Source organism: Marmota marmota, unplaced genomic scaffold (genome assembly GCF_001458135.2).
Source record: "Marmota marmota marmota unplaced genomic scaffold, marMar, whole genome shotgun sequence".
In the NCBI taxonomy this organism is placed as follows: domain Eukaryota; kingdom Metazoa; phylum Chordata; class Mammalia; order Rodentia; family Sciuridae; genus Marmota; species Marmota marmota.
In genome coordinates, this window is record NW_025999900.1 from 16,573,680 (window position 1) to 16,634,475 (window position 60,796).

General features: G+C 33.8%; 1 pseudogene; it reads right to left on the reverse strand.

Annotated features, from left to right (window-relative positions):
• Positions 1–45,196: 45,196 nt before the first annotated feature.
• Positions 45,197–46,071, reverse strand: LOC107143640 (annotated as a pseudogene).
• Positions 46,072–60,796: the final 14,725 nt, after the last annotated feature.

A 60,796-nucleotide genomic window follows, 5' to 3' on the forward strand; every position in this document is an offset into this window, starting at 1 on the left:
AATAGAATCTCCATACTGCTTTAGTTGATAACAAGAATCAACAAATGGGACTTACTTAAACTGAAAAGTTTTCTCTCAGCAAGAGAAACAATAAAAGAGGTAAATAGGGAGCCTACATCATGGGAACAAATTTTTACTCCTCACACTTCAGATAGAGCCCTAATATCCAGAGTATACAAAGAACTCAAAAAATTAAACAATAAGAAAACAAATAACCCAATCAACAAATGGGCCAATGATCTGAACAGACACTTCTCAGAGGAGGACATACAATCAATCAACAAGTACATGAAAAAATGCTCACCATCTCTAGCAGTCAGATAAATGCAAATCAAAACCACCGTAAGATACCATCTCACTCCAGTAAGATTGGCAGCCATTATGAAGTCAAACAACAACAAGTGCTGAAGAGGATGTGGGGAAAAGGGTACTCTTGTACATTGCTGGTGGGACTGCAAACTGGTGTGGCATACTATTATTTTAGAAAAAGTTCATCAAATAACTATAAGTTGAATAAGTTCTCTAACTTACTAACAAAATAATTCCAAGTTACTGTATATAAAAGGCATGTCTCATAATTGCAATTTTTATAGTAGTATTTTAGTTATTGCTATCTTAGTTAAATAAGAGATAAAATTGTATAACAATTCATACAATTCTCCATATAGGAAATATTGAAGGCTCAACTTAATTCAGCTTATAGGAAGAAAGATAATATCAGTAAACAACAAAATGAGAATTTACTTTAACTATGTCAAACTTAAGAACCACCTAGAGAACAATGAGTCATTGAAGAGCCCTTACATGAACTTTATATCCTCCTTCCCTTACCCTATTCAGTACTCAGGCCATGTTGCATTGGTTTTATGCTTTCTTCAACAACCTTTGTACAAGGCAACTTGACTGTACCCTGCATTTTTTGCAACCCTTGCATCTTTCACTTCCTGCCTTGTGGTTTCTTGAATGGTAGCATAGGGAGCCAGTTGGGAACCCTGCAGGAATTGCTTGATCCTCATACATGTACTACTTGGAAGTGTGGGTAAGATGGCACTTAATGGAATAGTACTTTATCAATAGGAGACAGGAGCTGATCAATAAATGTTCCCCTCATTTGTTCCTTGGATGGATAATTTATGATGTATGTTTCATTAGGCTTCTCAGAAGGTTTTGGTGGCATCAAGTGATGTGTAACCAATAGCTGAAGCCAATATCTTATCCATCTTTATATTGCTTTTTCCTCCTTTCCTTATACCAACTCTCTAGAATTAAAAAAATAAGCTACTGAACTTGAGGTCTTTGTTCCAGACTCTGCTTTTAGTGAGGGAGTTGTTACCAGAATTAACCCTAGAAATTATATCCTCTGAGTAAGATTTTGACACCATAATACTTCCTAGTCATGTGGCAATAGCAGCCCTATTATTGATAATAAGTTCTACCATAGGAGGACTTACAGAATCTTTATTTATTAGAATGGCTAATGTGCAACACTGATTTAGAACAAGAGCTCAATTTATAATAAAGGAAGTTGTAAAATATACACTTGTGTAATATGCATATTGTGTAATATGACTATGTGGTCTACTGACCTTCCTATATATCCATCTCATCACTCTGAAACATCTACTTATAAAATCACAGATTGCCTTTATAAAGTTACAGCTTAAATAAGAGCTCAAAGATTACCACAGAGAGTTGGAGTTCTAGTCTCCAAGATGTAACATAGATGTTGAGCCAGTAACTGATAGTTATACTGCATCCTGAAAAACATTTATCTAGTACCTAAGAAGTGGGTACTTATAGCAAACATGGTCCCCAAAAGGGCAAGACAATTTAGAGTTTACATTCCCAAGGGCTAATTTCCTAAGATACACCACTAGATAAAAACACTTGACCAGTTGATATAAGTAATGAAGGGTCAAATAATAAAGAAGGATAGAAATAGTGAAAATATCAGTTAAGGACTCAGGGTGTGCTTCAAGAGCAGAGACGATAATTAGTCACAATAATTGTCTTTTATGAAACTTTACAGAATTCAGATCTGATTGAAGTTGACTGTTTAATGGATTAGGGTTAAAACAGAACATAAGCAAATCTACATATCTGAGCAAGGTACAGGGCAGATGGCATAAAATACTTGTTTTTTGAACTTTTAATCCTCTTGGCCTCATCCATGCTACCATAGCTATGGCAACTAATTTTGAGTGAATGGAACCTGAGCATTTCTCTTGTTAAGCACATACTCTATTCTTCCTTCTTCTTTCCTGCTGTTGTAGCATGGAAACTTGTAGAAACCTTTTGTCTTTTACAAATGCATAATTTGAAAGAAATAAAAAGCTAATGTTCCATGGAACAACACTTTATGAGAGTAGAGAATGAAAACAAATTTCTCTTTTTCATTTCGGGTTGGCATAATTCTGAGGTACTTCCCCAAGCCCCTCCAGAGATTCCAGCTGTATTGAGAACTGACCATATATGATGGTAGCAAAGTCAATAATGCACTGAAGTATTAGCTTCCCTCCTTCCCTTCTGGACTCCCTCAATCTTTCATTTCTGCTCCTATAAACATGCTTTTGTCACAGGCATCATTATATGGGCACTTTGTCTAAGAAAACATGTTAGTAGTAAAATCCCTTTCCATGTTGGATGGGAAAAAAGACACAACTATATTTAAGTTTCTTTTTGTTTCCTTGTTTTTTGTTTGTTTGTTTGTTTGTTTGCTTTTTGTTTTTTATATTTTGTTTTTTTGTTGTTGTAGTACTAGAGATGGAACCCAGGGCCTTCCACGTGCTAGTTAGACAATCTAACACTGAGCTACATCTCCATTCCTTTTTATTTTGTTTTGAGACAGGATCTTACTAAGTTGCAAAGGCTGCCTTGAACTTGCATTTCTCCTGCCTCAACCTCTCAAGCAGCTGGGATTATAGGTGTGTGCCAACACAGCTGGCTAGGAAAAAATATTATAGTAGAAAATTTTTCATTCAGGGCTCTCTCTTTTTATTTGTATCATATTTTCTTATTAAAATTAATGCATTTTCATCAAGATGCCAGGATGAAAGTGAAAAAAGTAAATTAAATTGTCCAAATATATAAATCGAAAATAATAAACTCTATATTTCTTCACCAAGATGTATTTTGTATTTTAGTAACAAATAGTTACTCAAATACAGCATAAATTTAGGCTAGATTATTAAGGAAATGTAATTAATTGTAAGGAATGTAATTTGGGTAAAAGATGTTTTAGTGTCCTTTATTTTACTGTAGAAAACTGAGAAATAACTTGGACAAAATGACAGGAATTGCTTTTTTTTTTTGGAGGGGGGGGGGGTTACCAGGGATTAAACTCAGGGGCAATGGCCACTGAACCACATCCCCAACCCGATTTTGTATTTTATTTAGAGACAGAGTCTCACTGAGTTGCTTAGTGCCTTACTTTTGCTGAGGCTGGCTTTGAAATTGCCTTAGCCTCCGGAGCTGCTGGGATTGCAGGTATGTGCCACTGTGACCAGCAGGAATTGCTTTTCCTTTGACATTTTTATGTATATCTAATGTTAGCAATTTTTTTCCTTATGGAATATACCAAATATATTAAAGTTTGGTCAAATTTTCAACCTGCCATAAGAATGCCATATGACATTTCTAATTATAAGCTATCAATATGAATGACCTTGATTTAAATTTGATGCCAAGAGTTTACATTTTAGAAGCAGCTTAAAAAGTAATAATATTGTTGAAAAATGTTATGACTAAAAGCAGTGTATGGAAAATAGTAAAGTGACCCTTGTACTCTTTTGGGCTGATTTTATCAAAGCTACTTTATAAAAAAAAAATTTAGTAGCGTTACTATTAAGAAGTGCATGGCTCAACTGATTGTGCTATATTTTGTACAAAATAATAGTATATCAATTGGAAATATGATGTATGATTTTCAAATAATTTAATATATGTACTGAAATATCTACTCATAACTCAACATTGAATTAAGACATTTAATCTCCATGTTTGTTTGAAATATAAAAGATAAAATTTATAATTGAAAGAGAAAAGTATCCCAATTTTTTTCTGAATTACATATTGATAACTGTTATGATTGGGATATGAGGTGTCCCACAAAGTTTCCCATGTTAATGAAGGAATACTCAGAGGTACAATGATAAAATGTTGAGAGCTGAAACCTAATCAGTCTATCCTAGTTTGAATCAACAACTAATTGTGTGGTGAGTGTAGGCAAGTGGGGCATGACAGGAGGAGGTGGTCCCTGGAACCATGCCCTGGGAGTGTTCACCTTACCTGAAGCCTCCTCACCACTCTCCACCCTCCACCTCTCTGTGCTTCCTGGAACAATGAACAATGAAGCAGCTCTCCTTCACCATACCCTTCTGCCATGATGTTTTCCCTCACCTTGGGCCCAGAGCAATGGACTTGGATGACCTTGAACTAGACCTCTAAAACCATGGTCCAAAATAAATTTTTCCTTCTCTAAGTTGTCCTTGTCAGGCATTTTTGTCATAGTAATGCAAAACTCACTAATAGAAGACATCAAGAAGTATACTGATTTCTGTGACTATCCTGACTATGTGGTTGAGATGCATTTGGAGATGGTTTGTGAAAGGAATATGGAAAACATATGGCGATGCAGGCTGGAGAAACCTTAGAATGTTGTAAGCACAGTCTAATGTGTATTTCTGGTGAGAGCTCAGGAGACCAGAATGCCAATAGGAATGTGGACAGTAAAAACTGTGCTTATGAAGTTTCAGAAGGGAACAGAATTCTGTTGGGATTTGACTAGAAGCCACTTGTATTATATTCAGGCAAAAAAAAAAACAAAACTGTTTACTTTTTGGCCATTTCCTGAGATTTTGTGTGAAGCTGAATTTTAAGGTAATGGTCTAATTAATCTGGCAGAGGAAATTTCAAGACAGCACAGCATTTGGGAAGCTTTCAGCCAGGTTTACGGTGAGAATCAGAAGCAAAAAACAGAGCTGGAGGATTTTAAACACTTACAGTTTGGCCAGAAATTTCCTGTAAAATTGGAGATAGGGAAAGTGTAGTAGTTAAAGAGATGAGAGCCACTAAAAAGATGGTAAGTATAGAGACAATAGGGAGCACACCCATCATAGGCTCTAGGGTATAGAAGTGAAAACTCCTTAAGGTACCTGGGGGCACCCTACTCACACAGTGATGCCTAGAAAGCTGTTAGGATGTATGTTGACCTGCTCAGCTTCCTAGGCACTCGGAGGCCACTGAAGCTGTGATGCTAATGCGTCCAGCTAATGGGCAAGCTAGGAGCCAACCTTAGCATCATTCACATGGTGCTAGTTCTGCAGGACTGAAGGATGCAAGAATTAAGGGGTCATGGAGTCTACTGTTTTTGATTTCAAAGGAATGCCTTGGAGGACAGACAAAATGTAGCAAGGTTAGAATTCCTGTGGACTGCCTCTAAGCGGGTTATGCATTAAACTGTGAAAATAAAGCTGAAGCTAGAATGGAGATCCTAGGAATGAAGAGATGCTGTTACTAAAAGCTCAGTCCTTGTCCCCCAAACCACTTCAGTAACAAAGACAAGATTTTGATTAAAAAAAAAAAAAAAAAAGGAAAGAACTTTTATTGGCTTTGCTAGCAGAGGAGAAACACAGGGGGTCTTGTCCCAGAGTCTGTGATTCTGATCATCTGCAGGAAGAGAGGGTTTTTAAAAAGGAGATTCAAAGGCTACTTTCCAGGTGTGCCCTTGGCGGGGGAGGGGAGTCACAATTCACTTAATAATTGGGGAGAGATTCTTTCCTTAGGTCTTCTGGCCCCCATCCCTGAAGTCTGAATTATTTCATTTCTGTGGTACACTTTTCTTAAGGACAGATAAGTCAGCCTAGAAAGAATAGAAGGGTAATCTTGTTTCCCCCACTAGGTTAGGGAAAGGAAGAGGGAGAAGATACAGGCAAAAATAAATAAATAAATAAACAAACAAACAAACAAATAAATAAATAAATAAATCAGTTTTAAAATAGCAGCAGCAAAGGCCATATTCAAAGCATGAAGTGGACCACTATTACAATGCCAGTACTGTGAACTGTCTGCTGAGGAAAGTTACTGTCAGCATAGAGATGCAGGCTAAATGAGTGCACTTGTGGGCTACAACCAGCAAGACCAAAGGGACAAGAGTCACTAGGATACTATTTTGTTCTAACTCTAAAAATGTAAAGGACAAATACAGTGCTGAGAAAAGCTGTATGAACAAGTACTTTTAGTTTCTTCAATATGCCTAAACTTTTTGCCTCATTAACTATTTTTAATAATCTAAAACAATTTTTTAATTTTAAAAAGTCTAAGATAGAATGTGAAAATAAAGTATCCATGATTATTTATCACCTGGCAGTGAATGTTTTTTTTAACATTGCTTCATTTTCATGATTACTCCTGGACAAATAATTGTGCTACAAAATTGTCGATAAAAGAGTTCTACTTTAGATACATAGAAGTAACATTAGTGCAATGGCTTGTGATAGAAAAGTTAATAAGTCTTATGAGAGATTAGAGAAGAAGCATAAATTAGGGGAATAAACCATACTTGGTTGATACTTGAGGGCAGGAGATGCAATACCTATCTTTCTTTCAGTCATCTCAGCTTTTTTCCCCCATTGGTTGAGTTAGTGTTTATTGTGGAAATGAGAATTATAAGCTGATATTAGTTTAACACAGTTATTTTCAGGTCTTTTCAGATAGTTTGCACACATTTTCTTATTTTAAAAAAAGCAAAACAAATACACAAAAATTATGAAAACTGAGAATCAACAAGGTCTTATGATTCAACCAGAGGACTCTGCTGTTCATGGCTAGATATCGGCTAATTTAATGTCGATATTTTTGTTCCTTCCTTTGATTCATTTGTCTGTATCTTCTTTCCTGTATTATTTTAGGCATTAAAATATTTTTATTGAAACATAGTATTTGTACATGTTTATGAAGTACAGATGTTATGTTCATGCATACATAGGACAGTGATCCTCTCTGGGTCATTAGCCTATCTATCACCTTAAACTTTTAATCATTTATTTACATTGCATACATTAAATTTCCTCTATTTTGAGGTATATAATTCATTCTTGTTAATTATATTCATCATGCTATACTGTGAAACATCAGAACTTATTCCTTCTATCAAAGAACAATATCATAAACATTAATCAACCTCTCTCCCCCTCCCAAATTCTCCCCCATCTTCCCCGGTGTCTGGTAACAACTATTCTGCTCTCAAGTTCTATAAATTATCATTTTTAGTTCCACATATAAGTGAGATCATGCAATATTTGCCTTTTTATGCCTTTTTAATTTTACTTAACCTATTGTTCTCCAGGACTATCCATGGATAGGATTTCATGATTTTTTCTTTTATAATGGCTGAATAGTATACCCTCCCTCCCCATGTATGTTGTATGTATGTATCTCATATTTTCCTTTTTTGTTTAATTCAAGGCTGGGGATTGAACCATCCAGAGGGCCTCCCACATGTTAGTCCAAGGCTCTATCATTGAGCTACAACCCTGCCTCTAGTCATCAGTTAATGGACATTTAGGCTGATTCCATATCCAGGCTATTGTGAATAATATTGCAGTAAACACAGGAGTTTAGGTGACTTTGTGACATGTTGACATCATTTCCTTTGGGAATATATCAAGTGGTAGTGAGATTGCTGTATCGTATGGTAAAAGAAGAGATTCAAATGCTACTTTCCAGGTATAATTCCGTTTTTAGGAACTCCCATGTTTTCCATAATGGCTGCACTAATTTACATTCCCAGCAATATTGTTATTTTTTACTTTTTTTTTATAACAACCACTCTTAGTGGGGTGTAGTGATAGTCTCACAGAGGTTTTGATTTGCATTTCTATAATGATTAATGATATTGAGTATTTTTAAATATCTGGCAATTTGTATATCTTCCTTTGAGAGAAGTCATTCAAATCTCTATAAATTATAAAGTTCACGACCAAATCCATTTAAAAATTATCTTATTTTTCAAACTCACTGTTGTGTTTTAGCAAATACAAAAAAAATCATATTCCATTTGTAACTTTTTAATTAAAAAACTACATATTCCACTATTTATCTCATCCCTTAGAAATTTCAGGAAACATAAAATTGATGAGATAACACTTCACTCATCTCTAAAAATTGCTAAATCAGTGGATAAAATGGGAAAAAAGGAAAATGACAAGGTGTGGTATAGAGGGGGTAATTACCTGGTAATCCTAAAATTATGGAGCCTTTTTCAGCTGAAAAAGCAAACATGATTTGAAGTATTATTATTTATTTCTTCTGTGATCATATTGAAGAAATGTGAAATGAATAGGAATATTTATTATTTATATTTCATAATGCAAGAGATGGTTTGAATAACTTGGACTAAGCCAATAATAAGAAAATCAAATGTCAAGACACCAAAATTATCCTGAAATATTACTATTGACAACAAGTAGCCAAACTAAATAATAATGAAATTTCAGTTAATGGAAAATTTATTTATTAAATTACTGTTAATAAAACGTCAGTTAATGGTAGCTTTATTCTCCCAGTTCTTTAAGCCAAAACACTTGGAGTCATGTTTGACTTTTCTCTTTCTCTCAGAACATACATGCATCCCTTAACTTCCTGACATCCCAACCTTCAAAATGTACAAAGCATCAGCCAGTGTCTTCATTTGCACTGTAACTATTGTAATCCAAAACTCCAGCATGATTTGTTTGGATTATTGCAACAGCTGCCCCCCACCCCCGCCTTCCCTACTTCTACCCTTCTTCCTTTGGCTTATTCAGAGCAATGTAAGCCTATTAAAATATGTCTGCTCATGTTAAGTTTGCTCATAGACATCACATGGATGCTTATCTCACAATAAAATCCACATTCTGTAAAATCAGGCCTTGCATGATATGCCTATTCCTTTCTTCCAGTTTCTATTTCACCAGCCTCTTCTCCTCTCTTCTACCCCATATCAGGCATGCACCATCATCTAAATCTTGATGTTTGCCATTTGCTCTGCCTAGCACCTTCTTTACTCATTTGTGGTATGGCTCACTACCTTTATTTCTTTAGGTTTCTATGTCAATGCCATGTTCCTATTAAGGTTTTCCCTTATAAAAAATTGCAATACCCTTCTAAAGCTTATTTTCTTTTCCTTTACTTTAATATATTATACTTCTTATCAGCTTCATATAATATATATTTTACTTATTTATATTATTTATCTATATAATATGTATTATTACATGTGTAACATGTAATAATATATTCCTGTTTTGTCTATATTCTTTCTGAAAAAAAAGAATGTAAAAGAACTTTGTCTATTTTTTTCAATATTTGATTTATTCTTAACACATGGTAGGTGTGCAGTAAATATTTGTTAAATAAAAGAATGGCTTGTATAAGAAAAAAGGCTTCTAGATATTTTTGAGGACAGAATATTTTTCTTATGACTGAGAACCTTAGAGAATTACAGCCCTGATATGAATTCTCCAATAAAACCATATCAACTTTTTGTAAATAAAGTATCCAAAAACTGCTCAGAAATGAGAACTTTTTATAGCAAAATCTATTCTTTCATTTTCTTAATCTATATCATCATCTTGTTCTTGTTAGCATAATTGTCTTAATAGCATTGTTTGACACTTCAAATGTTAATGGGAATCTAAAAAGAGTAAAAAAAAATTGAGTTTGCAAAAGAAAATTGCAAAGAATTACTCAGCTCTGCAAAGAAGGCAAGGTGTTTGTTATTTAGGTTATCATGGTGTTTTAGTCAGCTTTATGTCACTGTGACTGATATGCCCACAAAGAACAGCTTAGAGGAGGAAAAGTTTATTTTGGCTCACAATTTCAGAGGTTCAGTCCAAGGTCAGCTGATTCCATAGCTCTGCACCCAAAGTTATGTAGAATATCATGGCCGAAAGAAAGGCACAGCAGAGGAAAGTGGCTCAGGATGTGACAGTGAGGAAGCAGAGAGAGCTCTGCTCACTAGAGACAAAATATAAACCCTAAAGTCATGCCCCCACTGACCCATTTCTTCCAGCCACACCCTACCTGCCTATGATTACCACTCAGTTAATCCATTCAAGTGGATTCATTCATTGCTTAGGTTCCAATTCTGGTAGTTTATCACCTCTCAACATTCTTGCATTATCTCGTGCATGTGTTCTTTGGGGGACACTGCATATCTGAACCATAACAAATGAAACCTGTGTTTTCTACCAATTCTAATTGTGTAACTTGGGGAAAATCACAAAACCTCTCCCTTTTGGTTAATTGACCTGTGCAATGAGAATGCTACTAGTTCTTTATCATAGCCTTTTTACAATAATAAGTGTCCATAAATTTATAGTCACTGGGTTTTGAACACCATCTCTGGAATTTGAAACATATGCTAGGCGCCTACACCCCAGACAAAATTAATGTCATATATGCTTTTCTGTCTCACTGCATTATGCTTTCACAGTCATAGAAATTCAATTACCTTTAGAAACCCAACAATAATTTTTGTTATTAAAAAACTTTATAGACATGGGTTCACTCTCTAATTTAGTTAGAAAGGTAGCTCTTAACTGGTCTCAGTTGATTTCCCTACATACATTCAATTAATTCCTTTAGTGCTTCCTTTGGTCAGTGTCTATTTTAATTACCATACCTTGAAATATTCCCAACATTTCAAAGGATCTTAAAACAAGTTTATGACTAGCACAACATCTCATCACTGTTATACAGAGAAGCATGATGAATGGCGTTTGGGTGATCTTTATAAAAACTCCTAACTTAAATACTTTATAAATACTTTATAAGCACCATGAAACTTTGGCACTTATATGTACTATTTATGACACATTTTCTCCCTAAATATACTTTATTTTTTTTAATCAGGAAAATTTGATTTTTAGTATCGGTCTTAAAGTATGTTTTGTCTTAGGCTCCTTGTGTAGAAGATACAAAGAGCATCAAAGGTGATATAGTGAAATGATTGTTTGTCTTTATCAGTGAGCAAGTATCCTTTCAGCTTTGATTCTTCCCATCATTGTTTCTCAGACCTTGAGAAGCTTGTCATTCTTTCAAATAGAAAATATTTATTTTCTTCAAGCAATTCCTTTCACTAGCTTATCAGTGCTGAGTGTAAGTTCAAAATTATTTTCTCTCCTCTTAGGGGGAAAAGCATAATAAGTATCGTATTTTTTCAATATACTTTCCATATAATTTTCCTACTCTTCTTCAAAACTGAAGATCTTGCCAGGCATTAAAAAAAGTGACATGAAATATCCCTTCTCTATTCTAAATCCTGCCATAACTCTAGCTTATTTCAAGCTTCATCTGAATATTTTATGCAAACAGCATTTCATACAATTTCCTGACCACTTTATCTCTGTGTGACCCACATCCATGTGGACAGCATAAACCTGGTTTGGTTACCAACTGTATTATTACAATCAGAGATTTAAATAAATTTCTTTACTTCCTCATATGCAACATCCAGATTCTATAAACTCATATCGATCTTAGTATCTTCTCATGGTCTACAAGGGACTTTGTTATTTTCTATATAGCTCGTGACCCTTGGTTAAACACCCTATGCAGCTTGGTCACTGTCACTCTGGAATCTGTCCATCTCCATCCTTATACCACACCCCCTTAACAAAACAAGAGCAACAACAATAAAAATGAATCTTGAATGAACCTCAATATTTGTCATATTTGTCATTATTACTCCTCAACTCAGATCAGGGAGAACCCTCCGCCATTTGCAGTATTGCCAATGGAAATTCAGGAAACCCAAGGAAACCCATTATCCCTTTCCCTAAAGCTATTTTCTTCTGTTTTTCCTATCTCAATTAGTTATGCAGCTGACCACCCAATTACCTAAAGTCAGAATCTGAGACAATCTAAAGCCTGTCTTTAAAACTTCTCATCACATCCATATGTAATTCTAGTCTTTGTCTCCAAATATTCCTCTAGTGTGTCCTGTTCTTCTTTCTTTACTTTTTATCATTTGACTATTTCAGTCCTTAAGTATTTTATCTGCAATGCAGGCCCAAAATATTAAATTTTGCACTGAGTTCTTAAATGTATGCACTACAGTGCTGACTGATGGTTTGTAAAGGTCATGTGTAAATTTTCTTTCTTAACATATAAATACATTCAGCTGCTCTTTTGACCCTGAAAATATTGTGTGAGTTTGTTACCATCAAAGTTCACTATGAAAAGAATATGCAGTGGCTTGTTGTAAAGACTCTGAAGTGAACTCCTTGCCTCTAGTCTTGAGGCTTTCTCTGTAACATACTCATCATTATGGAACGCATCCATTTCAAAACCTTAGGTACCTCCTGTATTGTGTTAGAGTCTGAGTGAAGAGGGTCTTTTCAATGTCTGCTATGTATCATGGAACTAAGTTAATTATAAGATTCTTTCATTTTACAGGATAGATTTTTTTTCTGACTAAATATAAGTTCTTGGAGGGATATTGTCGTGTCTGTTTAATTTTGGGGGTGACATGAAATCCAAAAAAGCTTGATGCTTAATAAATGTTTGAAAAAACAAGAATAAGTCATCTTAATTACCAATAACAGAAACCAACCTACTTTAATAGCAAGATCAATGACAAAAATGTTAAATCATACAATTGCATCAATACCTACATATGAAAAAACGATGCAGACCCATAATATTAAATTTTGTATTGAGTTCTTAAATGTATATACTACAATGCTGACTGATGGTTTGTAAAGGTCATGGATAAATTTGTTTTCTTAACATATAAATACATTCAGCTGTTCATTTGACCCTGAAAATATTGTGTGAGTTTATGTTACCATCAAAAAATTCACTATGAAAAGAATATACAGCAGCAATATATATAGATTCTGTTTCTGTTTCCTTCATATTTTCTCATATAAATACACATTGGCCATTTCACTGATCCCATATTGTTTACATTTCATATTTAAGATAATATCTCCTGTATAACACAAGGGTCAAAAAGTAATTATTGCCTGAACTAAAAGTAATTTCAAAAATGAAGTTGCAGCTTTTAAATCTCCACAAGTCCCCCACTACCTGTCCCAGGGGGCATTTCACAATGCCTGGAGACATTTATGGTTGGGGTAGGAGCTGAGAGCTACTGGCATCTAGAGGACCAGAGCTGATTCTAAACATCCTGCAATGTAGAGGCACCGATCATAGTATGGACATGTACAATGAAATCTTCAGGATAGTCCCAAATGTCAGTAGGGCTGGGGTTGAAAAACCTTGTTTTATATGTCATCTCATGTTGGAAAATTCTCTGATAGAAAAAATAATATTTTATGAATAGATGTACCAAACAGCTATTTACTAATTCTGGTACCTTGTAGCATGTGGTTGTAAAAGAATGCATTCTGTAATGTATTTTCTATCAAGGAATTTATAATCTAACATGAAACTATTATTAGATAAGTAAATAAATATAAACATATAAATATAAATATGCAAAAGTGGAAATAAAGATAGAATGATGGAGTACGAAAAGTTTATTTTTAAAGAAGCTGTATTTTCATTGGTTCTTAGAGGTTAGTGGGATTTATATATGTTAAGGGATGGGTAAGAAACTTTCAAACTCTCTTAATAATACATCATCTTTTATTCCTGTCATCTTTTCCTCCTTCCCTGCTCTCTCTACACATTTCATTCATACTATTTTGCAATACTTAATACAAACAAGTGATACTCTCCAGTGAATTTAAGTTAATTGAAATTGTTGAATAATTAATAGTTCTCAAACATGTAACTAGACCCATGAAACAGTAAATATTTTGAGAATTTTAAATTATACATATATGAATATCCATATCTAAGTAGGTATGTGTGTATATATATATATATATATATATATATATATATATATATCCATATGCATATCACTTCCACATTTATATTTAAATGTATGCATATGTAAATATCCAAGGAGACAGGGATAAATGGCTAGTTTATTAAATGGCTAGTTTATTTCATCAGAGTAAGTGAGAGATAAATACCCAGAGAAGGCAAAATTTGGGCTCCACATGGCTGGATAAGTAAGACTAAACAGGGCTGTGATGTGTGAGTGCAGTCAGAGGTGAGTTTTCTTTGGGGAAAGATGCTGCACAGGGATTCTGGGATCAAAGATTAAAATGCCATATATGCATATGCAATTAAGCTGTGTAATGTATATATAAAGGTCTCATCAAACCTTTAGTTTAATAGAAAGAACAAAACGTGATATTAACAATTGACATTTTATTTTACTTTCAAGTTCAGTGCCAGTGAATAAAGTTATTACTCAATATTATGAGTGCAGTGATTTTTGTTTGTTGGCCTCTTTTATTTGTCTTGTTTGGGATATTTTACTCTCTGCATTTACTTTCTTTGAAATTGAGATCTAGGACTAGTCCCATGCTTTAAGTCAATTTTAATAGTCAGAATTTCTTTGACTCTTGGCACCAGTCTGAGACACAGTGCTGCGTAATCATAGCAGGAAGGAGAATTTAGGGATATGATCAAGCATCTGACTTCGATAATTGGACAACTCTACATTTTGAGTGGTAGAATTTGCAATTGAGCTTTATATTATTTTTTAAAGCTTATTCTCAGAGCATATAGATATTTTGTCTTAGAAAATTAGGAGGTGTCCTAGACTCCTCACTTTTACTTACTGCTTAGGTCTAATCAATCATTGCATGCAGAAGAGCTCCCCACTTTTATGATGCTCTTTTTTTTTTTTTGGTACTAGGGATTGAACTCAGGGGGCACTCGACCACTGAGCCACATCCCCAGCCCTATTTTGTACTTTTTTATTTAGAAACAGGTCTCACTGAATTGCTTAGCACCTCGCTGTTGCCAAGGCTGGCTTTGAACTCTCCATCCTCTTGTCTTAGCCTCTGGGATTACAGGCCTGTGTCACCATGCCCAGCTGATACTCTCTTCATGCTTCCACTGTTCTCAGAACAGCACCTCCCAGTGGTCCTGCATTCAGGCTTCACTCCAATGCCACAGAAAAGGGATTTGGAATTCACAGGTGCTCCTGTTGTTTCCTTATTAAAAGGTACACATCTGTAGCCTCCACTGCCTATGCTGCCCATGGGTAAAGACCCAAACACCACAGAGAGATTCAGAAAGCCCTTCTTACATCCTGGGTGTGTCCTAGTCTCCAGGTTCATCTGCTAAAAACCAAATCCTGTATGTGTATGAAAGAGGGAAAATAATTACTGACTGTGCCATTGAGGCTTGTGGCAGACAGAGAATCTCTTCAAGGGAGGACACACTGCCCCACTGTGGAGAGCATAGCTAGCTCATGATATCCAGCTATCATGAGCTTTTAAACTGGACACGTACTGTTTAAGGGTGGCTTTGGCTGATGGCTGAGGGTAATTGTGGTACAAGGACCTGGTCATTTTTTACCCACTAAGACATTATAACTGAGGATCTTTGCTCATTGACTGGCAGAGGCTTTGTTGGGTCTGTATTGCTCTTTCATTTACTCCTATCCAATCCTGTATCCATTCCTTTCCTTTCACAGGTCTCCCCAATAAAAAAATTTATACTCTTAGCTTTACTTCAGTGTCTGTTTCCCAAAAGTAAAAAATGGTGCAAGTATCATGTATCCAATCCTTTTGAAAACAATCCCCTCAGTGAAGAATACCTGCTATTTTAGTCAGCCTTTTTGCCCCTGTGACTGAAAGAACTGAAAAGAACAATTAGAGGGAAAAAAGTTTATTTGGGGGCTCATGGTTTCAGAGGTCTCAGTCCATAGATGGCCGGCTTCATTCCTCAGGGCTCCCAGTGAGGCAGAACATCATGGCAGGACAGTGTGGCAGAGGAAAGCAAGTCAGGACATGGCCACCAAGAAGCACAGAGAGAAAGTGAGTCTTCCACACAGACAAAATATATAGCACAAGCGCATACACCCATCAACGCACCTCCTCCAGCTGCACCTACTTACCTTTAGTTACCACCCAGTTAATCCCTTTCAGGGGATTAGTGCACTAATTAGGTTAAGACTCTCCTGATGCAGTCATCTCATCTCTAACTTTTCTTGCATTGTCTCACACAAAAAATGCTTTGAGGGGACACTTCTAAGCCACAACTCCATCTTTTTCATAGATTTTCATCTTGTCCACTCAGACATTCCCTTCAAAATGAAGCTCGAAAGATCCCTTATCCACCTTTGTGCTTTCTCACATCAAGCTACCAGTTTTCATTTACTTTTCTCACTCTCCATCACCAAGTATTCTTAGGGACAATTTCAAGGCTTATTTCTTTCCCTAAGAGAAATTCATGGATGGCCCTTCATTCAGGATTCACTCCAAAGCCAGAGAAGAGATTTAGAGTATACCTTTGTGTGGGCTGGGGATATTGCTCAATGATAGAGCAACTAGTATATCCTGATGTCAGCACCTGAGACCCTGACATCACAAAAAAAAAAAAAAAAAAGACAGAATGCACATTTTCTCCTAACACATTAAATAAATATCCTTTCTGAACATACTAGGTCCATAGAAAGCACTCAGTACCTACTTGTTTAATTGGAGAGACTTGAACTGCTAAAATAAATGAATATGTTAAAAAAGCAGAAGCTTTCAGAAATTTGACAGTGCAGCTTTTAACAACAAAAAGCAAGTTGGACTAATTTTTTTATTTCATCACAGTGTTGTTGGCTCCACACAGATGCAATCTATATCCATTGTTTCCATTTTCACTTCTCTCCTTATGCCTCATTAGGTTTGCAACAGAGAAAGGGCTAGCACAAAATAAAGCTTAGATCAATCATTCCTCTATGGACAGAGTGAGCAAAATCAATCACTGTCCATTCAAGTGGTCTCAGCTATTGACTTTAAATTTTCCTGATCTAGAGGTTACTGTACTGTTAATTGCACTGAAGTTGAATGTTTGTGCTTCATCATATTCCTTAGCTATCTTTAGAGATCACACACTACTACATCTCTATTAATTTCTTATGTGAATTAATGAAGGTTAGGGATCTTTAACCTGTAATTAGAAGCTTTATAATAATACCCTAAAGCATTTATCAAAAGCTCTTATATGGAAATTCCTGCTATTCTGCTGAGGAATGTATAGCTTTCAGTTTCAAATATGATTTAACTATTACTATTGCCACATAATGGGAAATAGGTCCATAGTTAGGAAGACAGTTCTTTTAAAATGTGAAAAATACACGTTTTCAATTTCATTTCTTCCACTATCATGATTATTAAATCTAATAATCATTGTTGCAAAAAATATTAAACATATTAAGATTCATGGATAACTTCTTTCTTTGTACATACTAGGCATTAGACATGATGACTTTAAACAGGTTGCTTTTGAGCATTAAAACTTGTTTGTTTAAACATGTCCTCTGCTTAGAAATAAAAGACTACTGACATGCCAAATAGAGTCATGAGTTTCTCCATGATCTGAAGACATGGCCTGAACTATATGTCCTTCCAACTAAAATCACACAAGCTTGAAATATGTTAAATTAAGGGTTGATTATGAGCATGTCTCCATAAAAGCAAAGTGGAAGAAAACAAAATGAGTCAACTTGTAAGTTGTACATTTGGTAAATTAAAAGCTAAATGCTTTGTGATTGCTCAGATGTTGAGTGTGAAATTTTATTGTTGTTGCTGGCAAAAAAAAATAATAAAGACTTTCTGCTTGTCATTGGCTGCCTGCCCTATATGGTCATGGTGAGCTCCAGAAAAATTTGCAGTTTAGTTCAGAATGCTATCCTTTTTTGGCTTCTCTCCCCTTTTATGTGACTATAACTTATCAGTCTTTTACTGGATCTATCAATATTTGACACAAAGTACTGCATAAATTACATATGAATTAACAACAATCAAATTAATATTGTAGTTACGCATAATAAATTACTCATGTGTCTTGACCCCTCTGCCAATGTGCTTTATCTACATTATCTCATTTATCTTCTGTATTTATCCTGTGAAGCAAATGTGCCCTATGATTACACCCATCTAGAAAATTACAAAAACAAAGCAAATAAGACAAAAAGAAGAAAGAGGATAGGAGAACCTGGATGAATTTTCCAGTGTTACCACCCAGAAGGAAGTGGTTAGATAAGAATTAGAATTCAGACTCTATTTATACATGTGCATGTAAGAGACTTTTGCACTATTATATAAAGATATATAATCACAGCAGCAAGTAAAATACAAAAATATGTAACTGCCCTTACTCTATAAGCAAAAAGAGTTTGTTAAAGGCAAAACTATGGGTACTAAATTCAGGGAAATGATAAAAAATATTTCTAAAGACTATTTAGTAAAGATAAGATTTCATTTTGGCACCAGAAATACAATAAATATTTGACTTAGAAACTGATTCTTGAGATGGAATTTTATAGCTCAAATTTCTATTTCTAATATATTTATTTCCCTGTTGAATAACGGAATGATTAAACACTTTGAAAATATTTTAAAAACTGATAAACCAAAATTCAAATGTCATTCTTGTCTAGAAGCCCAAGAGTATGAGCTTCCGAAAGCCAACTAGAATGTAGTGTCATTATAAGTTGGAAACCAGGAAAAAATATATAACAAAAGCAAAAATAAATGCAAATTATAGAGCTAAACTTTCAGCTTCTCATGATAAGAATCAGTGAATGTTTCATTATGAAATTAAAAACAAGTCTCAAATAAGATCTGAAAACAAGTCAATCAAAAACATTCACAATTGTCAAAGTAAAAGTAACACTACAGTGTATTAACTCCATAATGCAATTTCTTTTGAATACAAAGGCAATGCCAATAATCAAGTCTGAATGTGAATTTCTGACATTTATCTAATTCACAAATACTTTGAAATGCTCAGAAATAATTAAAGGTTGCAAAAATAAACTCGATTTTGAGAGCAATTTAAAAATGTTCTCTAAATGCTACCAAGTCCTAATTAATGTACTCATCCACAAATCCACTGAAATGATTTCTGGCCCTAAGGACACATATCTGACTAAAACAGCTCACTAAGCATGAAGAGCCCCTTCAGGTTTGTTTGTTTGCTTTTGTTTTGTTTTGTTTTGTTTTACTGTTCCTAAGCAGGACTGTTTTTACCAATAGTTGTGTTAAAAGTAGAAAGACATTTATTGTTTGTCTCCTTAATAGAATTAGAAGTTAAGAAATGTTATAGTGCAGCATGAACTAGAGCATAGAAATTACATAAGAAAACACACAAAAAAATTACGTGGATACTTCTAAAATACTGAAGATTGAAAACTAACGTAGAAAAATAACGAGTGCAGATACAGAATGGCATAATAGTCATGATTTTAAAATTAAAATAGATAAACATAAAAGATGAGAATGGTGCCATTATATTAAAAAATATTTACTTATATATTTAGCTAAATTTCATCACCAAAGATATCTTTTACCATTTTAAATTAACCAAGAAACTGACTTATTTTATCTTTTATACAAATTCTAAGTAGCCAAAGGTATGAACCATAAGTTTTTTAAAAAATAAAGCAAAACTAAATTTTAAACTGTCATCAGAATTCCACAGATTCCTTGAAATTATGTTGAAACATATTTAAAAGGTACAAAGAAATATCACCCATATACTTACCAACTTGTCACAAATATTATTAATAATTGTATTTTTTATTCTACTGCTTACATGTAAATATATGAATTTCATTTTTCTTCCAAAAGCCAAAAGGGAAGTGTTGTCAAATACTTTGTGGATCCCATTGCTAATTTTGTTTGTATCTATAGCTGATAGTTTCCACATTTAAAAGCACTGTTTTCTTTTTTTTCTGTCCTTTAAAATATGCATAAAAATGAAATTTTCTTTAGTTAAATTATACATAGAACATGTTATAAAAATGTGATAACATACTTTATAAAGCAAATAGTATGTGATAAAAGAAAAGTCCTGTGATGTCCTAAATTTAATTACAAAGACCAGAGGGTGAAAGGAGGAAGAAATCAGAAAAGTCAGTTAATAGCTTCAGGTTAAACCAACGGTACTAAAGAGGGTGTTATCCCTGTTCTGCAGACCTCCAGGATAGCATGTCCTGCTTATGTAGAAAACTTCTGAACTGTGAATCACAATTAATATCAATGTAGAGGCAACAATAACTACTCATGGACTTCCTTTCAATCCTAAAGCATTCACCACCCCTCTTCTCCTACAGTATAAGTAAGTTTAGCTTTCCCTTCCTCAAATTTTATAAAATCACTCTCAGTTATAGGTCTGGCAGACATATTTCCAATTTTATGAAGTCCTGTTGCTTGTAGTTGCAGGAACTTGTTCTAAGATCTGTTTTTTTTTTTCCTTTCTAGTAGACATTTGCATAACTCAATAAATCCTTTTACTTGAGAAATCCCTTGGTCTCAGAAGTTTCAGGCTAACATATGTTTAATTTATACTATAGATTATTTATTTAAAATGTTGTATTAAGTGTGTTAATGTAAGAAGTGTATAAATTTTTGAAAAAAACACTTAAATGAGTTTAGTTTAGGCTCTCATAGTGAGAGAAATACAACTTACACACACACACACAAAAATGAAAAGCAGAATGAACCATATTTTGGTTGGTTTAGTTTCACAAAACCAAATATATTATTTGTATTCTTGATACATTTTATATTATTGCAGTTATCAAATACTTTAAAAAAATATATTCGAATATATAGAGTGGAATTTCACTAAATTTCTTCCTGACATCAAAAAATAGACATCTGTTTGACATCACAGACTATGGTGGACAGTCTTTTAGTGATCACCCATTTTACTATAAGAAAATAATTTACAATATTGAGCAAATATTAAAATTAGGAAAATATATAACTTTAAAATATTTCCTTTTCTGAGTTCTCAAGGAAAGTATATTATTTTGCAGAGCCAAAGAGAACATCTCTTGGTTTTTGCATAATGAACATGTAAGTAATGGATCTTTAAAACTTTGGTGATATTCCTAATTGCTTTTTGATTTCCTCTCAAAGTGGGTCTCTAAATATAGAAAATTAAAATTATTCTAACTCTTGATGTGCAAATTCAGCAGCAGATTTTCAGTTTTCTTTTCACTTCATATTTTATGTGGTTCTTTATAGTTCATGAATTTTCTCCAAATCAGCTGATATGTAATTATCATCTTACTCAGGTACCTTTGTTCTAAAATAAGCTTACTTAATCACCAGAAATGATTAGTATAGTAAACACTTCCAGCATTTTGTAATCAAAATGTTTATCTTTTGTAGTTATAGAGAAATTTTATTTTCTGAATGGAGTAAGACTCAGGGTTGATCCGATGATTTAGAAAATATTTTATAGGCATGTTTTCTGGTTTTAAATTAATTTTAATTCCTCATTTGCATAAATTTACCATAAATAAAAATACATACAAACTCATGAAATCAAGAAATAAACATTTCCCTGTTAAATAGTAATCTCTTTAAAATAATGAGTCACATTTATTCTTGATCTTTATACCACTCTAATTATTTTTCTCTTCTAAGTGAAAAATCTCAACTCTTAAAATATGAGAAGTAAAGGATATTTGAATCAGAGAGTGAAATAGTCATTGGGATTTGTGTACATTTACAGCTAGTCCAAGACTGAGAGTTCAATCCCATTTCCAAGTCTGGTGAGGAGATTATGTTTATAAATATGGGCAGCATCTTCTCGTAGTTATACACCTTAGTTACTTTAACTCATTGAATACAATGATTTTTCATGTGTGAAAGCTACTAATTCATATATCTTTGAAGCTTTTAATTTCTCTCTATCACCATAGTCATAAATGATAGAAATTTTAAGTCAATTTTATAATCATGCCTTCATTTTCTAAGAACTTGAGTCAGATTTAAAAAAAAATCTTGAACTATTTTTCATCTCTTTAATTTCCTAGATGGCTATCTGTCTACGTTTCTAATTCTTCTGGATTGAACTGTACTCCTGTAGACAATCTCATCTTAGTTGATCTAGTGACAGAGAAAATGTGTTTGAAAAGTTTGGTGCATTATCAAGTGTTTGTTTATTTTGTTTTCCTTTTGTATGTTTGTTTTCTTCAGATAAATGGGACTTGTGACATTGAACAAGTAATAAAATCACACTTTGAGTGAAATTATCACCATAGGCCACTTATTAAAAATAAATAAAGTTCATTTGTGGAGTGCAAAGCAGAAGAACGCCACAACACAGTTCTCGCTTGATAACATGTACTTAACCTGATGATGATTATAACAAACTACCTGAGAAGTATGTGCCACAAACACATAGTAGCATTAAAAAAATGTCTAAATCATGATAACTATACTTTTCTAAGAAATTCTTGTTCATGAAGAAAATATTGTAGTAAATCTACTGTTTCAGAAAGTTTCTGAAAATTTAAGTAACTGAATAATAGATTGCCCCATTGGCCTGACCATTCAGCACAATGAATCAATCAAGGAAACTACTCTCTTATCAAATACTTATTATTCACGATGACTCATTAGAAACCTTGCCCACTTTGTTCACCAATTCTCAGTAGTTGTGATATGAATTTTCAATTTCTGCTCTGAAAGATCCACCATATATCAAAGTCTAATTCTTATAAACATTTACTCTTAGCTTTCCTTTCAGAAGCACTATTAAGACTGTCAATGTGATGTTTCTGTTACTACAGGGAATAACAAATTCATCCTTGATTTACCAACTGGTTATTTTGGTTGTCTGTCCCAAAAGTCATCAGTTAAAAATGATGATGATAGTAACTCAAACACATTTATGCACTAATTTACTTTCACTACATATTTATAGATTTAATAGTGACATTTTTCCCTTGTCATAAATTGGGAGTTTTCTATATTCATTTCACAAATGAGGTAAAATGTTAGGGAAGTGAATGTCATACAAATATGTGGCTGAGTTGCTCTAGAACATCTGCTTTGTGTTTCTCTGTATAGTGTTCAAATTTCTATGTATTTCTCATTATAAATGTCTTCTTGTTGTAGTAGGTTATTCTCTATAACCTAAACACTTATCTCCACTTTTCTCAAGTGACTTTAAAGAATGAAGCCCCCAAACTCAAGACCACAGAGTCTTATTATTCATAGCAACACTATTTGAACCAAGTGATATTTGAAGTTGTTGTCTGTTTCTACGCCAACATGGTCACAGATGTAAATTTAATTTATTCTCTTTGTTCCTACAACATACAGATTTTTCAAAAATTCAGCAAGGGAAAGGGTCAAGGGGAATTCATTCTGTACCCTTCAAAACTTCACTGGTGATTTGTCTTCACAAAATATTCCTTTTCTTTCTTTCATTTTTAATGAAATTCTTGTTAAAAGAATACAGTTGTCTTTATCATGCACTTGAAAGAAACTTAGCCCCTAAAAGTTCATCTTTTCTTTCACAGTAAGGGCATATATGAAGACCCACTTGCTTATTTCATAAATACTTTACAAAGAGCTCTAAAATTCCCGGTGAAAGTATACCCAGGAGATGAGGTTTTCTTTAAAGAACTGGGTACTCTATACATATGCATATAAGAAGCTAATAAAGCATATCAAATTGCTCTTCTGAAATGCATGAAAATTTGTTTTGCTAAGTATCTATTTCAGCTACAACTTCAACTGCTCACTATTTACCATCCTGAAGAGGGCACACAATCTCTTTCACAAAATGACTAGTCTGTTTTACAAATGGCAATTAAACAACAACACCATCAACAACGATTTTGCTTCATTTTTAGTCTTTTTTGCTGGTTCATACAATGATTAGTTGACTGCCATATGTAACCTCACACCCTTGCTCATGAATTAACTACATAGTTAATGCCCTGAACCAACTCACAGTGTCTTTGTAGGAGATTATTTAGTACGTTAAAGAAACATTCTGTGGTTATGGTCAAATTTGGGTCCAATTGCAGTCTAGATTCTTGAGCAAGAAAAGGTTCTTCTTGCCATAAATACTTTTAATATTGTTCTTTTGACAAACAGTGGGAAAGAACTCAGCCATATAAGAAGAAAATTACATGTTGGTGAAAAGAAAGAAGAAACAATACTTTCAGGTTAGGACTGCAGTTTGGTGCAGTTATTTCTGGGCTGTGGTTGACAAGGAAAGCAAAAGTCCATAGTACATTTTGAGCAAGTGCCTAATGAAGAGTAGTCCTCTTTAAAAAGCTAGTGACTATATTACAGCAAGCACCAGACCAACCAGCCATCTCAACCAAAGCAACTTTCAGAAAAATTAAGAAATAGGTATTTCAAGTTAAATTTGCTGAGATTGCTACTCACTTTGCATGGCACCACCTATCTGGGGCAGGATTAATACCAAACCTTTCTTGAGGCGAAATTAAAATCAGACACCAGAGTCTGCTAATTCTTTAAAATTTACATTATGTGTTCTAATATAAAATTTATTTATTTATATCAAATTATAGTTTTTATATGACAACTTACTCAATTGTTCATCTAAAACAACAGAAGTCTCAACTGCTGCCCATGTTAATGAGGTATTAATTCCCAGAGTGAGCAAAATCTTTTGTACCAGTTCTAACATTGGTTAGCACGTTTGTAGATCCTGGGATAATATAAATTGCAAATTTCCTCCATTCATATAATGGCATTTCTCTGGAGGAGTCTGCAAGAGGTAAAACAGGTAAAAATTGGGAGAGGAGCATATCAAACCAGTGAAGGAGATTCCAGAATATTTAGGAAGGTCAACAAGGTCTGCTAAGTCACTAAATTGTACATGGGTTTCATTTCTCCAAATGTCATTTCTTTAGTTCATACCCTTGCTGTTTATCATCTAGATACTGTGCAGACTCTTAAGTGATCTTCCTTCTTCCAATATTTCCCTTTTCTATTCCATTCTTCTTGTTGCCAGTGTGTGTGTGTGTGTGTGTGTGTGTATAATACATATATAATACATATATTTTAATACATAAATTTAAATATATATTTCTTGGTTATAGGTAGACACAATGTCTTTATTTTATTTTTTGTGGTGCTGAGGATCAAACCCAGTGCCTCACATATGCTAGATGAGTGCTCTACCTCTGAGCCATAACAGCAACCCCACCAGAATATAATTTCAAAACACAAATATTGTGCTGGAGTTGTGGCTCAGGGGTAGAGTGCTTACCTAGCACATGTGAGGCCCTGGATTTGATCCTCAGAACTACATAAAAATAAATAAAATAATGGTAAAAGAAATGTTAAAAAAAAAAAACCCAAAACTCAAATCTGATCATGTCATACCTCTCTAAAATCAGTGATATATTTTTTCTTTTGTTTTTCTTTTGTTTTTCTTTTGGAAACTAAGGATTGAACCCAGGAGTTCTCTACCATTCAGCTGCATTCCCAGCTCTTTTAATTTTGAAATATTGTCTTGCTTAATTTCCCAGGCTGCCCTTGAACTTGCAATCATCCTGCCTCAGGCTGCAGAGTAGCTGGGATTACAGGTATATGGCAAAACACCTGGCGGTCAGTGATGTTCCTAAAGGCAATGTCAAACCCTTCTGGGCTCTACTAAGGGTCTTATGTGAAACTTATCTACTTTTCCATCCTCAGCCATTCTCATTTCTTGACCCACACAGTATGATTAACTGTACTGAGCAGATTATTAATTATTTTTTTATTTTCCCAGATTTCTCTAAACTTTAGGACTTTTTACATTATTCTATTCACTTGGACTGTCCGTTAACCTTGTTCTTCAATTTACTATTCTGTATCTACTTTTCAAACTTAGCTAAGATGGCATTCCCACCAAGACATTGTACACCTACCCAAACTTGGTTTTTAATTGCTCACCTGACTACTTGAATAGCATTTATTGGAATATAAAATATCACATTATAATTAGTAGGTCTGCATGTCTAATTGTAGTATAAACCACAACTGTCATAGTGAAAAGATAAATTTTTGTCAAATACAAAAATCAAAAAGGTATGTGGCTTTGAGTTACTAGTCTTTGAAAGCTAAATTAAAATGAGGTTTAATTTAGATGGTAACAAGGAGCCAAAATTGATCACTTAGCATTGGAAAAACAGTGCAGTTTAGTCATAGCTTAAACTTCAAAAATTAAAGAAGTATGAGACTAAAATAAATGCAAGTAAAAAACCATTGATTTTAAATAATTAAAAACATACATAAGGTCTGTACAAATATATTTATGCAATTTATTTTACTTGTATGAATACGCATTACTTCATATATACTTTCAAAATTGTTTTAAAATGTATGGAATATATTTTTATAAATACATCATTTTAATTTTAATTATAACAAAACTGAGTACTAAAAGTTGACCCAAATTTTCATTAAAACCTTAGAATTACATTACTTTTGAAATATTTAATCTGAATAATAAGCTGTTAATGTTATTAATATGTTAGCATTATTAATTTATATCTATGAATCTAAATTCTGAGAGAAGCATACTTTCTTTTTTTAAAAAAAATCATAATCCTAAAATATTTGTTTACATTTAAAATCATAGAATACTGGATTGAGAGCCAAGACAACTTTCACCTTTTTTACTACATACATATTATTTTCCCTTTTAAACCTAGCATGTACCATTCTAGAAATTCTAAAGAATGTAACAAAAACAAATCACTATTTTTTATCACAAATATTTAAAATTTTATGTTGTATTTAATTTATCATAAGTCAAAATAGACCCAGTCAACTCTGACTGTAACTCCAACATGTGGAGATATTGGAAGACATTGCAATAAGAAAAAGCTGAATAACTTGAAAATTACCATTTTGGGCCCATCATAAACTGAGATAATTAGGACAACTGCCACCCTAAAATCTTGAGAGACAGGCAAATTAAGAGTCACAGCTGAAAATTACCACTATGAGAGGCTGCTAGTGCCATAAACTGGGAGGAACATTTAAATATAATGCTGCTGAACTTCCAGACTCTCAGTTTGGACTAGGGTGAGAGTGGGGCAACAGTCTTAGAGGGTCGCAACAGCAACATTTTCATGCTCCAGAAACCCTATAAGTATCTCATGACTAAGAGCAATCCATTTATGGCTCTGGTGAAGAACAGAGAAGAGACATCATTGTAGGATACATCCCCAAACATTCTTTATAACAAATGTATTACTCACCATGGAGAAGAAAAAAATACTTGAGCCTTACCCTGCCTGGGAGAAGGGTACTTCTCCATAGCAGCCACTCCAGAGGATTCCTGTCTCACCTAAAGAAGCAGTAGGGAAGGTAAGAAGCACCATGAAGATCATAGTTCAGGAAGTAGCCTCACTAAAGACTTAAACGATAATCATAAGATTATTAAAGACTCCACTTCCAAACACTTTGCTATAAGATCAACAACCTTCAGTAAAATAATGATGGATTATAATTGAAACAGCTGCAAGATGAAAATTATATCTTTGCAAGAGTGTTAAGAGAATTCCCAAACCAACAGAAGAAAAGGAATTTGAAACATCTGGCACCTAAAGCTACAGAAAATATTAAACTCAGCCTAATGCTTAGACAGTTTAAAATAAATCATCACACCAAAGCTCCTTTTACTGCATATATTGTTTCTGGCTTTCAGAAAAATATCACAGAGTATGCTAAAAGACAAGAAGAATCATTCTGAAAAGACTAAAATCAGAACAAATTCTGACATGAGATTGATTGTGAAATTTCCAGATAAAGAGATTTAAAATTACCTAAATATATAAACAACTATAATGGAAAAAGTAGGCCACATACAAGAACGTAATAACAGATGAATTATGTTATTAGAGAGATTAAAAACTCTAAGAAAGAAACAAAAGGAAATGCTAGAAACAAAAGCATAGAAGATAAATGAAGAATGACTTGGATGGCACCCACAGCAACTTGACCATGGATGAGAATCATTTATCCAGAAGATAGGTTGGTACAAATGTCCCAACAGAAGTGCAAAAAGAAAATCAATAAAAAAATGAATCAAACATTCAAAACTTATGAAAAAATTGAGAAGTGTTTATGTACATAACTGAGATACCAAAAGAGAAGGAAAAGAGAACAAGAAGTATTTGAAACAATGGCAGCTAAGAATTTTTTTAAATTCATAAACATCAAACCACAGATCCAGGGAGTTTAAAGAACTCCAAGCAGGAGGATAAAAGATACCAAAAAGTGTCACCTAAGAATATCATATTCAAAGTGAAGAAAAGCAGAGGAAAATTTAGAATATTGAAAAAGCCAGAGGAGAAAAAAAATAAAGGAGAATTAAAGTAATAATTATATCAAATGTCTTGCCTGAAACCATGTGTGCAAGTAAAGAGAGACATGGAATATTTAAAGTGGTGAAGGAAAAAAAATCCTCCTAGAACTCTATATACAGAGAAATTATAATTCAAAAGAGAAAGACAAATCAAGACTTTCTTGGAAAGGCTAAATCTATGGGAATTCAACAGTAGTAGATCTTTCATGCCGAGAACTGTTAAAGAAAAAAAATTGTTTTTTGTTCCAGAGATTGAACCCAGGTGTGCTTAACCACTGAGCCATATTCCCACCCCTTTTTATTTTTTATTTTGAGTCAGGTTCTCACTAAGTTACTTAGGGCCTTACTAAATTATTGATGCTAACTTGCAACCTCCTGCCTCAGCCTCCTGAGCCTAAAGAAAATTCTTTAGGGACAAATAAGATGTATATAAGAAAATAGGATCTTCTTATTTACTTTTATTATTATTATTATTATTATTATTATTATTATTATTATTATATATCTCATGTTTTTCTCAAGAAATTCATTTTAAATTGTAAAAAAAATCTTATAGACTAAAACTATAATGATAAAGTATCATGCTAATATTAATACAAAGAAAACTAAAGTTATGATATTAATTTCAGAAAAAGCAGACATCAGAACAAAGAAAATTATTAGGAGTAAAGAGAAGCATTCCATAATAAGAAAGAGGTGAACTTTCCAGAAAACATAACATTCCCATATGTTTAGGCACTTAATCACAGAGTATTCAAACTGTGAGGCACACACACAGCCACCATCATATCTGGGCATTTCTACTCCCCTCTTTAGTTGATAGATAAACAGGCAGGATATCAGTAAGGGTAGTATTGACCTGATCACCACTCTACATCAACATGGTCTTACTGATGTTTATAGGATATGCCATCCAAAAACATTAGAGTGTACTTTCTTCTTAAGATCCCTTGGAATATTCACAAAGATAGAGCACATGTTGGGACACAGTATACAACTTATTTAGAACAAAATATGCTAGAAGTCACTTAAAGTATGCTCAAATACCACAAAAGAATTGAAGTAGAAATCAGTAAGAGAAAATGCTCAAAGTCTCCAAATATTTGAAGACTAAACAATGCACTTCTAAATATCACCTGGGTCAAAGAAGTCTCAGAGGAATTAGAAAAGTGTTTTAAATTAATGAAATTGATGATAGAACTTATCAAACTTTGTAGGATGCAGTGAAATCACACTTAAAGAAAAAATTTGAGAAATAAATGAATCTAAAGGAAAAGAAAAACGATGTTAAATCAATTTCTCAGATTCCACTTAAAAATAGAGGAAATAGGAAAGTAAGGCTAAGGAAAGCAGAAGAAAGAAATATTAAAAACTAAAGTAGAAATCAATTAAACAGAAAACAGGAAATCAATACAGAAAAATAAATGAAACCAAGGGCTTGTCCGTCTTAAAAGATCATTAAAATTGATAAATTTTATACAGTATTTTTCTTTCTCTGCTGACTTATGTTACCTAATGTAATATCGCACAGGTTCATTCATTTTGTTGCAAATGACAGGATGTTGTTGTTTGGATGACTGGAGAGTATTCCATTGTATATGTGTACCACATTTTCCTTCTCCATTCTTCTGTTAATAGACAATGGGTTGATTTCATTTCTTGGTTATTGTGAATAGGGCTGCAGGGAACCACAGTAGTTCCATTTCCTTTGGATATATGCCCAGTAGCAGGAGATACTTATGTTGCCTTATATGATAATTGTATTTTTAGTTTTCCTGAGAAACCTTCATACTGTTTTCCATAAAGACTATACTAATGTGCACCCAAATATGGGCTACAAAAATGTTTTTCTCATAGAAATAGAGAGTAGGACGATGGTTGCCAGAGTTTAGGTGTGTTAGAGAAGGAATGTACTGGAAATATTGGTCTAAGTATACAAAATTACCATTAGATAGCAGCAGCAAGTTCAGGAGACCTACTGTGTAGATGGTGACCAAATTATGATGTGTTTATGAATGGTACGAGAGTGGATATTGTTTGCACTGCAAAAATGACAACTATTTGAAGTGATATATGTGTTCATTAGCTAGACTTAACTATACCACAATGTATGTGTGCTTCAATCTGTCAATTTAAAAAACAAGTTTAAAAAGTTGACAAAATTTTAGTCTTAGTAATCAATAACAACAAAGAAAATGTATGGTGCAAATTAATAATAAATGAAATAAAGAGGAGTCTTCATTAATTATGAAAGGTCATATACATCTCAAAGGAAATCCAAAATAGAAAAAAATGTTTTAGTTATTTTAATGTTTATATTTTGAAAACTTGAGCATGTCTGTATTCCCAAAGTAGCAACCGAGATTATGGATTGTATGTTAATTTCATAAATAAATGTTGTAATTTAAATGTTAGAGTGCTGTTTTTCCATTATTCTTTCTACCCTGTGTTAGTTGCAATGTATATTTACAATTAGAAAATTGTCAGTATAGAACTTTTATTATAGTTATATCTGCATTGTTAAAAATATTTTAAAACAATTATATCTATTTCTCAATAGATTTTTTAGAGCACTAAAATATTTTAGAATGTAATTTATACTGTTGTATAAATCTTGAAAGATTTGACTGCTGTTGACTTCAGTGGACTCTTAACTATGTGGTCATATGGAAATGCTCTTATGCATAGGTGCTTTTCAATACACAGAATAGTTTACTACTACATGGCACTACCTTTTCATTCTCCAACTACTAAAAGTATTGATATTTTTCACACTAATAGTGTTTACTTTTTTATGTCAACAACTTTTGTCTATAAAAATTTAGCATAGTATAAAGATTTCTGCTTGAGGTTAAGTTTCTCAGTTTAGTTATGTGCTTTAAGAAAGATGTTTTTATTAATGTTTTATAAAACTCATTTTCCTTCACTCCATAAATCATTTAAACACTTTCCCAGAAGTTAGTTTCTCTTTAAACTTCATTTCAATGTGTATTTCTAGCACGTTTTTTTATCAGTTCTCAAGTGATATTTACAACACATTTTAGTTCTGTGAGGTCATTATTTATAGGTAACACTTCTACCTCCTCACATCTTATTTAATCCTATTTTTATCTGCATTTTAATGGAAATATGATACATTTATTCAGGAATAACAATGCATTTGAAAAATAAGAATAAATTCATTTACTTACGAAATTCATAATAACATTCAAGTCATGGTTATGATTTCCACATTTCCATAGTCTGTCATCTCTGTTATAGAGAAAAATTTCCAAGTCTTAATAGCAGTGAAAAAATGTGTATTGTTTTAAGTCATAAAGTTTGCAGTAATTTGTCAATAAGCAAAGGAAAACTAATATATAGTCCAAACTAGAATCCATGATTTTGCACTAAAAATATTTTTTTCACACTGTTCTTGTCCTTTTCAAGGGTCTTCATATCATTAATGTGTATCTTCCACTGAAGTATAATATTCATGAAGGCAAGACCAGTCTGCTCTCCAATGCTCCATATTGACCTCAGGTAAGTCACATATTACATGAAACTATTTTGTCTCATTGTACCTTTACACTTATTTGTAATATTTACCTGTTTGAAGGCTTGAGCCTGAAGAAAAATGTTTACTGAAATCCCTTTGAAACCTAACATATTTGTTTGCATGGTGGGGAAAGACATATGTCTGTATTTCTCCTTCCATACATTCCCTACCGCTTGTAATTAATTCCAAGAAGCTATGTAGGCCTCTCATATTTCCTTGCTTGAAGGATGATTTGTAGGGCAGAAAGTTGTACTTGCTTGATAGCTTTCTTTCTGATTTTGTTCAGGGTCCAAATTTAATGTGAGATTATTCTGGGAATGTATTTGAGAGCAAAATGAGTAGGAAAGGGATGGAATTTACAGAGATTAAAAAGAAGTCAAAAGTTGAATGGTGGGTTCAGGGTGATGAAACAGAGCAGAGTGTGGCTCATACTTCAGGTTGATAAGGGTTGGAAGGGAGCTTCTGCTGTCATGTGCATTCAGAGGTTAGATGGCAGGTACAGAGGTCAGCAGCTGACCTAGCAGCAATGGTGCTTTTAGACTAGAGGGTTTTGCAGACTGCACAGTAAGCATCTAAGTACAGAAAAGTGGAGCTATTGGTTCTTCTTCAATGTGGTCACCAAGGTTTTTCCTGATATCATGACTCCTTGTAGAATACTGGAATTTTGAATTGAAGCTGGGGTAGAAGATTGAACGATTCACCCATCTGGCAGGATAAGGACTCAAAACTGGAGTTACGTAATTCCAAGAAAATATTAAATAATAACTTTAAGACACTTGAACAAATATTAAAATCCAACATGTTAAACTGTATGAACATTGTTTTTTATTCCTCTCCAAGGCAGGATCACTCTATACTGGTTATGAAATACTTTAGTGTGTAATTTTCATATCTATAAATGATGACTCCAATTACACACATTTTAATTTCATCTTTTTCAAAAGATGTTGATAAAATATATATCTGAGGATTCATGAAATAAAATAACCAGATAAGCAAGAAATGGGGATTCAAATAAATAGAATATTGGAGTCAGGTAAACTTGTAAAAGCAGGTGAAAATTGTGAATGAAATAAAACATTTTTCTAAATGAAAGAATGAAGAGATGACAATTCTAGTAGCTGCCTCCCAATCACATTTGTGAGCAAGAAATAGAGTCTGGGCTGGTTGGATCATGCTGAACATTGTAAGGAAAGCTTAACAGATGTCCAGGTTCTTGGAGGGAAGGAAGAAATAAACAAAGAGAACCACAGTCTTAAGACTTTCACAGAGAGGTTTTGCTATCTTCAGATATTTTAGAAAAATTACTGAATTTAGAAGATACAGAATATATGTTTTAATTTAGGCTGCATCAGATTTTCATGAAATTTAGGGAGAATCACTATTAAATGTTTCAAAGGTTAATAATGAGTAATGGAAATATTTAAAATCCTTCGTGATAGTACACTCACAAAAACATTATTTATGAATTCACATATCATGACTCCCATTGTTCCCTAGGATACCCATTTCTACTTGATTACCTCCTATCAAAAAGTAGTTTTCAACCAGGCACAGTGGCACATACCTGTTATCCCAGCAACTTGGGAGGCTGAGACAGTAGGATCACAAGTTCAAAACCAGTCTCAGGAACTTAGCAAGGCCCTAAGCAACTTAGCGAGACCCTGTCTAAAAATGAAAAAAATTAAAAGCACTGAGGATGTTGCTCAGTGGTTAAACAGCTCTGGGTTCAATCCCTGGTGCCCCAAAGGTTTTTTTTTTTTTTTTTTTTTCAATAATTTCCATGTGTTCTAATATTACATTAAGTCCAAATGTATTTTTTGTTCTTAAATATTGCCCTTTTAAGAGAGAGTTGTCCCATTAATCTTCTTCAGACATCAGAAAAGCCTATTCTACTTTCCCCATCCCATTTTGAACATAAAGTCTTGAAGAGTTTCCCTGAATACGACATTTTCCTACTCACACATGTGAGTTAAATGTCAAGTGTTTCCTGTGGTCACTAGGTTTATATCCTTTTTCTGGTCATACTAAATTTGAGTGTTTTCAGAGAATTGATAGGAAGGCTTCAACTAGGAAGTACCTATCAGAGGAGATACTCTTTATAAAATCCTAAATCAAGAAAGAGTAGAAGGTTTGGAGGTGTAGAAAGTTCAAGGACTGCAGGCTAGGGTGAGAGGAAGCATGATTGTGAGCGCTGGGCTCAAGTCCTCCTCCTAGATCATTTACCAGGAACTCCCCCGAGAGGACTAAGAGAAGGTTCTAATATACTTATATGCTTTGTATGACAAAGTTTGTCATTTTATTGTTGTAGTCACCAAGAAGCCATTTTTTTTTTAACTTAGGCCTGTAGGAGAACTCAATAATTATGTTTCTGGGAAGACTTTACTATACTCAAGTAAAATTGAGATAAAAATTGAATTATTACTTCTAAATAATTGTTTTAACTTGTCTAGTGCATATCAAGTAAATAATGTTGGACAGTGCCTAGATGACTGAGTAAAAGTAATATACTGTCAACATTTTAAAATTTTCTTTCCAAGTAAGAATAAAAATAAGTTCATCATGGAGGGAACACCCATGAGTACAATAGTGCATAGATTATTTCTGCTAATTAGGAACCAGATATAATTCTAGGTATTTCTGTCAATCTAAACCTTTCCTAAAATTTCCCTTCTATTAATTTCTTGCTAACTCTCTAAATCCCATGTTCTAGTCTTAAATTATACCAGTCGTTTGACTCTTCAGATTTCTTAAGCTGGCATTTCCTTCTTACACATGTGTAGAATGGTCATTTTCAGCACCAGTACAATTGAGAGGTAATGTTTGAAGATAGGTACTTGCTCCTTGCACCAAAGGCCACTGGCCATCCATTTTCAGTCATGGTTCATAAGAGCATTGTACTCTTTTGCATCCTGCATTTTTTCAAGACTCTAGCCAAGTACCTTATTACATAGGATTTGCAGGGCACATGGCTCTTCAAATAATCTTCCATAGAGGCATTCCAATAACTTCTCTTAGTAAAATCCATTTCATGAGAAGTGAAATTCAATGCACATGAGCAATAATTCATGGATTGTGTACCAAACATATCTATTTCTTCAGGTGCCTGCCACTTTAACACTTTTAGCTTCAGAATCTTTCCCTCACTAAAAAGTCTAATTCTGGAAATATTGTAACTTCCTGCACATCACTTTTAAGTATTTAGCTGAATAATATGGAAGTAAATTATGCCCCTTTTGTGTAATTATGCTTAATTTTTGCACGAAGCATTTAGAAAAGCCATTTCCTTTAAGAAAAGACTTAGAAAATGCACATTTAATACTACATCTAATTCAACAAGACATCAAACACTGTTTTTAAATCTTAGAAAGTACTTTAGAATTACAAAGTATAGTATAAATGTCTATGTGTAGACTCATGTTTATTTTCTGCCTTATCACTATGCCAGTAATGTCACAAAATCTCTTATATTTTCTCTCTTCATATCTCCATTAGGCCACTCCCCTAATCTTCTGTTGATTAATTTCATTTTAAATTTGACTTAAAATTTCCTTATTTTGTTGAGATGAATTTCCAATCCTTCCTTACCCTCTCCTATTTCTTTCCAAATTCCTACCCCTTGTGTTGTCTTGAGAATGCCTGATATGGATATTCTTGGGAGATCTCTTTTCTCTTTACTCACATGCAAAACACGTAACTCTAAGACTGAGTACACAATGACAGTGGGCACTAATATATATCTAATGCACAACTTTCTTAGATAAAAGTCATGATAGTTTATGTAAGGCAGCAGTACCAGTGCAGCCCCTCTATAATATAAGGAGGACTTTTCTTGTCAGGGGATTATGAGGGAAATGATGATGAAGATTATGATAAAATAATAGCTGATATTCTATAAAATGGGAATTTTAACATCTCTATTTTATAGATTAAAAATGTTGAAGTACAACTGCCAAATAATTCTTTCCCTTCACGTGGTGTACTATGGCACTCATTAAGTCATTATTTATTTTATTTTATTTTTTTAATTTATTTTTTATTCTGATTTGTTATATATGACAGAAGAATGAGTTACAATTCATATTACATATATAGAGCACAAATTTTCATATCTCTGGTTGTATACAAAGTATATTCACACCATTTGTGTCTTCATACATGTACTTTGGATAATGATGTCCATCACATTCCACCATCATTTCTAACTCTATGCCCTCTTCCTTCCCCTCTCACCCCTTTGCCCTATTTAGAGTTCATCTATTCTTCCCATGCTCCCCTTACCTATCTCACTATGAAACAGCTTGATGCTGGTTATTTTAATGAATCATAATAATAGCCATTTGTTATCAGGTGGTTAGCATGTGCCCAATACTGTTAAAACACTTCATGAACTAGATTTCTTTTTAAAACTATATCTCATGTTTGTTGAGATATAGTTTATATATGGTACAATTTACCCTATTTAGTTTTATGGTTAAATGAATTCGATAACACAAATGTAAAAATGACACATATAAGTATGGATATATAGTACCATAGTGAAGATATGGAATACATTACTTTGTTCTCCTTTACTTTTTTTAAATAAATAGAGAAATTAATTTTAATATATTTTCATTTAACCCAATGGATTATCAACATAATTTGCAAAGAAAATAATTGTTAGTAAGATATTTCGTTTTCATTTTCTTTGTCCTAGTAATTCTTTGAAATCCAACGTCTATTTAATGCATAGCACACCTCAATTCAGACTAGACACCTTTCTAATACTCAGTAGCCTCATGGTAACCAATGGCTGCCATATTTGCTCCTTTCTCTATTTTTCACCATTTGGTGAGACATATGCTGTAGGCTGCATGATAAGACCCCTTGTTATGTGGTTTCTTGTTGTGTTCCATCAGAAGGGACACCAAAGAGACGAACTTATAATATGCGAGAGTAGAGTAAGGAGTTTTATTACTCCCTATAAGATTCTATTAGACTGTGAGTTGTTTTCTACATGCTTTTGGTGGGAATAGCTTCAGTTAGTTCACTTTCTCCTACAAGTTTTTCATAATGACTCACTCTTCTTTCACCTCCTACCTCTCCAAGTTCACAGAAGGAAAGGTGCTTCACAAAATTTGTTAGTTTCTCTCAACCTTACCCTTACCTTTATAAATACCTTATTATAAAAAATTAAAACAATCTACATCAAGACACATTATAATGAAAATGCTCAGCATACAGAATAAGGAAGGAATTTTAAGTAATTATGGATCTATAAGTAGATTTATAATTAATGGGTTGATATACACAATACTGAGCATCTCTTACAATCATTTGACAGATGAACAAACCTCCCTGAGAATCAGTGAGATTGCTCCAAATCTTAGATCTTCTTATCAACTTTTTTTTGGATTCCTGCTTCCTCAGTATCTACTTTGATTTCTAAATATTTTACTCTCATGTACTGTTTAGAAAAAATTCAAGATATCACAAAGGAAATATTTTCTAAATAATAAAGTGTGTTCCCAGTTATAAGGAAAATACAGAAGTCATCATAATTGTCCTCCAAACAGTTTATGTTGAACAGTTTCTATAAGCATATAATTCATGTGCCTTTCAAAAAATTGCTTGCTATGTAAACTCCAAGACCCAAATCAAGTTAGTGTTCAAACTGAAAACTCACTATTCTTACACTGAAAATTCATAATTGCTACTAAAACTAGGAACTGAGACAGTAGTCCCTGCTGACATTTAAAAATCTTATTTCTTCTCAGATAGCATTGTTATAACTAACTTTGGGGGGAAAGGTAAAAAATTTCATAGTTCCTAAAAACCCCTAAAAATGACATATTTTTAATTATACAGGATATTTTCAAAGTTTCTTTGCAGACTAATGAACATCAAACAAAGCACTGAACAGCAAATACTACTTCCCAGCAGATATTATCTCCATGTTTGCGGTATCAACTGAGCTGAAATTTCCCCTCTCCCTTTTATATTACTCAAAGAATGAATTCAATTTCAAGTTTGATGGTTAAATCACCAATAGTCTAAGAAGCTCATCTTTGTGAAATTCCTATTGCAAATGATTGGTCTGGTATGAGGAAATAAGGTGACCCTGGGCCAAAAAGTTAACTAAAAGGGTCTACTGAATAATTGCTCAGAATTTTTTCTTTGTTTTTACAAGGTTTAATATGGAAGAAACAGTCCCTATTTTTTTAAATGTACATTGTGTTATGCACATGTACCTTATTCCTGTTAGTTCATCTGTGATCTGTGATTATAGTAGTAGCCAGTGTTAACGACAAATCTGATACCTGAATGTGGCAGGAAGGCAAGATGGCAATAATATGGACCATGATGATATGGTTGTATTGCTAGATTAACCAGTTTTAAAGCTCACTTCTCTTTGAAACTGATTGCATAAGAATGAATTCTTCCTTATTACTTCGGCCAGTGGAATTGGAGTTTTCTTATTCTTGCAGTCAAAAGCATCTGAGAATATATCAAAATGCCTCTCTCCTGAATATCACATTTGAGTGCCCATTATCCATTGACCAGTAAGTTTTAAAAAAGTAAAAACAAATTTTACATTTGAAAACAAACCCAAGAGAAATTAGTTTCCATTTTGTATCCTCTGAGTTAATGTTACTATAACTTAAAATAAACCTTTGTTAAGTATGCGATTTTAAAAAGAATATTTTATAATAAGGTGACAGTAAATCAGTTTATTGGATGGATCTATATGCCACAGCAATACATTAGTTTTGCACAGAATATATATAGTTAACTAAAAATCAATTTTAAAAAATATTTAATATGTTGCTATCTTATAAAGGGCTAGGATTCATATGGATAAAGTATAAATATTTAGAACTATTCAGTAAATACCACAGGTTTATTCCCAAGGCATGTTGTGTACTTCTCAGATTGCGGTTAAGAAATGATCTGGATTAAATATAGCTTTGCAAATTCATTGGTTTGGTGAGTGAAAGCTGATTAGTGAACATTTCTAAGGCTCAGATTCCTTATTTCTAAAGTAGATATAATAAAATTCCTACTTCCTAATTGCATCTTTTGACATTTACATGAGAATAACATCTTTCACATGAATAACATATTATACACAATATGTAGAAGTTATATTAAAATGCATACTGGAAATAGGTTATAAATTAGATTTTCTTTTCTTTTTTAAGATGATTGTAATACAATTTAATATGGCTGCCTGAAACTTTTAGTTTCTGATTTCTTTTACATTTTTAAGCCCATGACATTAAATTTAGTTGATAGCTTTAGTAAATTACTCTTTTCATGTCAAGTGGCATTCAAGTAAAGTGAAAATTTAGTGTACTCACAAAAAATGTTATTTTAACTAAGATGAATTCATAAAATCCTCTGCAAAAACACAATTGAGGAGCTTGATATTTTCAATGTTGAAATAGTGCAAGCACAAACACTTTTAAATCAGAATGTGAAATTCTGGAGTAAAATTTAGTCAATTTCCAGTTTCTTTTCTCTGGTAAACTTATACAAGTTTATGGTAAATATAGACCATTGTTGGGTAATTTGCACTTGGGATATGTGAGTTACAAATACCGGTAGGAAGCCATAGTTTGGGGCATTCCTGTTTACAGCGACAGTTGTAATTGGCCTGACCTTTGATGAATCCTGAGAACCATGTCCATGAAGTCATAATAAGAGACATTAGTTCCTTCAAGGAATGAGTATTAACCAAGGGTGACTTCCGCATCTCCTCACTGTTAGTTTCCTTTCATGTCCACACAATGACATCTCATCTTGTCAAGAAGGCCCCAGAGTGGGGGACCTCAACTCAGGACCAAAGGGTCCTTAATGTATGTGACAGAAAAGAATTTCAACGTGTGTCATATATCGAGGCACAGAGATTTATTTAGGAAAGCAAGGAAGATAGATTTAAGGGAGAAGGGGGGCTATCTCAAGAGTAAGATGCACCTTTGGGGTTTCAGAATTTTCTTTTAAAGGAAACTTGAGGAGGAGTGGGCCTAGGAAATGATGTGAGGATGATGTCGGTTGGGTGGTTACAGGATGGTTTATGCTGGTCTGGCAATTCTCATGATCCCTAGGTTGAAGCCTTCTTCATTATTTGATCACAGATAATGCTGGAAAAATATCTTATGCAACAGGCTTTGTACCTCCCTTTGCTCAATCTATTCTAAAAGTACCTGTATTAGTGGACGGTTTTTATAAGTGGGTTAATTTCTAGTAACTTTAAGATTATGAGTGAAGATTTGTAGATTTCTGCAAAATTTAAGAGAGACAGATCTGGAAGAGAGAACTAGCTTGGAGACGAAAGGCATGAGAAACTTGAGCACCAGGTTTTCAGATTGATGTCTCTTTTTCCTTCCTTTGCCCATCTTTTGTTTCTATTCCTTAGTCTGAACAATGAAAATGAATAATTTCTTTATGACACAAAGACACTCATAGAAGTAAAATATGCATTAGTAACACACTGGAAAATAATATTTTCTGACTTAAATTCTCTAAGAGAATCTATAGCTAAATATGAATCTATAGCCTGCCTGTTCCATGAGTTTGAATGGTTAGTGGCCACTAAGGAGAACTTGAGGGACATTTCAGTGTGATTCCAGAGATATGTCCCTTAGAAATTCATAATTGATTATTTCTTTTCTAGTAAGAAGTTTAATGTCTCCAACATAAAAATAAAATTTTCAATTGATAAATGTATATAGAACACTATGTATTCCTAAAGTACACTGGTAGAAAATGAAGAGATATAAAAAGGGGCAACTACCCATCTGTTAGAGTTATGAAAAGTGACAAGAGACAGCCGCCCTCTACAAAACCGATAAAAACAAAAGTGAAAATAAATGAAATAAATCAAATCATATCAAATCGTAACGGATTTTAAACCCATTGGAAGGTTGATGATGAAAAAGTGAACCTAAGACACTTCAAGACACAAAAGGCACATAGCTGTTTCCATGGGCAAAATAGTGGAGAAGAGGGATCCTGTGAACCCTCAACCACAGAGCAGTCAGCCATTGCCTGCACCTTTTCCCTATGCATCTGGATACTAGCACAGGTCAGCAAAATGGAGACATTAGCCGAGGTGCAGAAACCAGAGAAGGGGTAAAAGGCTAAAAGAATTTCTCCAACCTCCTGAAAGCTGGGTTCTGCTATATTAACACAAAGTGATCTCCAGGGGATTTTCTGTTAAAAGATGAATCTTATCCCTATCTAACATTTGAAACAAACATTAAATTTAATTTATCAAAAGTTGCGGCAATACATAGATTCAGTCAACTATAGAAAGGTATAGTCATTCTATCAGCCTGTCAGAGGCAAGGGTGTGCTCTTCCTTGTCTATTCTAGTTTCTACTGTTACTCTACATGCAACATGCAACACACAAGAAACAATGTAAGTTCCATGAAACAGGAAAACAATGGAAACTAAGATGAAGAAAATAAACAGAAAATATAAACCTACAGAGGACCCCAATATAGTTTTGTGGCAGGAACTTTAACTATATTAGTTATAGGGCTGAAAGATACACAATATACAGAAAGAGATGAACAATTTTATCAGAAACATGGAAACCATAGAAAACCAAAAGGAAAATGTTAAAATAGATACATAAATGCGCTGTAAAAAAATAAGAATTCACTTAATGATCTTCAAGTAGTCTTTTGATCTTGTATTAGACTCAACATAGGAGTCCAAAGATCATTGAAACTGAAGGCATATAAAATGAACAACAAAAAAATGAAAAATCCTAACAGATTGTCAAATATATGAAATAATCTTGAGTGTGTATGCGTGTGTGTGTGTGTGTGTGTGTGTGTAATTATTGGAGTACAAGGTGGAGATGAGAGAGAAAATGGAGCAGGAAATTATTTAAGGATGATGGCTAGAAATCGTCCAAAGTACATGAAACATATTATTGAGGCCTAAGAAGATTTAAACATTTCAATGAGAAAAATGTGGTGAAAATCAGATCTGGGTACTTCAGTTACACTGCTGAAAACTGAAGATACAGAAAACTTTCAAGATAATCGGAGTTCAGGGCAAGGCACACAGCACAGTGGGAAACAACCATAAAAATAATGGCTGCTTCTCAATAGAAATAATGCCCCAAGATAAAGGACAGCTTTTACAAAGCAAAAGTAGGGGGGAGATAAGCTCATCAACCTCACAACTCTCTTTCAGTTAAAGCACCATGTAGATATGAAGACAAAGTAACAGCTTTGTAAAGACAAAATCAGAAAATTCAGCCTCAGCAGACATGCTCTACAAGAAATAGTGAAAGTTCTTCAAAATGAATGAAATGACTACACATGGTAATTTGGGGCTGCTAGAGAAGTAAAAAGCAAGTATTTAGATAATTATAAAATGTCATTAATATATACAATTTATGTACACATCTGTGTATGCATATGTAATTATATATATTTCACTAATGATTTTTAATGAAAAATGATATTTTTTTCATAAGATCACTGCACATGTGTATATTTCTCATAAGATTATTCTACATGTATACATATGGTGATAAATATGTGCATATATATATATATATATACACACACACATATATATACACATATATATAGTGATAAATAAGAGCTATAGTGCATGAAGAGACAAAATGGAACTCTACTACTATAAGGTTAGTCTAATAATATTTAAAAATAAAATGGAAAACATTAAAACTCAATAGGAAACTCTAAAGCAGTGTTTAATATCTAAAAATGCAAGATGAAAAATTCATCATTGGGGTAAACTGAAATATTAAAAAAGGCATTTGATCAAACAGAAAAGAAGATAGAAGAAACAAGAGAACAGCTGAGAAAAATGGAAAACATATACTAATGTGGAAGACTTAAATTCAGGCATATAGACACTTAACATTAAGTTCAAGCAGACACTTTTCTATGAAAATATCGAGTTATTGGGCTGGATTTTAAAAAATTAAGTATTAATTATTTTACTTTTAGAAGACACTCTAAATTATGGAATGTGGCAAGTTGAAAGTAAAATAATAGAAAATTACTTCCTATACAAACAAAAATAGAGAACTAGCATGACTTTTAATGTCGGATAAAGTAGATTTGATAGCCAAGAGCTATGCTAGAAATAAAGAATTTCTTAAAGATATGAATATATTTTATCAAAAATTGTAACCATCTTAAATATGATCATAAATGCAAAATTTTAAAATATAGTAATGTACAACATTTAATTTAAAATACAAATTTTTTTTTACAATTTTAAGAGGATTTCAAAAAGGATATGAGAAGTTTACTAACCCAGGAAGTCTTCAATTTACTCAAAGAAGCAACACATATAAAACCAATAAAAATTTACATCAGAAGCTGATAGTGCAAAGTAAGGGTCACAGAGTACGATAAAGAGACAGAAAAAAAAATAGAACTCTGAATTAAATTTCAGTTGAATGAAAAGCGCAGTGACAGTAACAAAGAAAAAGTGTAATAAAGGTCAGGATATTTTTTCAGTTTTACGAGTACATTGATCTATTTGAAGAATAGAATGTTTAAGAGAAAATGGAAATTAGAGTTAAATACATATTGTAAACAACTAGATGAATTTAGTAAAAAACCACAGATTTACATTTTGCTTTATCATTTGAGGGAATATAATTCTTTTTTTGACCTTAAATACATATTTCAGACTATTTTAAAATACATGTGTATGATTCTAAATATAAAGCATCCTAGAAAGGGCAAAGTTACACTGACAGTAAAAAGATCTGATTTATAGAGGCTTGGCGGGAGGAAAAAAACAGATAGAACTGAGGGATGGAGCATTAGGGACGTGAGGCAATCCATGAATTATCATGCAGAATGTTGGATTCACGTCAAACCTTAGTCAGTGGCCAGTGTGGTGGGGGCCATAATCCCAACTACTTGGGAGACTGAGGCAAGAGGATTGCAAATCCAAAGCTGGCTTTGGCAACATTTTTTTGTGGGGGAGCGAGTACCAGGAATGATTTACCACTGAGCCACACCCCCAGTCTTTTTATTTTTAGACAGGGTCTTGCTAAGCTGTTGAGACTGACCTCAAACTTTGACCTAGCCTCTCAAGTCTCTGGGATTACAAATGTGTATCTCCAACACACAACCAGCCTCAGCAATTTAGAGAGACCCTATAAAAAAAAAAAAGGGCTATGGATATAGATTAGTAGTAGTGTTTTCCTGGGTTCAATCCCCAGTAACACACACACATACACACACACATATCAAAATCATAAAATGTTCAACAAAAATCATGAAACCAAATATACAACTGGGGTTGTAGCTCAGTGGTAGAGTGCTTGACTACATGTGTGAGGCCCTTAGCGCCACATAAAGATAATAATTTATTATAATTAGCAATAATAGATAGTTAATAATTAATAATAAGCCAGGTTTGATGGCACATGCCTGTAATCCCAGTGGCTCAGGAGACAGAGGCAGGAGGATCTCAGGTTCAAAGTCAGCCTCAGCAGTTTAGCAAAGTGCTAAGCAACTCATGAGACCCTGTCTCTAAATAAAATACAAAAATGGGGCTGGGGATGTGGCTTAGTGGTTGAGTGGCCCTGAGTTCAATCCCTGGTATCCCACCCTCCACCAAAATTAATAATATACCAACACTGACTCATCAATTAAGGAATGTACCACACTAATAGGACATGTTAGTATTAAAGCCAGGTGCGATAATGCACACCTATATCTTAGGTACTTAGAGGAGGCTGAGGCAGGATTGCATGATCAAGGGCAGTCTCAGCAATTTAGTGAGACCCTGTCTTAAAATAAAAATAAAAAGGGGCTAGTTTTGCCAGTAGTAGTAGTGCATGCTTATAATTCCACGATTCAGGAGGCTAAGGCGGGAGTATTACAAGTTCAAAGACAGCCTCAGCAATTTAGTGGGACCTTAAGCAACTCTATGGGGAACTTGTCTCAAAATTAAAAGGGCTGGGGATGTGGCTCAGTGGTTAAATCCCCAGTACCAAAAAATAAACAAACAAACAAAAAAAGAGACCGGGGGTTAGGGTTATAGCCTAGTGGTAGAGTGTCCCTGGGTTCAATCTTTAGTACACACACACAAAATTAATATTAAATGCATCAAATGGAGAAGTATAAAAGAACTCTTTTGCTCAGTTTTCCCATAAACCTAGCTCTGCTTAAAAAAAAAAAAAAAAAGGGTATAGTCAATACTTGAGATCTGACACAAATGATCAGGAGACACTGAAAATGAAAGATGGTCAGGAACCAGCCCAGCAATTATCAGGCTGTGTGATGATTTACCTATGGGCTCTCCACCACTTGTCCTGGGAGGAAAGAGGAATATTTGCAAATTTATGTCCTGTTTTGGGGCCAATAGTGGGAAAGCAGAAAACTTTTTGTCTGTTTCTTCTCAATTGCCTTCAGATCAAAATAGTACTTTAACATTGTTTAAGGTGGCAACTTTTGGTCTCCTACAGTGCATTGCTTTTTCTCTCTTGTTATAATTAATCCTTTCATCATCTTCTTATTCCTTTCTACACATTCAGGGCATAACATATTATCTTCTAATCCTGAGGGTGGAAAAACACAGGATGGTAACAGGAAGAGGGAAATCATCCTCTTGGGAGTGTCAGGGACCTAAGTCTGACCTGCATGGAACTGCAGGCGAACCCAGCCTGCTGTTTCTGCAGAAAGAAATTGGCCATGGACCACACACCACCTGACACCAGAGGTTTGCAGCAAAAAGTAGAAGTAGGGATGGGACACGGATTCATAGCCTTGCACTGAGTGGCTCTGGCAGCAATCCTTGCCCAAGATGCCAATATGGACTCCTGAGCTGAATTTACTACTTCAACCATGTTAATCTATTCCTCTCTTTTAACCTTATTATGACTTTCCTGAAGCCCTGCTGTATTGGCCACTGCCTTCCATTCCCTGGAAACTGGCTTCAATCTGACCTCCAGAGATGTTTCAGGAATATCATATTTTTGTTCAGGGTATGCATGGTTCTGTAGCCTCAAATAAACCTCTATTTTCTGGCCATTAGTACTCAAATTAAATTGTTGGCACCAGTTTCGCAAAGTATCCTGAGAAACCTTATTAATTGAAGGCAAAATGGTCGGCAATGGAAGGGATGGTATTTACAATTAGGTTTTTTTTTGAGGAAGGCAGACTTCGTGTTTGATTTCTGCAGTTGAAGAAACACTTGTTTCCATTGGATATTCTTGTTCCTCTGTAACTGGGACCAGTGTTAAAATCACATTTTCCTCATTGAATTGCTCCTCAATGAAGTTCTCAGTGGCCCTGTCATTTGAGCCTGACATTTCCAGGAACACCAGGAGAAGGCAAAGGCAGCAGGGCTCAGGACAGCTATGCTGGGTGCTCCTTGTCATTTGAGGGAATATAATTCTTAAAATTATAACTTGAAAACTCTTTTCACAGCAAAATAATATTATGTCCTTATGTAAAACCAAAATGAAGTATGAAGGGACAAAATTTTATTCTGCAAAATGTTGGAAATGAGCATTTACCTCCTAGAGTCCATTTAATAAAACACTTCTTGAGAATCTTGTTAGGCAATTCTAGAAAACCTCTCCAGGAGATGATGATAATTTGATTACCAGGCATTTTTATATTTTTCCAAACCTCTTGTATTCATCTATGAAACAACTTATATTTCCATCAAATTACTGGTGATAACAAGTAACTTGACTTAGAATTTAAAGACACGTGAAGATTGGAAAATGAGCTCTGTTAATATTATAGTACAAGCCAAGCAAATAAATGAGCCTTGCTATGAAACGACATACTTGAAAGAAAAAAAAAAAAACAGATGCCATGTCTTGTTAAATTGGGAAGAAATCACAAGATGTCACTGAAAGATAGTACATAACTTCTCAATTATTGAGCAAAATAGCATTTTCTCTTAGTTGTGTCATAATATGAAAGTCATATGCAGTGACAAGATGTTGGTATCTAAAATCACATCAGGACACAGCAGGACCATGTTCCATACAGCAGTTGAGGTCATACCCACCACAGGAGTGCAGGTAAAGTGGACCTCAATGAGGAAGGTTCTTTATATCCCAGGGCAAATGATGTGATGCATTGCTAGGGAGAACAACATTTTATTGTGGTTAATTGATAATTCTGAAAGGCCTCCAGCAGAAAATAATCAACTTAATAACATTGTGGAATTGATATAAATATTAGCAGAGAATAGAGGCATGTGAGCCTGTGCCAGATGACACAGATAAGTATATGATCTACCTCAGTGACACCACAAAAGAAAAAATATTAGGGGAAAAGGAAAAAAATAAAACTGTATAAATAGTTCTTACAACACTCTATTAGAGGTTATTCCCAGTATATCAATAAAGGAATCAGAATACATGGTTTTAATTTGTTCTGTTCAAGATCACTAAAGTTTTAAGTGGAGAAACCAGATTTGAAATTAAAATTAATAAGTTTCTTAATAATGGTTTCATTATTAAGGTCTTGAATTAAAAGATGTGTATGCAAATTATATTTGTTCTCTGATTGTATTTAAAGTTTGACGAAGAAGCCAGAAAGAAAGTTAACTGTGTAGATTTGTTTGTTTGTTTTAATGTTATATATTATGCTATTACCAAACTAAATCAAATGGGAAGAAGAGTAGGTTTTAGGGTCAAAAAAGAGTTTATATCCTTTTAATTTCTTTCTTTTGTCTAATTGCTCTGGCTAGGGTTTCAAAGAATGTTGAATAGGAGTGGCAAAAGAGGTCATCCCTGTTTTGTTCCAGTTTTTAGAGGGAATGCTTTTGATGTTTCTTCATTTAGAATGATGTTGGCCTCAGGTTTAGTGTATATAGCTTTTACAATGTTGAGGTGTGTTCCTACTCTCTTTAATTTTTCTAAATTCAGCCACATTAATGTTTATAGCAGTTCAATTCACAATAGACAAACTATAGAACCAACCTAGGTTTCCTTCAACAGATGAATGGATAAAGAAAATGTGGTATATATACACAATGGAATATTACTCAGCCATACAGAAAAATGAAATTGTGGCATTTGCTGGTAAATGGATGGAACTGGAGGATATCATGCTGAGTGAACAAGCTAATCCCCAAAAACCCAAGGCTGAATGCTCTCTCTGATATGCAGATACTAACCCATAACAAGGGAGGGTAGGTAGGGGAAGTATAGAAGTTGACTGGATTAGACAACAGGGAATGAGGGGAAGGGAGTGGGAATGGGAAAGACAGTAGAATAAATCAGGCATAACTTTCCTTTGCTCATATATGAATACATAACCAGTATAACCCCACATTATACATTATGTACAACCAGAAGAATGGGATCCTAATTGGAATGGGTTGCACTCCATGTATGTATAGTATGTCAAAATGCATCCTACTGTCATGTATATCTAAAAACAACAAATGAAAAAGGATTCATTTTATAAATTATAAGTTTGAGATATTCACAGTGCTTAAGCATCAAGATCTCTAAAATGACACTGTAAATACATGTATGAAATTTTGGAAAACTGTTATCAGAGATTCTAGGAGCCATGATTACATGTATTTTATCTTCTGTACCTAACACCTTGCATGCTAATACAGTTTGGCAAATAAACTCATAGAAGTTAATAAGAATGCCTACAAACAACAGCAGCAACAACAAAAACAAAATGTAAAAGGGGTTGTAACAGAAGGCTTGAAAGCAGAGAATTCATATAAGTGCTCAGATTGGTTAAAACAGGAATGTGAAAATTCAGTACTACAAAATGAAAGTGAGAAAATTAGAAATAAAGGAATTTTAAAGGTTGTCAAATATTATCAAAAAGAGCTGGTCAATGAGGTTTTTAGATGGCATTTAATTGACTGTCTTTGACAGATAATAGGCATGTCAAAGAAATAGATGTCATATTTTAGTGTTTCAGAATTCTGGTGCTATGGGTAATGAAGTGTGTTGATTTAGTTGACAAAATAGAAAAAGTCATTGCAATGAATGGGATGGTTAGGGACAGTGAAGCTAATGTAAATCATTAACCCAAAGAAAATGTTTTCAAATGTTAGAGTCCTGGCTGTCATTACCATGTATTGTGAAGAGTAGCACTGTTTTTAGAGTATTAGAACCCTGTAGACTTGTGGAGATTTGGCTCTAATTGAAATGCTTTATTTCTGGAGAAAACAGTTTGCTATTAGAAGTAGCTGTGACTAAATTTCGTGAGTCATGAGACAATAGCTGTATCTCTTTGAACTGAATTTTTCTGCTTGAAACCGAAATAAACCACAAAACTATAGTTTTAAAAAGTAATCTGGCATTACTGTCAAAAGGCTGAGTGTATATGTTAATGGAATCAATTGAAAATGTAGTTAAAAGATGAAAAGATAATTAGAAAATAATAAGTTGAAATGAAAGGTCATGTTTGAAAGAAGCTCACAATTCAGAAATTCTCTTGAGTATATTACACTGTCTACTATGTCATTTTTCAGACTGTCCTTTATAGTTTTCTCAGTATGTGCCACTTCTTCTAGAAGTCAACCCTTTGGAAAGCTTTGCCTGTTGATTTTGATGCCCTCTCCAAAGCAAAGATAAAACTCTGTCATATTTTTATTTACAGTAGTTCTTAATATTTTATATAATTGACTCACATGGATATTTCTGGTTTTGTACTAGGGATTGGACCCAGGGGTATTTAACCAGTGAAATAATCCCCATTTATTTGTTTATTTTAAGACAGACTTGCTGAATTGCTGAAGTAGGCTAGAACTTGGAATCTTCTTGCTTCAGTCTCCCAAGTCACTGGGATTACAGGTATGTACCATTGTATCCAGCTCACATGGAAAATTAGACTTTTCTTTCCTCGTTTAATGCCAGTGCTGTAATGTATGCATATGCATCCTTTATACATAAATAGATTAAAATTTCTCCCCTCCACATAGGTTTTATCACCCTAGCAATGATATTGTGCCACTGAAAATACATGACAAATCTCATTCAAAGTAAACAATGTGGGAGGCCTCAGTGAAAGTGTGTTATTAAGGAAGCTGTGAAATTCATCAGTATTCATAGTGGTTTTGTTTTTAAGGAACCACATCTCTTTAGAACTATTGGGATGCTATGTTGACATAGTAGGTCACAAAACCCCCCCACAACTTAGCATTATTTCTCATTTGGAAATGGTAATTTAAATACTTATTGAATCTAATACATGACTATGAAATACAAAGTGTTATGAAATGTAACCAGTTTTAAACACATAATGTAACCAAAATTTAAACACATAACTAAATGCATGTGAGAGATCAAAAAATTTATAAACACGAGAGACCTAGGAAATCATTTATTCAAAAAATGTATTGAACAATGGGGATTCAGTGGTGGCTGGAATGGAAATAGGCCTGACCTCAGGGGCACTACCATTCAGTGGACACTACCATTCAGTCACTCAAATCGGGCTTAGAGGTGAAGGGTAGGAATGTAGAGAACTCTGTAAATTTAAATGTCCACAGGAAGACCAGCTGGCACAAGGGACAGTTGGCAGACGGTAACTGATCTATGGGCATGGCAGATTCTGGATCCTGAGGTGCCAGAAATGAAAAGATGCAGGCATAAAATCTGTTTCATATAGGAGGGCAGCTGGTGATGTCAAGTGAGAGCAGAAAGTAGTGAAGATTTTAACAAGGCAGCTGGGTCATATTCAGATTTTTTTTTTCCTAAAGGAAGGACTGTGATGGGGAAAACCATGACTATTGTTAGAAGAAAATAAATCCAGCCATAGCTTGAGGAATAAAACAACTGATATCCAGGCTCAGGAACCTGGATTAATGGAGGCAGAAAACTAAAGAAAGAGTTTAGGCATCAGATGTGTGCAAAGTAAAGAGGAAGAAAGAGTAAAGATATGTGCAGCACTCCTGGCAGCATAACAACCACTAGTATGAGATTAGAGCCCATCTTCCTTACCTCTCATTTTATCCTTCCTACAATAAACATCTGTGAACAGGGAAAAACTGAAAGATCTCCTGAGAGGCAGAGTTGATTATTCCTGTTAGTTTTAATAGAAGTCTTTTCTAGGAGTCCTAAATTTCAACTCCCTGTTAATCCCCATTTCCAAACCACAGCTTTTGTTTCCTCTGCAGCTTTTCTTAAATGGAATTATTGGGGAAATATAAGGGTTTATACTAGCATACAAAGCTTAGTTATCAATTTTAAGTGGATTTTCTACTTTCTCTGAAAATGATAAATTGCTTATTTCCTAAGTATGCTCCATTAGCCAGAAACTTAGTTTATTCAGTTCACAATTTTTTGCGGATTTTTTGTCATTGGACTCTAATAAAATTGTGTCTGTCTGATCACATGACGGACGGAGCAGCATTTCTCTGGATCACCACTACTTCTCTAAATTAAGTACAGTGCCTGGAACATGTAAATAATTTTCTGTGGAATGACAGTTTGCAAAAGGAGAATAAAGCACATTTGGGAGAATGGGGAAGGGAGAAGGCTGAGAAGTGAGGACAGAAGGAAGAAGGGATGAAGGACGGAAGGAAGGATGGATAGTGTTTTAGTCAGCCTCTTCACTGCTATGACCAAAAGACCTGACAAGAACAATTAAATGGAAAATGCTCATTTTTAGGCTCACAGTTTCAGAGTTCTCAGCCCATAGAAGGCCAGCTCCATTTCTCTGGGCTTGAGGCAACGCAGAACATCATGGCAGAAAGGTATGGCAAAGGAAAGCAGCTGGGAACATGACACCAGAAAGCAGAGAGACAGCCCTTCTAACCACAAAATAAAAAACAAAGCCACAATGCCAAAGTCCCCTCCTCCAGCCACATCCTGCCTGCCAGCAGTTACCACCCAGTTAATCGCTTGGTGGTGCTGGTGGGGGTGGGGGTGATACTAATGCACTGATTGGGTTAAGGCTCATAACCCAACCATTTCACCTCTAAATCGTTTTGCATTGTCTCACATGAGTTTGGAGGGATACCACATACCTAGACCATAACATGAAAAGTGAGGAGGGAAAAAAGAAGGTAGGAAGGAGAGAAAGTTTCATTTCTCCCTCAAATTTAACAACTAAAGGGAATGGTTTTTACCTGATATGATATGAAAAGATTTATTCTAATTTATTTGTTTTCCTTCTAAAATTGGTCTATTTAGATATCTATAAAACAATGATTTTACTGAATCCTATGAATGCATGGAGAACAAAGCTTCTTCAATTTTTTTTTTTTTTTTTTTTTTGAGACTCATAAAACACATTTGGTCAGATGTTTTATTTTTCTTCCCAATTGTAAAAATCTTAAGAAATATATCTAAATGTATAAAACTTTAAAAAACACAAGAGCTCCCCAAGCAGTATTTAATGCCATTATAAAAACAACAACAAAAACACCAAACTAAGCCTCACCCAAAAGAAACATCAAATGGGGAATACACAACTGAGAGAAATATCAGTAAAATAATAATACTCTTAGGGACCATAAATAATCCTATCAACTGAGAGTAACCCAGATATTCTAAACTGTCTTGTAAAAATCTTAGGAAGGGCTTCTATTGTTATAAAGGAAACCAATTTTACTAAGCTTTTGAAACGTGTGTCCTTTTAAAAGGACCTGCAGTTTCTTATTGCCTCAGAAGTGGGGCATGTTCTTGGCATCAGTACTTTGAATGTCACCATATAAAAATATCTGATAGATAAAATGCATTAATACTATATTTCATGTATTTTTAAGAACAGAATTTGGCTTGTGTGGAAGAATTTTGATGCAGTGTGGTGAGCCGTTCTAATTAGACCGTGGCCGCCATTAGAAGATGGCGCCGGCTTCCACTGTGGCCTGTGATAAACAACTCCTTTTATGGAGAATTGGCACGCAATCCCTTCCCATCCTATGAGAAAGGTCCACTTGGCAGCTTAAGATTGGTATGCGGGAGGCTTTATTAGGCTGTGCTTGGGCGCTCGGCGGGGGGTCGCTAGAAGATGATACTTGAATCAAGGCCTGAATAAACTGCTGAAAGAAGAATCCTGTGTCGTGTTTTCCCTTGCCGGCGAGGGGTCTCGACAATGCAGTACTCACCACTATCTATTTGGAGAAATGGATTCAGACTCACAAAGATCAACTTACGAATGAATTTTTGGCAGAAAAACTGCTTGTTATTTGAGCTATATCTGAAGTTTTCTTGAATATATATATTTTCACACTTTGCTTATGGTTGTCTAGTTAAACCCAAGCATTCTATTGCTACTCCAAAGAAGACTGACTATCTCAGTGATTTTGGCAAGGATTGACAGTAGTTTCAGCCAGTTTCCAAAGCCTCAAACAAGTGCTTAGGCAGCCTTAACTTAGATTACTTAACTTGTTTCAGACTTTTTCCTCTGCACCAGGATACAGTTAGTAAGTATGAAAATCTCTAACTGATTCTGGGAAAACAAAACAAAACAAAACAAAACTCTTAGGGTCTCCTTGAGCCACTGTGTCATTCTTCATGGGATATATGAGAACTGAGCCAGACACGTTTTAGGAATGTGTTCTCAACATTACTAGTTGTTTCTAGGATGCTGTTTCTTAATGTCTGGATTTTTTGGACCTGTTTGAAAATAACTGCTTTTCAAAAATACATGTAGCTTTTGGAGAAAGGACATAAAAACTGGACATGCTAATTTGATTTCCTTCTAGGAAACAACATAGAAATAGGTAACACGCTGATGGCTCATGTTCAAGCATTATTTCTTTAATAAAATCATGCCTATAGTTAAAACAGATAGTGCAAATTGAAAATCAATTTAATGCCATGATTATTCTTTATTGATTTTCAAGGGAAAAGAGCAAGAAGCTTTCCTGGTAAAACAGTATAAGGTTAAAGATATTTTAAATTTGATCTTTTAAGGAAAAATCATATCTGAATCAGAAGTCAAATTAGAATATAATTACAATTCTGCAATGTCCAAATATTTTATTCTTTATATCCATTGCATTTGTTTAATATTTTTATAACAAATCTGATATAGGAATTTTGATAAACCATTGGTTAATATATAAATTTCTTAAAAATACATTGTTAGAGAGGATACTTCTTTTTTAAAAAAAATATTTCCTTAGACTTAGTTCAATAAACCTGGAATGACTGTTCTGAATAATAATTTTTCTCTGATACTTCCAATAAAGAAAGAAAAAAATAACTACGCTCTGGAATGTGTAACTTTAGAGACAATACAGTATAATAAAATGAGCCTTAATTAGGTAATATTCTGGCTTTGTCTCTAACTATTAGTATAACTTTAAAATAATTACTTAAACTTTTTAAACATTAATTTGCATATCTACATGGTATTCTTAATGATATATTGCAGTGTGATTGAGGCACATCACTGAAAGAGCATTAATGTTGTTTTGAATTGGTTAGCATGTAACAAATACTAGCCTTCCATTACTATTGAATTTATTTAGTCATTTATTATCACACTAAGTGTATTGTCTTGCTAATAGTGACTACAAGCCAAGGGAATTCCATTCATGTGTATTCATTACATCCAATTACAATCTAGGTTGTAATCTAGCCTCTTTATGGCCTTTTCCCAAGTATTTATCATCTATTCCTCATTGTCTTATCTTTCTTGTCTTCAGAGAAAGAAAAAAAAATCAATTAATTTTGACTTTTGAGTTTATGACATGAAGAAAATAATTTTATTTTTCACATCCACACTTTTTAGTTTACTTATTTTTATGTGGTGCTGAGGATCGAACCCAGAACCTTGCACGTGCTAAGCGAGTGCTCTACTGCTGAGCCACAACTCCAGCCCCCACATTCACATTTTTTAAAAACATAATTAAATGCATGAGGAATAAATGTGACTGTTTTTTTTCCATGTAACACTTTGTTGAACCATCTTGATCCTTTTGACATAGGGAAGGATTCAACTTTGAGATCTCTATGGTCAAAATTTATTATCAATTACCCTAAAGTTGTACCTAGTAATTTGATGATAATAGAACACTCCTTTTTAAATAGAAAGCTGGGCAGTAAACAGTTATGGAAAATGCAATATGTTTGTCAAAACAATAATGATACATTCACCCAGTCTGCTTTTTAAACAGAGTATTAAAGTATATCGAAAATGCTACTCAGATTCATGAATTTTAATTTGTATCATATTAATTAAATGTGTTTCTGAGCTATATAGGTTTAGGAAATCCAGAAATGTCAGATTCAATACTTTTAGGAAAATCATCACTTCAATTAACTTGGCCTGGCACAGAACTCAGCAAATGTCTGGGCTCTCCAGCTCTGCACCAAATACAGCAGTGGCTTAAGGAAGGGTAAGTGAACCTACTCTGATAATATCCCTTCCATGGACTGGTCCAATCAAAGCCTGGTTGAATGGCAGTCTATAACTTGAGAACTGTCAGATCTGACAATGAAAAATGAGGAAGATGGTCCTGAACTAGAATTATCTTACTAGAATTTTTCCAGTCAAGATAGGTGGGCAATGGCTCAGCAGTGCACATTCTTATACAATCACTTATTCTAAGGCCCCATGAATGGGCTCCATTTGCTTCCTATACTTTTATTTAAAAAATAAAAATAGTAAGAGATTTTTGTATAAAGACAACCACCATGGATAAATGAATATACAGGTAACAGGAAAGGTGATTATAAGCAATGCCTAAGGAAAAAAGATTAAATATCTAACAATATGAGCAACACATGCAAACTAGAAATAAAAAGACAGCAACCTCAATGTAAAAATGGACGAAGGACATATCCCATATTTCTTTGCTCTTTTGTTATTTGCTTTGTGTTCTGCAAGTATAAATACTCATTTGATTGTAGGACTCAACTCCAGTATGACAACCTGCCAAGGTATTTTCCTTTATTTCAACAGCAACTGATCTTTGCCTACCTTTTTTTTTTTTTGCACATAATTATAGCATTATTTAAAGGGAATATATTGACAGAGAGGTTCCATAAATGTGCATATGTATGAGAAATTCAGAACAGAGAGTCAGAGGTAGGCCATGAATTCTAAGATAAGGTATGACAGTCAAAGGAAGAGTCCATACCCCCAAATCATGCCTATTTTCTTATGTATAAATGAAATCTGAGTCAATAGAGGAAATTCCAGGTTTTGAGAAAGCTGAGTATTAAAAAAGCTTGTTGTCCTTCTTAGAAGCAGAGTATAAAATTACAAGTACAGATAGTGCCCAGCTTGCTATGATTTAACTTATAGTTTTTTAAACTTTATAATGGTGTGAAAATGACCATTTATTAAATAGAAACCATACCCCAAAGTCTGGAATTTTGATCTTTTCCTGAGGTAGCTTTTGAGGTGCTGGGCAGTAACAGTGAGCTGCAGCCCTCACTTAGCCACAGGATAATGAATGTAAGCATTCAGTACTGTCTTGCAACACTGTCCACGACAGTGCACTACAATTTACTATATTGCTAAGCTATGACATTTGGTAGGTTTAGGTATCTTAAATGCATTTTTTACTTCTTATATTTTCAACTTACAATGGATTTATTGGGGCATAACCCCATCATAAGTTGAAAGCATTTGTATAAAACAACATAGTAAAATGAACAGTCTTTTTAAAATTAGAATACAAAAGATCAACACAAGTTAGAGTTTTTAGGAAAGGTCTGTCTGTAAGAAACTTAAAATATTCAGGAAAATACTATAATTTTACAATAGTTAAATGTTTCACATACCACTCAAATACTGATCTCCCTGAAGGTTTAGATGCATAATCTTTGATCAGTTCTTCCTATATTCTGGTCAGGAGAGAATTTCTGATTTGAGTATGCTTTAAAAAGAATCAATCTTCTGGTTACATTTGATACATATGATTACTGAAAAATGTTCCAAAGACTATCTTCTGGCTTTGCATATATTTCAAGGTATTTTTAAGCCCATATATTTTGGAATTGGCTATCACAGGAAACTTTTATATTTAAGTAGGGTCTCTGATGAATCCATCTGGCCATAGATTCTAAAGTGTCTCTCAAATCTTTGTGTCTGTCTGAACAACTGTCCTGGTTTTGGTGGCTTCCTGGGGATTAGGATGTAACACGTCCTGTCAGTAAACCAAGACAGGTAAAGTAGAAGTCAGACCCTCGAGATACAGTTGGGAAGTTGAAGTGTGTTCCAAGTCCTTCTTTCCTTATGATGAAGCCAGGAACAAGAACGTATTTCCCACTCTCTACACTAAGCTAAGGAGAGGATCTATGATAAATGCCTGCCCTTGCATTTGAACTCCACCCTTGGATACTGGGGAGGTGGACACTGGAAATGGGCCCTGTGTGAGGCTACCTCTTTGTTTTCTGTGGCCTAAAGAGACCTGAGAGTGCAGGGTTCCATATTTCCAGAGCCAGTTTATTAAAGAAACAGTCCTTGAATAAGAGCATCCAAAAGGAATTAAATCAGTATGTTAAAGAGACATTTGCACACCATGTTCATTGCAGCACTATTCACAATAACCAAGGAAAGAAAACAACCTATTGACCATCAGCTGATGGATAAACAAAAAGTTATGTTACTTATGCACAATGGAATACTATTCAGCTATAAAAAGTTAAATTCTGTCATTTAGGAGATCATCACGGTAAGTGACATAACCCAAGCACAGAAAGACAAGTACTGTATGATTTTACTTATAGGTAAAATATAAAAGATGATGATCATTGAAAGTAGAATGGTGTTCACCAGAGGGCAGAGAGTAGGTGGGAGGAAAGAATAGGGAAAAGTTGATCAAAGGGCACTCCAGTTATAGTTATATGTAACTCCAAGGAGTTCTAGAGTGACTATTGATGACAATACTATGCTGTACATTTTGAAAAGCTAGAAGAAAGCATTTTAAGAGTTTTTATGATAAAGAAATGTTGGAAAAGATAGACATGTTTAACTTCATTCTAACATCAAACAACATATACTTTTATCAAAGTATCACATAGTACCCATTAATGTCTACATTTTTTAATGTTTTTAATAGATTATTTAAAAATAAATATAGATAAACACCTTTGAAATAGGTTATCTAGTTTGTATTTTCTCTCTTGACATCTGGTTTGTTCGAATAAAAAGGGGTGAGAATATTCAATAATCATTTCTGTGCTAGGTGGCTTATAATTAATATAAATCAAGAAAACATTTATGAACTACAAACATATATCTCACTGAAGCCCAAATTGAACACCTCCTTAACTAAGTCTCAGTAATGCCAGGAGTCATGTCACTGCCACATTATAGAAAGGAACTGTAAATGAGCATAATCTAGAGCATAAAAACACGGTGGGTTGACCCTTAAGAATAAGAAGATCTTACGTTTTTCTAGTTACACAAGATCACAACACTGTGAACAATTGCTAGTGCATCTCCCAGTGCAAGTGAAAGTTCTTGAAGCTTAGGTGCTATTAGCTTCACATTCACATTCAATTTTCTTTTGATTAAATATATAATACAGTGCTTAGTGGTGGCTTGAGAATGGACAAATAATTCCAATAATGAAAATTTTAATTGGTGGAAGTTTTGTGCATACTTTTGACAATACTAAGGCTATTGGTGAGTTTAATCATAGCAACAACTTTGGACACTTAAAAAATATAATCTTTATTGTAGTACAGGAAGAGTAAATAATACTTGATAAAAGGAAAACATCAAATGTATAGAGGGAAAAATGAATTTGAAGGCTTTTCCTTTCTTCTTTCCTTCCTTTCTTCCTTTCTTCTTCCTTCAAGGTGTTTTCAAGAAGGACATACTTGAGAACGTATAACTGCCACTGGAAGAAAGAGAAAAATGATTTTGAGGTTCACAATAGAAGATTATTTCATGGCTCAAATTTATTTAGAAAGAAAGAAATGAAAGGATGAGAATTTTAGGAAAATTGATCAGCTTGATTTCAGGAGAAGAAATTATTCCCTTATACTGTGAAAGAATAAAAAAAAGCATGAGTATAAAAGATAATTAATTATATTTATCTCTACATTGTGAATTATTTTAAAATGAGGATATTACCTTCATGACATCAGAGTTCACATATAAACTTGTAAAAGTATTAAACATGGTATGCCTCATTTGCTAATCAACAATTTTATGACTATAAGAAATATGTTAGTGCTTCAATGATACATGATACCATTTTGAAAATTTCAATAAATGCTTTATAATAATCATACTTTTTAACATATTTAGAATAACTAGAATTATAGATTCATATAGTAAGAATCATTTTAGATTCATTAGTTCAAAAAATAATACTTACCTATCCCATGAGCCATTTGCTTGGGTTCTCTGATGGTAACAGCTTGCAAAACAAGAGGACAAAATTACAGCTAGAATATGGACAATATTCTAGACATTTGGACTATTATGTTATGATGACCTGGATCTTACCTGAGTATTTTATTTTAATATGTGGTCACCCTGCTTAAGTTTGACAAACAAATCCTGGTCTACTGTGAGGGCTTTGGTTCCAGTGACAATATCATGTTTTAGAGACCAGGCAGCATTATATTGGGCTGCTACATATATCTCATACTGCTGGGTTTCACTCTAGTCCCAGTCAATTGTGACTAAAGGCTTTGAAGGATATTCCTCAATCCAGATTGCCTGGCTTCTAGGTAGGGTGGGGCTTCCTGGTATGTGCAGTATACAGGATGTAGAACACCTCACAGGATGGATGCTTCATGTACTGGGAACTACCTTTCTGGTACCCCTAAATCCAGGGTTTCACAGGGTAGAGACTCAGATCAAATGGGGAAAGATAGATCGTAAGTTTAATATTTTCTCAAATTAATCAAAATCAAGAATCCTGTAAACACAAGTGCCAAATAAATTTATTTCTACATTGATTAGTGAAAATATCATTTTGGTATAGTTATTATTATATATCTAATATGTGAAAGATGCTTAATAACAACATGATTGATTTTTTTATTCACTTTGCTGTTCAAACAGGCAGATACTTCATCTATAGAATGACCCTGACTTCAAATAAATGGATCCCTTGAGGCATTTTTAAGAGTAAAAATTACTGTTTACTGATCTATTTAGCTGAAATGATGCAAATCTTTCTTCCTGGTTACATTTATTTCATATATTTGTTTTTTATTACTCATTATCATTCCTATTATTTTCATAATTAAAGGAATTAATTATAGTATTAGTATAGTATTAATCATAGTATTGAAAGGTAATATTGAATGGAGCCTAAATACCATGACACTTAGTGCCTGATTGTCAAGCAACATGACTTCTGTGTCATTCAGGGGAGATAGGGTTTCTGCTATCATCAATTGTATTATCATTCACCAGATGTGTCAGTCAAAGCTGTAATATTAAATAACTATATATTAAAACTCTCTCTTACTTTCTTTTTATCAAGTGGAAAACCAAATTGTGTTAAAAATATTTGCATAATAGTAGGCAAAATTATCTACCAAAATTTTTAGGTTATTTGTTCAAATATTTTTCACCAAATGCTTTTTTCTTCATAGATTTATAGGAATAATTAGAAACTTTGAAATGATTTAGCCCAACTGTTCAATTATAGATGAATAAACTAAAGCTGAAGAGAATAAATGATAGTTTCCAAGGTTGCTTGGCCTGTTAGTGGTACATCCAGAAGTTTGTTCTCTCTCCGACTCCCTAATATAATGAAGAGAAGGATATGCAGTTTGGGGCCTTACTACTTGTGTTTTAAGACAATGCTTTTCAGACATAGGAGCTAAGTATCATGGTTTTAACTTAAAGAAAATACATTGCAAATACATTTATGACTTCCTGAGTGATAAAGCATGGAATCAATAGGATTGATAAATATAGGCTAACTGCTTGGTTCAGCAAATGTGATGGTTAATTTTTTATGTGAACTTGAGTAGGACACAGGATGCTAGATTAAAAGTTATTACTGCACCTGTGTGTGTGACTCTATATGAGATTAGAATTTGAATCAGTGAACTGAGTAAAACAGACTGTCTTCCTCAATGTAGGTGAGCACCTTCCAGTGCATTAGGGCCTGAATGGAACAACAACAACAACAAAAAAAAAAAAAAAAAAAAAAAA